This window comes from Chelonia mydas, chromosome 12 (genome assembly GCF_015237465.2).
Source record: "Chelonia mydas isolate rCheMyd1 chromosome 12, rCheMyd1.pri.v2, whole genome shotgun sequence".
Classification (NCBI taxonomy): Eukaryota; Metazoa; Chordata; order Testudines; family Cheloniidae; genus Chelonia; species Chelonia mydas.
This window is the reverse complement of record NC_051252.2, coordinates 6178606-6239553: the sequence shown is the minus strand read 5'-3', so window position 1 is coordinate 6239553 and position 60948 is coordinate 6178606. Positions and strand designations below refer to the sequence as shown.

General features: G+C 57.1%; 1 protein-coding gene across 1 annotated transcript; it reads left to right on the top strand.

Moving 5' to 3' along the window:
- The first annotated feature begins 5688 nt into the window (after positions 1–5688).
- MMP15 (matrix metallopeptidase 15) lies at positions 5689–33675 on the top strand. The gene is made up of 10 exons (XM_037877697.2): positions 5689–6303; positions 19085–19233; positions 19761–19883; positions 21225–21532; positions 22435–22596; positions 23527–23768; positions 24118–24256; positions 25360–25510; positions 26577–26692; positions 28131–33675. The coding sequence occupies exons 1-10, from the start codon at positions 6142–6144 to the stop codon at positions 28625–28627; spliced, it is 2049 nt and encodes a 682-aa protein (XP_037733625.1). The 5' UTR covers positions 5689–6141; the 3' UTR covers positions 28628–33675.
- The last annotated feature ends 27273 nt before the right edge of the window (positions 33676–60948 follow it).

Here is a 60948-nt window from a genome sequence, read left to right as displayed (position 1 = left end):
CCCCCTCATCCATTTGGCCCTCTTTGTAACCCGTTAGCCACAGGGGGTAAAATTCTCTGTCTCATTTGCAAAGTGTCTTAGACACTTAGCAGCCCAAGACCCAGTGACTTTCAGGGAGATGACGGCTCGGCAGCCACTTCTGAACAATGTACCCCTATCTGCTTTACTCATGGTTTGTCCCCACTAGCAATGGGTTAATGTTCCATTGGTAACCATGAAAGCCCCTGGTCAGAGTCCAAAGCCAGCACATAAGTGCCTTCATGTTGCAGTGTAGGCAGGATTCCCTAACTGTGCCTCTGTAAATGGATCGGCCACTCCTCTGTTCTCCCAGCTCCCTGTGTGGTAGGACGTCCCAGAGGTGTCTTACTGGTGCCCGTCTGTGCAGGTCTCCCCCAGTGAGACACTATGGGACGGCTGGCCAGGCTTCCCAGGATTTACCGATACGAACCTGGTGAGGCGGCAGGGTGCTTGGCGCAGAGGCGCGCACACAGTTATCACAAGGTCATTGGGTGAACAAAGCTGCTGTTGTCCATGCTGAACTCCTGGGTGTTCATTGTCACCAGGTCAGCAGAGGGCTGCAAAGGCCCAGTTGCACTTGCAGTGTAGACAGGGCATGAGGCTGGACAACGATGGTCTCCTCAGTTGCTGGAGGCCATGACGGGAGTTGTATTGCGAGGTGAATGGAGAGGGCTTTCAGGGTGGGACAGCTAAGAGACCCCTGTAGGGTGAGGAGAGGCTGGCTTGGTAGTGATCAGGATCTCAGCAAGGCCCTGTCTTGCTCAGTGTGTAGGTTGGTGGCCTGTGAAATGCAGGAGGTCAGACTAGATGATCTCTGGTCCCGTCTGGCCTTCAACTCCACGACCTTGTTCGTAGGAAGCCCTTGACACCTCACAGGAGCAGACGGCAAAATCGGGTTTGGCTTCCCTTGCCACCATCAATGCAAGTACTCCTATGCTTGTGCAGCCCTTCCTAGCCCTGCAGGGCTGGGGCGTGTCCCCTCCCATCTTATCCTTGGCAAACAATGCTTTCTTTCTCTGCTAGCCGCTCCTGGATTCATCTAAGGGAGGGAGAATGAACCTGGCTCCCTTATTTGCCTCCTTGCCTGTGCACTAGCCTCATTACTGCTGTCTGCTCCAGCTGGAGAAGCAGAGCTGTTTAATTACAAGTGCTGGAGCCAGCAGTGGGAAGACGCCACTCCCTGTCTGATTGCTCCGCTCTTCGTGGGCACGTGCTGGGCAGGGCAGGGCAGAGCAGAGCTGCCTCACAGCCCAGGGTTCTTGCAGGTGAGACAGAAGCACGTCTGGATCTCCGTCACACAGAGTAAATAGAGTGATGTCCATGAAGGCAATGGAGATGTTCTGGAATTTACGCTAGGGTGACTAAGCAAAGTCCAGCCCTGCCACTGGAGTGGCTTGCTCCAGTCGCTTGGAGCTGGGTCCTCCAAAGACACCAAGTGGTTACAACATCACCCAAGCACTGAGACCTTTCAGGTCAAGGACTGGAGCATCATCACCTCTTGAACGAGGCAACACTCATCCCTGGGATGCTCCAGGGCAGTTATGCTAGGGATGTAATTGGCCCAACAAGGGCAATAACTGGAAGTGAATTGCCTTGTGCATCTGTAGGGTCACACGCTGAAATAAACCTGCTGGGAGATGGCTCAGCAGGACATGAGCGGTACGTGCGAGAAAGGGAATGGTTGTGTTGCGAGGCACGTTCTGCGCCTCATACAGTCTTGGCTGGGGAACTTCCTGCAGAACTGGGCTCCAGCGTCTCAGCTTTCATTTTATTGAAAGCTCCATTTCCAGCCCTAATGGTTGAGAAGAAGACCTTCCAACTGTGACTCAGGTGTGAGTGAGGCAGTGATGCCTCTCAATTTGCAGAGACCCTGAGCCAATAGCCCAGGGAGGTTTGAGCTACTCCCATTTGTCTCACTGGGGTGTTGACTCTGGAACGTATTAATGACTCTTTATGTGTTGACTATTTCACTGCCAAACTTTTTAGCAGAAACGGCCCAAGCAACAGTACCAGATTTCCCCCCACACACACACACACACATTGTATCAGGCTCTCTTTCCCTGTGACAACTCCTACACTCCAGGTCTGTATGGTCAATATAAAGATCTACCGCCCGTTCAAACTGGAATTGTGGGGGCAAGATACATTAAGTGGACTCCAATTTCAAACTCCAAACCAGAACTGATGCTAGGGGAACTGTGTTATTCAGGCTTGTATTTAATTCAATAAATCCCATTTTAAATATATATAAAAAAAATCATTTTTATTTTGTCTGAATCTGCCCCAGAATTTCCAGGCCAGAGAAATGCAAGGGGTCTGTGCACTAAATTTAGGTCAAGCTCAAGCTTGCTGCAGGCGTTCATTATTGGTTGTAAAATGCTTTGAGATCCTCTGAGAAAAGACACTAGAGACATGTACATTAAAGTGAAATAAACCTTAACTTTACCATTATAACCAGAGAGGCATTCAGAGCATCAACTGCTACCTTGTTCCCTGCCAACAGAAGACTGTATCCCAAGCAGAGCTTCCGAGAACCAGAAAAGGGAAAACAAGCCAGTACTTTGCTATTGGTAATCTATTTACATGGAAGGTGCCCAGATACAACAGTGATGGACAGCAAGGCAAAAATCCTTAGAGAGAGAAAGAGAAATGTGCAAGGTTTAATTCTGCGCACATGGCCTCCCCCTTGTGCGTGACACACCAGAGGTTTTTGCCGGCATGGGGGACAAAGTCCAGGCATTTAAAACACAAAGCAGAGGTTATACAAACAAAGAAACAGTCTCTACAGCCAGAAAGGCCCTTTCCCACCTCTCCACCTTCCCATGCACACATGGGGATAACTTTGCACCCACCTCAGTGGAATTTTAACATTTTCAAGAGCATTCGCCTTAGAGAGGACAACAAAGTTGGCACGTCGTAGCCTACACTGTTCGATGCACATAACAAGAGCTTGCAATGGAAAAGCCTCCTCCACAACTGTTGGGTCACGACCACTGCACCATAGTACCTAGGCAATAGCACCTGTACTGTTCCGCAGACACCGGGCAGCCATTTTCAAAAGTGACCACTGATTTCGGAAGGCCTCAATTTTTCGCTGCCCAACTGGAGATACTTTCAGAGGTGCTGAGCACTGGCAGGTCCCACCGACTTCAACTGGCATTTTGGGTGCTCAGCACCATTGAAAATCAGGCCCAAGTTAGCCCCAAATATTTGAGACACCCAGAATCAGTGGCCACTTTTGATCATTTCAGCCAGCGTTTATGGTCTCATTGGTTCTTTTCATGTGTTACCCAGGATCTTAGCAGTCTACTCAATCCTTTATGCTCACAGCTATAGTTATGCCACTATAACCTCATAGTGTAGCTGTGGACTGCGGTGAAGGAAGGAGCTTTTCCTTCACTCTAGGAACTCCACCTCCCTGAGCAATGTTAACTAGCTCAAAGGAAGCCGTTTTCTGGGGAGAAGGGGTGGATTAAGTTGGCATAGCTCTGGGGTGCTGAAACAATGTGTATAGTGGGGGTGCTGAGAACCATTGAACCCAACTGTACACCCTGGATATAATGGAAACCCTTTCAAGCCAGGGGCTGTGGTAGCAACCCTAGGTCCAGCACCTTTTGGCATAGCTGTGTCGTCCTCAGTTTTGAGTGTAGACCGGCTCCTGTCCAGTATCTCTGAAGCCTAACTGTGCCTGTGTGTTTGCACGAAGCTTTGGCTGTGTACATATGTGTGAAGCTCTGTACAAAATTTGTAGCTGTGTGTGTGAGAGTGACTAGTGGTCTGAGGCAGTGTGGTTGTGTGTGGACTGGAGCTGCTACTGATAAGAACAATCAGGAATCTCTCTGCAGTCAGAATGAATGAAATTCCAAGCTCATTCTTCCAACCTAGCTCTGGGTGGTGGTATTTCTATTTCATTTTCATACCGTGGTGAGAGGGATCCACATAAGAATATGGATAGTGTAAGTGCTGGCCAATAAATCCTCATTGAATTGAACTGACTGTGTGTCTGGAGGGGATGCTAGTGTGTATTCATGGGTCTGCATATGAGCTGGGGGTCTGGGTGTAGGCACATGATAGGGAGAGTGTGTATGATTATGGCTCTGTGTCTGTGAGTCTGGCTGTGTGTCACTAGGGTCTGTGGGTGCCTGTGTGTGTGTGTGTTGCTGGGGCTGTGTCTCTTTGTGCATGTTGGGGTCTCATGGTGTGTGTGGGGGGGGTGTAGGGATATGGGGGAGTCTGAGATTGCCTCTCTGTGTGTGTAAGGATGTGTCAGTGTGTAGTGATCTGAGGGTGTGTGTACTTGTGTATGTAGGGGTGTGGGTGCCTCTGTGTGTGTGTGTGTGTGTGTGTGTGTGTAGGGGGTCTAGAGTGTGCCTGTATGTGTGTGTAGGGAGCGGGGGGATGTGAGGGGGTGTGTGCGTAGGGGTGTGTCTGTGGGGGGGAAGTGAGGGGATCTGAGGGTGCTTGTTTGTGTAGGGGTGTGTCTGTGTGTGAGGGTGTGTTTGTGTGTGCATGGGTGTGTCTGTGTGTAGGGAGTCAGGGATCTGAGGGGTGTGTGTGTGTAGGGGTGTATCTGTGGGACGGGGGTGTGTGTAGGGGTGCATCTGTGTGGGAAGAAGTGTGTGTGTAGGGGTCTGAGGTGTGTGTGTGTAGGGGGGAGTCTGTGCGGGAGGGGTGTGTGTGTAGGGGTGTGTCTGTGCCGGAGGGGTGTGTGTAGGGGTGTGTCTGCGGGATGGGTGTGCATGTAGGGATGTGTCTGTGTGGGAGGGGGTGTCTGTAGGCGTCTAAGGTGTGTGTGTAGGGGTCTGAGAGGTGTGTAAGGTTCTGCCTCTGCGGGGGGGGGGGTGTGTAGGGGTCTGAGGGGGTGTCTGTGCGGGAGGGGGTGTGTGTAGGGGTGTGTTTGTGCGGCTGGGGAGGTAGGGTTCTGAGGGATGTGTGTAGGGGTGTGTCTGTGAGGGGTGTGTGTGTGTGTAGGGGGTGTCTCTGTGGGAGGGTGTGTGTGTAGGGGTCTCAGGGGGTGTGTGTAGGGGTGTGTCTGTGAGGGGTGTGTGTGTGTAGGGGTGTGTCTGTGAGGGAGGGGGTGTGTGTAGGGGTCTGAGGGGGTGTGTGTAGGGGTGTGTCTGTGCAGGTTGGGGGTAGGGTTCTGAGGGATGTGTGTAGGGGTGTGTCTGTGAGGGGTGTGTGTGTGTGTGTAGGGGGTGTCTCTGTGGGAGGGTGTGTGTGTAGGGGTCTCAGGGGGTGTGTGTAGGGGTGTGTCTGTGAGGGGAGTGTGTGTGTAGGGGTGTGTCTGTGGGAGGGTGTGTGTGTAGGGGTCTCAGGGTGTGTGTGTAGGGGTGTGTCTGTGCGGGTGGGGGGTAGGTTCTGAGGGATGTGTGTAGGGCTGTGTCTGTGAGGGGTGGGTGGGTGTGTAAGGGGGTGTCTCTGCGGGAGGGGGGTGTAGGGGGCTGAGGGAGGGTGTCTCTGCGGGAGAGGGGTATGGGGGGGTGTTGGGGGGCGTCTCTGCGGGAGGGGGGTGGAGGGGGCGGACGGGGGGTGACCGTGGCTCTCCGCGGGGTGGGGGCTGCCCAGGGCTCGCGTGGGGGGGGGCAGCCCGCCCGCTCGCTCCCGGCTGCCCCTTTAAGGGCCCGCCCAGGCCCCGCAGGGCGGGCAGAGGCGGGGCTCGCCCCGCTCCCCGGCCGCTCGCGCCGCACACCCAGCCAAGGCCGCCGCGAGGAGCGAGCTGCGCCAGGCGCTGCACCCCGGGGCGCCTCGGCGAGCCCGGCGAGCCCCGGGAGCCCAGCAGGGCGGAGCCCGGCCCCATGGAGCGGGCGCGGGGGGCGTGAGCGCAGCAGACAAAGGCGGCGGGCGGGCGGCGGCCCCCGGGCAACTTTCCTGCGGGCCCGGCGCGAGCCATGGGCGCCCGGCGAGCCCCGGCGGCAGGCTCGGAAGGCAGCGGGGCCCCGGGAGCCTAGCGCGGGGTGGAGCGAGCCCCGCGGGCTGCAGGGTCCCTGCGGCGTCTCGGGCTCCCCCGCCGGCTCAGTGACGGCCGGGGGCTCGGCAGAAGCGTCGGGGGCGGCCCAGCCCTGAGCCGGGGCCGGGAGAGGCTGACCTTGGCCCCCCGGGGGGCGTAGGACAACCGGCAGCGCCATGGGCGGGAGGGCTCGTCTGCAGCCCGCCAGCCCCACCGGCCTGCGGGGCTGGACTCTGCACCCGACGGGCTCTGGCGAGATGCTCGGCTGGAGCCTGCTGCTGCTGCTGGCTTCCGTGGGGCGCAGCGAGGCGGCGGAGGATGGAGCAGTCAGCGCGGAGGTAGGGGCCCGTGGGTCTCGCTTGCCTGGGTGAGCGTGGGGGCCTGCCGGGGGGCAGCCCAGCCGTGCCCAGCCAAGGACCTCACTGGCCTCGGGCCGGGCTGGGGGAGCCACCCTGGCTTTGCCAGGCTGCGCACTTGAGGCTCGCGGGGAGCTCGCCGTGGCCTCGTGGCTTGGCTTTGCCTCTTCCCTGATCGATGGCTGGAAATTGTTCACCAGCGAAAACAGCCCAGCAGCTGCCCAGCCTCGCTTCTCCATGCGAGTGCTAGGGGGGCCGGGGCCTCGTGAGACCTGCCCTTTGGGCACCCAGCCTGAGTAGGATCTTCCCTTGCTTCGCCTGGAACCGTGCTTTAATAAAGGCACGCTTGTCTCCCCGGGCTCGGGGCGATTTGCCTGCACTTCTGCTTCGAACCTGCCTGTTGCTTTCACTCTGTCCACTGACTAAAAAATCCCTCTGCAACCGTGAGGGTGTGAGAGCACGGCTCCGCTTGCCAGCACCCCATGGCGGTCCGGGCAGGGGGGCAAACTGGCCCTGCTCCCTTGAGGAGCTGCCGCGGAGCCCCGTCACTGAGTACTGGGCCAACACCAGGCCTGAAGTGGTCAATGGGGGCTGCAATGCCAGAGACTTCGGAGCGGGGGTAGGCTTGTGAAAAGCGTCTGTGGCTTTGAATGAAGAAGCGTGCAGGTTCCTGAGCTGGATTGGGTCTTGGTTCCACGGGAATTTACACGCACCCGGGCGAACGCGCTGCAGTGCACTGCCCCGATGTTGTATCTGTCACAGTCCCTTTCTCGAGCTCTGGGTTTGCTCCGTTAGAGGATCCCCTCTATATCTGTGTGTGTTGTAACAACACACTTGGATCCTATCGTCTCCATTATACGAGGTACCCACGCGCAGGCACACGGACGGTATTACTTCTGCATGATTTTGGCTGGTGGCCCCTTTGGTCACACTTGCACCAGCCATAAGTTGCTGTGTACAGTCTCTTCCCGGGCTCCTGTCTGGCCCAGTCTCCCTCATGGGAAAGCCAGAGGCTGCGGCACTGTGCTAGCTCAAGGGTATGTGTAGCTTCCTCTGTGGGGAGCGAGGGGAACGTGCCCTGGGAGTGATCTGATTGGCGCAAGAAAATGCAACCTGCTTCAAGTACAGGTGCAGAGAGACAAGGGCACTGGCTGCTGCCCTGCAGGAGGCTAGAGGTCACATCTTGGTCTCCGCCTCTAGCTCCATTAGCACCTGATCTTGTAAGATGGTGGATGACCCCAGCTTCTGTAGGCGTGGAAGGCACTCAGCACCTTTCAGGACCAGGTCCTTGACTAGTATGGGCTGGGAATGCTACGGAAGCCGTGGGCCATACTCCCCCCCTGAAGAGGAAGCTCTTTGTTGCTCATTGGGGACCCCTTCTGGCTGTTAGGAGAGGAGGTGTGGGTGGGGCTCCGGGAGAGGATCTGTGCCACGTGGTGGAGACCAATTATACTATAATAGGCCTTCACGGAAGCCATTTGGCCGTGAACCAGACCCACCTTCCTGGATTTAGTCTCTAGATGGTGTTTGGGTGAAATAGGACATGGCTGTTGATGAAAAGGAAACAAGTCCCCCACCTCCCTTGTGCTAGCTGGCTTTTATCATGGTAGTGTCTTGGCGTAGGCCCAGCACTGGGATAGCAGGGGGTGCTGTGGATGAGGACTGTAGTGCATTGCTGGATCTGTGAAGAGACCACAACTGAACTAGGAAGGGACTGGCCAGTTGGGATGGAGGTGAAATGGTTGAACTTCAGGAGAAGGAGGCAGCTGCCTCTGTTAACGACTGCAGCCCAGTGGTTGTCAGCAGGGCAGTGTTCTGTTTTCTCCATTATCCCCACGTACATAATACAAGTGAAGGAGGGTTGGCGCAGACAGGATGTCGCTCCCTATTTATACTTGTGCAGTCCCTGCCCTCCCTCCCCATAAGCCCCAGGAGAGGTTCTCCCTGCCCAAGGAGCTCCACTCTCTACCCGCCAGCACTGAAATGACACAGCCTGACAGAGCCAGCGACTGGAAACGAGGCAGGTGCCTCCTGCTGGATGCAGAGAACGTTTTCACTAAGTCGCTCTGGTGCGGATGCATTTCCATTCTGGACCCTGTGGCTCAAACAAAGAGACCAGGACAACTGTGGCAGCCAGTGGGTGTCTTGCTGTTGAGTTCAGGGGGAGCGCGATGAGGCTATATAGGCTTATGCAGGAGGGAAGTCCGTTCGAGTCTTGTAACGAGTGATGTATGGAGTAACACAGTAGAGTTGAGCGAGATGTTGCCACAGCTCAAGCCGTGGCTGACACATGGGGTCGGCTGTATGCCCCAGCAGTCACAAGGCTAGTAAGGAAATAAGCGAGTGATTTATTTTTAAATTACAACTGACTGGTCCTGTAAGGAGAGTGGGTGGCTCATGCTGGGGTGGGGAATGGAAGGCAGAGCCTTTCACTGCTAGGGGATCTCCTCCCATCCAGCTGCAGGCCAAGGATGGGCGAGGCTGACCGGTGGTTCGGTGGCCTGTGTGACCCAGGTGGTGGTGCCGTCGTTCCAGTCCAGTACCTAATGACCAGGGGTCCCCCAGCACATTGGCTCCTTGGTGGCTGTTTCATCTGAGAGGCTGAGGATTGATTGGGCCTGCAAATGGAAATAGCCTGCCCCAAAAGGGGACCCGTCCCCCTGCTTTTCAGGCTGGGGGTGAATTGCTGGGCTGGGGTGTGGCAGGAGACACTTGCACTGGCTCTGTGGATGCACAGAGGGGGCTTCAACCTGGCACTTTGCTCCCATCATTCAGAAGCAGCGTGGCTGGGGGAGGAAAACCCTCCAATGTCTGTAACACCAGGCCACCCCGTCTACTTTAGCAGGAGACTCCGAGCTTGGCAGGGTTGGATAAAGCAGCAGATGAGCAGCCAAAGGAAGCAGAGGCCAGGTCCGCGTGAGGCGGGGGGGATTCGCATGGGTCTATATCGCCATTTCCCTTGCGAAGAGCATCTGTCTCGAGGCTGCCCTTGAGCCGTGTGTGGGGAGTGTAATGAGGGTCTGTGCAGGGAGATCACCGCCTCACGAGCTGTGTCTGTCGAGTTTCATCTGGATACTGCTTTTCCCCCTGCTCCTGCCCGCTGGTCTGGCTGAGACTTCTGGGCTGGTGCTCCCCGTCCCCTCCCTCGGCTCCTGCCTCCCAGCCGCCAAGCCCTGACCTGATGGTAACAGAGCGGGGCTGGGTAGGGCAGGGAATTCCTACAGGGCTCGGGTTACGGAGCTGGATTTCGCCCTCCGCCCAGCAGGCTCCTCCCACTGAACCCTGCCTGGGCGTGCAGCCCACTCTGGAAATGCAGGGGGCACGAACCTGGCCTTACAGTGGGGACACTAAATGCTTAGGGGTCTGGACAGGATCCAGCGTTAACCGGTGTGTGTATGCGTGTGCACGTTCAGAGGGTTTGGCCAGGAATCGGCCAAATCTCTGCCCATCCTTTGGGCTGAACTCACCGTGAACCCTGAAGGTTCCAGTTGGACTCGCTTCGCTCCTCTTGCTGGCAGGATCCCAGCTGTCAATATGTCACGGGGAAGGTGTTACTCCAAGCTCTGCTGCTTTGTGGCGCTTGGCAATGTGGCAAGGGTCAAGGGCATAGTGAGCCCATCTCCCCTCCTTGATCCCCACTGCAGAGACCCTGACTGTGTTCCATAGTGCCACAGCAATATCTAGATCCCCTGTGCCACCCACAATGGCTCTGGCACAAAACTCCTGCCATCTGGGAACTTTGGGAGACCCACTGTCAGGCAAGATAGCAACCCACATTTGAGAACATGATTAAATGGTCACCTTGGCTGAACGGAGAGCCTGGCCCGTTCAGTATTCCCAGTAGCTGGGTGCAGCGAGGGCTGATGAATAGGAGATCTGTGGTGGGGTTAGAGGACATTGCAGGATGTGTCTGTTTTTGGCGTTTATAACCAATGATCTTTACTTTGGGGGGGCTGGCTTTCTGAAAATTTGTATAAAAATGTCTAATTAGCATGCACAACTACAGTGATTGCACATGCAAATTAGGTAGCTGCACAAGTACATGGTCATTTGCATGCACCATCATCGCGACGCTGTGCAATTGTGACTCATGCCCCTCTGCTCCAGTGGGCAAATTCATGTAATACAAATGAAAGGAGCATCTCAATTTCCACCCTTTACAACATCTTAAATAAACTATTACAGAAAAAGGAGAAAGCAAGCAACCTGCTAACCTTACATCCACTTCCAGCCAACGAAAGGCAGTTCACAGCACGCAGTGCGCAAGATGTCCAGCAGGGGGCAGCAGACTGTAAAACTTTCATTCCTAGGACTGGCTTGAAAACCAGCTGGAATTTCAGTGGGAGTTTACTAGAAACTAAGATTCAATAACGATCACAGGACACAGCGAGCATCAAAAAGGTGGCGTGTTTTGTCAGATGGATTCAGGTGAACTGAAGGTTTCAGTTATCTAGCAAGAGGCAGTGGATGCCAGGAAGCTCAGTGGAGACCAGGGGATTGCCTCTTTTGTTGGTTTAGTACTGCACCTAGCACAGTAGGGTCTTGAGCCATGCCTGGGGCTCCTTGGTTCTGCTACAACGTAAACTAATAATAAAGAGCTGCCTGATTATCAGGCCAGGACCCCTGCTTGGAAACGTTTACTGGGCTTGCAAGTATTTGCACTAACCTCTAGAGTGCTTCTAGCCCTTGCACATAGTAAAATGTTGGACGTTAGCGTGTGGGTGTGCTTACAATGGGGGGGTTGTAATAGTTTTCTTGCTATGAAATGTTCATGGCTCAATCGCTTCAGAGAACTGAAAGGCAAGGATGGCACTCTAGGGGTGAAGGTGGTGGAGTGGGAGTCAAGCATTGTGAGCTGTAGTCCCAGCTTTGCTAGTAACTTGCTGTGTGACCTTGGGCAAGTCCCTTCGCTTCTCTAGGTCTCACTTTCCCCATTTGTCCTATCTACAATCGAGTGTAAGCTCCTCAGGCCAGAGGCTGTCTCACAATGGGTATGTACAGCACCTGCTGCAATCGGGCAGCTAAAGACTGGGGTAATAATAATACATATCCTTCCACTGGGTTGTCATCACCTTGCGGGGTTCCTGGGATGTTGTTCCCATGCTTGGGAAGTTCCTGCTTCTACACTGATGCAGTGGTGAAAATATCTCACGTAGGGCAAAAAAGATAAACCAAGTCTGATCTCTTCTCCCCTTGGTATTTCAGTATCTCCTAGGGAAGGCTTTACCATCCACACTCCCGCTGGAACAAAACCCTCCCCCGGTTGAGTTTAAATGTTCATATGTATGCAAAAGCTACTCTCCCCATCCCCATGTGTATGGCAGGCAGGGTTACCTAGTGGTTACAGCAGCATATGGGGCAGCAGGAGGCCTGCCACTGATTTACTGTGGGATGTTGCTCAATCCCCTTCTGTGCCTTGCTTTCCGCATCTGTGAAATGGGGATAAACACTCACATTTGTGAAGTGCTTTGAGAACCTCAGGTGATGGATACACATGCAGTGTAAAGTCAGGGGTGCCATTCAATATAGTGGATTCATTGCCTGGATTTTGCCCCAGCAGCCAGGTATTAGTAATGAGTCTTTTGATAAGACGCAGGCAGCCAGAATACAGGAGAATCAAGTCCTACCCCACTGGGCTGACCCAGAGAGGCAGTACCCAACCCTAACTCCCATTGGAGTCAGTGGGGCTCTGTAGGGCACTGCTCCTCTCAGAACCAGACCCCACGTTAACTGGCCTTACAGCAGAGTCCATTTGTACCCCTCCCTACTGTGAGCATTTTCTCATCCAGGAACGTGGGTCCACGCATACCAGCTGAGGGATTGGACCCCCTCTTCCAGGGGAAATCGGTGGGAAATGGGCATCCAGATCCCCAGTGGCACAGCTCCGCCCTGGGGCCTCCTGACTTCAGCAATCATTTGTCGTGGAATACACCACCCGCTACAGGATTGTGCTCCAGAGTAGGAGTGTTTATAGTCTGTTCTGTTTCTAGTCCTCACAATTACAGGGGAAACTTTAAAAATGCAAATGGAAAATAAACCACTGAAGTGCTGTCTGCCTGGGCCTGTAGTCAGCCTGAAACAGGAGCTCTGAGAGGTTGGAACATTTCAATCTGATTGTTAACTCTGGAGCCTAGTGATGATAGTGTCACTATTGGATCTGTTTCACTAGTGATCATTTTAGTAGAAACATCCAGCTGAAGAGCTTACCCCCACACAGCCAAACTGCATCATACACCTCCTTGGGCACTCAAAACCCCTGAGGCCAGCCCCCTCAGCATCCCCCTCACATCAATCCAAAAATTTGTAGCACATTAAAAACTGAAATATGGAGATACATTCTATTTATTGTATTCCAATCTCAAAATAAGCAAGGAGCTACTGAAATTGATTCATATAATTCAATTTCATATTTTAATTCATTCATACCCTACAATACTGAATATAAATGAAGCTTCCACAGAATTTCCACCTCGCCAGAGTGCCATTGAATCCAGGACCCCTGGGCAGAATTTAGCTGTGAAGCACACAGAGTGAAGATCTGTTAAGATCTGCCCAATGGATACTCACTCCTCGGCTCTTTCAGCAGACTCATCAAACAGCTGTACGACCCAGCTCTGAGCCAATGGCTGCAAGAAATGAAATGTGAATGGGGACTCACTTGACTAGTTAGCTTCCCATGGCTGTAGTGGGTCACTCAGTGGCAAGTTAGTACTTACGCTGCTGGACCCTGGGCAGGGTTAGAGTCCTGTTTAAGAAGCTTTGCTTTTGACCTCCAGGTTTCATCTTTTTAGAAGGGTGGCATGAGCCTCCTTGGCAGGGACGCAGGGAGTGTGGGGGAACCCGCAGGTGTTTAAAGAAATACCCAAGCCCCAGGTATAAACACATGCTCCATATCACAAAGAGGTCTTTGTTAAATGAGGCATCCTAGAGCCTGGTGTGACAAGAGGCAGCTGCCATATACCGCAAGAGTCCTAAGGAGGAGTGGACTCCAGAGGGACTGATGTTCCTTAGCATAGTGATGGTTAGCAGGTGACGTATAGCACCGGTCTCACGGTGCAGTGCTGTCGGGAGCAGATTACTAAGTGACCTTCTGGCCTCCGAGCCCGCTCTCTAGCTCAGCTGCGGTCCTTTTGGGGCCCCTGGGCACCTGTCCAGCGGCTGCTCCAGGCTTTCAGTAGCCTGCTTGGCTATGGATCTAACTGGTGGTGATCTGGGTCCTGCCAACGGCGTGGTCCCTCTGTGTGCTGGTAGCTTAGCCAAAAGTTTAGCTTTTCTGCCCCGAAGGCCTATGATGGGGTGGAGCACACCTGCGCTACGGGTCTCTGCCTCCCCCACCACTGGGCTCTGGGCCAAGCCAAGTCCTACACATCCTGGCCATGGTGTTTGTTTCCGTTAGCCGGGCGGGGTTACCATTACCAGCTCCAGCGTGTAGCCTGAGCAGCTGGCTGCTGTGTTGGGGAGATTGGCAAGGCCTGCAGGGAAGGGACCTCCCAACTCCCAGGCCTTGAAGAGGCAAGAGAGCCCCTCCGCAGACACCAGCCTCGGGGCCAGGCCTTCCCTTTGCAGCTAGCAGCCCCTGCCCTGTGTCCAAGTCTCTGCAGGGAGCTCCTGTGGAGCCAGGGCATCCCAGCACACAGAGGTGTTCGCTGAACGGGAGCTGGATTCTGCCTGCCCCAACTCGTGGGGTAACGTCGCCTCTCTCCCCATGGCTGGCTGTGTTGCTACCCAGGCAGTCAGACTCCATGATGACTGGAACGGTTTCCCTTGAGGTGGTCTTGTGGCTTGAGCGCTGCACTGCATTGAATTCTTGGCTTGTCCCCGTGTTCCCTGAGTGCCCTGGGCAAGTCATTTCAACTGTCTGTGCAGTAAAATGGGAACATGGGCCTTTCCTTTGTCTGTTGCAGTTGGAAGCCGGGACACACACACACACACACACTCTCTCTCTCTCTCTCTCTCTCTCTCTCTCTCTCTGTATGTACAGTATCTGGCACAAAGGGGCCCTGATCTCGGCATGAACCTCTGGATACAGATTGTAATAGACCCCATGTGCCTGTAGATCAGATTGCTATTAATCAATTAGCAAATCCATTGATTTATTAAAAAAAAATAAAAATCCGTCACTCCACTCTGGGTTAATCGGGGCTGGTATCAGTGTAAGGAAACAAACCACACAGGCTGCTGTATCTTCCTCATGCAAGAAGAAACATGATCCCAGCTCTTAACAGGTTCCAAGAACCTCTCCCCAGCACGTGCTCAGGGCTGAGGTTTCCAAGAGGCCTGACCCTGCCCTTGTTTGAGCAAGGCTACAAAGCACTCTGGGATCCTTTGCGTGACAGGGCCCATAAGTCATTATTGATTTGGAGCCGTTGCCAGGGAACTGTGACTGCAGCTAATGGAGCAGAGAGGAGATGTTGTCAGGGCCTGATCCTGAGAAGTGGTGAGGACCCACAGTGCCTTCAGTGGGAGACACATCGTGGTCAGGGCCTCTCAGCCCCCGGTCCAGCTGTGCTAAGGAGCCAAGCTGTTCGGTGCTGGGGTGTCTCCAGCCAGGTCTGGGATGGGGGATGGGACGCCTGCCTGGCTGGGCAATGGCCAGGGCAAGTGGAATGAAAGGAACTAGGCAAGAGCAGCCCGCTCCCTGCCAAGCTATATCTATGGCCATCTCCCATCACCATGCTCACAGTGATGGTGATACCAGCTGCAGCTTCTCCTGTCTCCTCCGCGGCTCCCGAAAACCAGCTGCAGTAGCCCAATGATCTCATCCAGTACAGCAAGTCCACGCACCTGGCCGTTGCCCCGCCTGGCAGGCATTGGCCATTGTGGAGCGGGCAGCCAGCAATCCCATTCCTCTGCCCTGCTTGTGGTCAATCACTGTGCCTTGCTAAGTGGCATCCTGTTCTACAGGGGTTTGCCCGTGACACACTGTGGACACTGGGTTTTAGTCACTTCTAGGGGCAATTCTTTGTGCAGCACATTCATTCGAGCAGGAGGCCGGGAGTCAAGTGAGCTGGATTCTAGGCCAGAGCCTGCCCTGAGTTTGTTGTGTATCCATAGGCAAGTCATTCCCCGTCTCCATGTCTGTTTCCCCAAATGTAAAACAAGGCTCATGAGCCCTCTCTGTCTGTCACTGAGGAGTGCGGATTCATTAGTTAGTTCACTAGTGACCTGCTAATTATTCACAGTCGAAGCCAGCTCGCAAAGCCTCTTCCGCCAAGAGCAGATTTATCAACCAAGAAAATACAATTCAAACGGGTGTTAGCAACGACCGCTCTGCCACGGCTCCCCACGCCTCAGCTCACCCTGCCCCACTGAATCCCAACAGACTCTGCTCGAGTGGGCGGGATAACATGGGAATGTCTCCCCCAGCTCCGGGATGTCCGTTACTAATCAGTCATTCCAGTGCTTACTGCGTGACAGAGATGCCTAAATCACCTGGGATCACCCCTCCAGGGAGAGATTTCTCTTTTCACACAGCCCGAAATCTAGCCCACCCCTGGGACACCGAAGGAATAACACCGTGCCCTTTATGCTCTCCAGCCGTGGCTTTCAAAGCACTTCCTAAGGGGTACTCGAGCCTCACAAACCTCCCCGAGGCAGACACAGCAGGTTAGGTCCATCATACAGGTGAGGAAACTGAGGCACGGCGAGATTAAGTGACTTGCTCATGGTCATGCAGTGAATCCGGGGCAGCAGTGGACTAGAGCTTAGGAGCCTTAGCTTTCAGGTGTCTGAGAGCCCACTGGAGTCCACTGTCAGAGCACTGGAAACCTTCGCACAGCCAAGTAGCAACAAAGGCTGTAAGAGTAGCTATGTCTGTGCTGGCGTGGAGATGCTTTACCGCTAGAGGCAGTAAGGGCTGGTGAGGATCTGGCGCCCTCGTGGCTTGTCACCTACAAAAGCTCAATGCTCCCAAAAGGCAAGGGCCCCCATCAGATCCTGAGTTCAGGCTCCACATGCAGGGCTTAGCTGGTGACTGCAGTTTGTGGGTTTGGGTTTTTATCCATGTCTATGGCTGCTTTCCCAGCTCCTTTCAGCGGCATTTATTTGGGGCCCATCACCTTGGTAGCTGGTGAAGTATTCAAGGAACCCTGCCCTGCATCAGCTGGGCCCCCTGGCTTAGAGGATTCACTGGGAGGCCACGTTCTCTGGGGCAACTCGTTGCTGTAAATGGCAGCCAAGTCCTCCAACAGCCATAGAACGGAAGGGGCAGGGCCTTGGCCCTTCACTAGCCTGGCTGCCTGTGTGCATGTGCCCCACAGTCGAGCTGTGGATTTGCATCAGTTTGCACCCAGCTTCAGGCTTTGAACTGCTGGATGAGACCGAATTGTACGATCGCACGAGGGGGAGGTTAGAGGAAAGAACTTCTGGCTACGCGTTGTGCCAGCCCTGCGTCCCACTGGGCAGCATGAGGCCACTCTCAAGCCCGAGGCTCTCCCCTTGCAGCACTGGGCACTGGCTGTCCATTGCTGGCAGGAAACAATGAGTTCTTCTCAAACCGTCCCAGTGGGCCAGGGAAGAGCTGACTCTGCAAATTGGCTTATTCCACCCTCTCTCCTCCCAGCCCCTTTTAAGGAACCATCAGATGAATGACAGAACCCTGGCTGAATTAGCTCAAATGATTTTGCTTCAGGCAAGCAGCCAGGTATTTCACACAAAGAAACCATCTCCTTCCCTGATGCCTTCTTTATACCCATCCTTTCATCTCCGAGGCACTGACTCAGTTTACCACACACGTATATCACAAGAAACTGAGCTAACAGGAAGCATCTGGTGGGAAAACAATCCCCTCCCAAACTTTCACTGGCAGGTCTCCCTCTTATCCTCCATACCCTTTTCCCTCACTGTCATCTTCCCCCTGGGTTTAACCTGGACTGTGAACTCCTCAGGGGCTCTGATTTGCTTCCCACCCGTAGACCCCAAAACACTTTACAAAAGCAGCTATCACTGTCCTCATTGTACTGCTGGGGAATCTGAGGCAGCATGGTGGGTGGGGTAATTTGCATGGGTGGTGAGTGTCCCTCATTGGGGGTGGATTTTCGGCACTTCTGAAAAGCAGGCTTTAATGGGCCAGATTTTCAATTCACCTCCTCAAGCAATGGTCAGATTTCCAAAGCTCCTGGGCAAATCCTGGCCCAAGGTCACATAGGGTATGTCTACACAGCAAAGAAAAATCCACAGCTGCTCCGTGCTAGCTGACTAGGGCTTGCGGGGCTCTGGGACCTTCCCACTGCACAGGTCCTAGAGCCAGGACCCCAGCCCGAGCCCGGAAGTTTACACAGCAATGAAAGAGCCCCCCAGCCAGTCCCCAAGCCTGAGTCCACTGGCATGGGCCAGTGGCAGGTTTTTCTTTGCTGTGTGGACCTACCCCAAGGGAATCCACAGCAGCTGGTGCCTGATCCATGGACTATGCAGCCTCCCGCCATGTAAACTGCCACGCTCACCTATAAAATAAAACCCTGATTTATCTCCTGCCTCACCCACGGGTTGATGTGTTAATCTGCCTCTTCAGGATGCAGCCACCTTTGAAGTTCCCTGGCTAACGAGGCGTTGCTTGCTAGGGCTTTGCAGCGCTCCCTTGTCTGCAGATGGCTTCTTGTGAGTGGCTTGGAGCCAAGTGAGAAATGAGGAAACAATAAGGTGAAAGGATATGGAAAGGGTCAGGAATAACCAGCGCTAGTAACCTCCCCAGCCTCCCTCCTAGTGACCCTTCTCCAGTTGGATATGCCAACTCCCTGGGCTATATTCCCGGCCAGCATGCCGCCTCCGAGCTGATGCCCATGTGCTGTTGCTTCCTGGAATCTCCCTGGCCACGTGATTGGCACAGTGCCCGGTTTTCCACCCCTCTCTGCCCATACGCAGCATCCCCCTCTCTGGGATGAGCCTGTTGGTTGCCAGTTGTTGTTACCATCCAGCAGGGTGGCCCAAGCTAGGATACATGATCTCGGCTTGGGGAGGGATCGGTTCTGGCCAGAGACCTGGCAGACCCACGTGTGCAAAAGGGAGGTTAAAAATAGCAGGTAAATAAAAGCGAAGGGATGGAAGAACAGGAGGGAGATCAAAGCCTTATTATCCGGAGTGTAAACAGCCCCCCAGAGCCTCCTGGGCCTGGAATGTAAACAGCCCAGTTCCCTTCTTATTTGTCCTTTGCTCAGAGCAGCGACAGTCAGGATCCTGGGCCTCTGGAGGGGTCTGGGAAGCAGCAACCCCTTATTGCTAGAATTATTTATTTGCATGCCCTTGGTACCTCACATCCCTGAGTGAGCTGAGGGCCCCCTTATGCTGAGTGCTGCAGCTAGTTTCTGCCCCTTGTTACTCACACGGGGGGCCGGGGGGGGGGGTTGGATCTCCCACAGGTGGCTAGAAGGCAGCACGTGCAAGTGGGAGCAGTTCCCAGCAGCGGGGCGCCCAGGCTTGTCCCAGCAGCGTGGGAGTAGCCAGCTAAACTGGACCCTTTGGAGCCTGACACCTTGACCCCAGCAGTAAGCACACAAAGCCAGACCTTGCTGCTTCGTAGAGGGGCACGACGGGGACTCTGAGAGGGGGAGACGGGGCTGTTTCCCATGGGCCAGATTGGGAACGGGGCTGCGGAGACTTTCCCCTCCAGGGTAATGGTCTGACTCCAGACCAGGTCGGTAGCCACACAAAGGCCTGCGCTGGAGGTGGAAGGTTTGCCATTTTCTCCCCAGCCCACTGTGCCAGCCAGGCGCCCTGGATCGTGGGCACGGGGAAGGCTCAGCGTGTGACCCTCATGCCTCCTTTGCAGGCCTGGCTCCGGCTCTACGGCTACCTCCCGCAGTCCAGCCGGCAGATGTCCACCATGCGCTCGGCGCAGATCCTGGCCTCCGCGCTCTCCGAGATGCAGAGGTTCTATGGGATCACGGTGACGGGTGTCCTGGACGAGGAGACCAAGCTGTAAGCGTGTGAAAGGGGGAGGAGTTAACTCCCTGCCACTCCCCTCCCGCCCGGGCCTTGGGACGCTCCCAGGAGACACTGGCTGGACAATCCGGCACGTCGGGGTGGGAGGGCCTGCCCAAGGCAGCAGCACAGGGCCCCAGGGTGCTGGAGGAGGGCGATGGAGGAGACAGAGCTGTCCTCCTCCCGTTACAGCCCCAAAGGGCCCCCAGCTCCCCACACCCTTTCATCTCCCCAACCATAACCACCGCCTGACTCTCCCCAGTGCCAGGCACTCTCAGATGGGTGGGACTTGGGAACCTGTCTGGTGCCCCCCACATCTAGCTTCACACTGGGCTTCCCAGAGCCTAGGGTCTGGTCTCCTACTGGGTGTTGTGCCCCCCCCGCCCCCCCAGCCAGTGGTCGTGCCCCACCCCCTCCACCATGTTCCGCCTTGCGAGGCTGCCAGACACGCGGTGTCCGAGCCCTAGCACGAGCCCCACTCTCTCAGTCCTCACTCGGTGGCTGCTGTGCTCGGCTTCCCCTAGGTGGATGAAGCGGCCCCGCTGCGGTGTCCCGGATCAGTTTGGAGTCCAGATCAAAGCCAACATGCGGCGGAAGCGGTACGCACTCACCGGGCGGCGCTGGAGCCAAACCCACCTGACCTTCAGGTATCGGCGCTCGGCCCGCTGGGCCTTGGCTTAGAGTGCCCTGCGTCCCCGCTCGTGCCCTGCGTCCCCGTTCGTGAAGCACCGGGGGCTGCTCGGCCTCCCAGGCTGCTAGGGCCAAATGCAGGATGCAGCAGGGGCAAACGGCTCGTCACCCGGGGCCTGACCCTCACTTACTCTAGTTTTACAAGGGTGTCATTCCATTGTCGTTAGTGGAGCTACTCCTGATTTGCAGCAGAGGGAGCGGAGGAGGGTCACGCCCAGGGCACAACCCCCGGGTGGGGCAGGAGGGCTCGGGACCGGATCTGCTCTGCAGAGGGGCTGGGCTCCAGCAGCCACGCATCAGTCTACCTGGGGCATTATTTCAGCTGAGCAGCACGTGCCGCAGACGGCCCATTTTCCGGGCCTTGCCACAAAACAAGCCCCCCCACCCCAGGCTCAGCGCTCGGTGCTAAACAGCTGCCACGTCTGCCTGCCCCGGTGCCCTAACGAGCCGTCTTGCGTTCTGCAGTGGGTAACTCGCCTCGGGGCGAGCGCCTCGGCGGGTGGGAGTGGATGCAGCTCTGCTGGCCGCGCTGGAGGTTGCCCGTACGCTGGCCCTGCAGCAGCACCACGGGCTTCCCTTCTTGGGATGGGGTTCTGCCGCTCGCTTGGCTCCCACCCCCCACTGCCCCCCAGCCGGGAGAGGATGGTTATAAAACATGGGGCAGTGCTGTTAAAGAGATCCCGGGGCAGTAAAATGAAATGGGGCAGTAAAGGGATGCCTCAGGCCCTTTGCCAAGGGACCAACAAGACTCAAAAGATGAGAGCCCCCAGGGAAGGGCAGGGCCCAGCAGTCAGGGTATCATAAACCTTGATGTAACCCACTGGCCCAGTGTCTGTGTCCCTCCCCCTGCCCTACCCCGTATGGCTGATCCAGAGAGAACTCCCTGCTCCTCTGCTGTGCACAGGGGATTTGGGGGCTTGCTCCTTCCCCACTGAAGCCAATGGGACATTTGCCATTGACGTCAGTGGAAGCAGGCTCCGGCCCCCAGTGCTCAGCTAGGTCTGCGCATTGGAGCTGGAGATCCTGGCATCAGTCCCTGCTGGAGAAAGGTTTGGATTATAATATGTTCTAATACATGAGTAATGCCCCGTGAAACCATTTCTGGGTGGGATGTGAGCTTTCCCCCTGCAGGGTTCGCAGCCCAGATGTTGCTGCATGGGGATAGTGCCAGAGAGCAAAACTGACCTGAAACCAAAGTGAAACTAACTTGTCTGGTCCTTCTCCTGTCCCAGTTCCTCATGCCTCACAAGCAATCCCACGCTCACTCACCCCCCAACCCCCTGGTTTTGTGCCTCCAGCATCCAGAACTACACGGATAAGCTGGGGTGGTACCACTCGTACGAGGCCATTCGCCGAGCCTTCCGGGTGTGGGAGCAGGCAACGCCCCTTGTCTTCCAAGAGGTCCCCTACGATGACATTAGGCACAAGAGGAGGAAGGAGGCCGACATCATGGTGCTCTTCGCCTCCGGTTTCCACGGAGACAGCTCCCCCTTCGACGGCGTGGGGGGCTTCCTGGCCCATGCATATTTCCCCGGCCCCGGGATGGGAGGGGACACGCACTTTGACTCGGACGAGCCCTGGACACTGGAGAACACCGACGTGTCTGGTGAGACTGGCTGGCACCTTGGGAAGGCTGGTGACTGGGGCGGAGAGGGGGGCAAGGGACTTAGTGTGGGGAGGGTGAGTCCCAGGTGGAATCCAGAAGGTTAAGAGATCACTGTGGGCTACAAGTGCGTACATGGGGAAGAGATTTCCAGCAGTAACCGTCTCTTTAACCTAGCAGGAAAAGGCATAACAAGAAGCTGAAGCTAGACACTGTCAGGCTGGAATAAGGGACAAGTTTTTAAGTGAGGGTAATTAGCCATTGGAACAGTGTACCTAGAAGGGTCGTGGATTCTCCATCAGTTGAAGTCTTTAATTCAAGGAGGGATATGTGCCTAAAAGACCTGCTGTAGCTCAACCATAAGTTATGGGCTTGAGTCTGGACTCACTGGGTAGGTTCTCTGGCCTGCATTCTGCAGGAGGCAGGCTGGATGATCACAGCAGTCCCTTCTGGCTCTAGCAGCTATAGTTAAGACCGAGCTGAGTTTTACTCTGGTGGGACCATGGCTGGCAAGGCAGGAGGCAGCTGTCTCTTGCCCCCCGGCGTGGGCGCGACGCAGCGTGAGTTGAAGCCTGAAGGGGTTGCCAATGGGTTGGGTACACTGTCCAGCGTGAGTTGACTGGGTATGGTGAGTTGTCGTGGTCCCAAACACAGCCCCCTCTGGCGCATGGTCAGGGAGAACCGTGGGAGAGGTACTGGCTGGCCTAGATCATGGACAGAGAGCCCCGCGCTTGGCACAGGGAGGCCTGGGGGGAAAGGAAATGATTGCTAATCCCTTGGGTAGTGGGCTGCAGGAGACCCAGGGTTGGTGGGTGTCTTTGGGGTCCCTCCACCCTGCTGGGGGCAGTCCCTGAGCTCGCGGCTTGGCTCCCGTCCGCGTCTGACAGCGCATTTCTCCCTTCCAGGCAACAATCTTTTCCTGGTGGCCATCCACGAGCTGGGGCACTCGCTGGGGCTGGAGCACTCCAGCAATCCCAGCGCCATCATGGCCCCCTTCTACCAGTGGATGGACACGGAGAACTTCCAGCTGCCCGAGGATGACCTCAAGGGCATCCAGCAGCTGTACGGTGAGTAGGGTCCCAGGCTCAGGCATGGGGGCTGGGCAGGGCATGGAGCTTGGCCAGCCCAGCCCAGGTGTGTGTGTTGGGAAGTAGTGACAGGCAGGATCAAAGTCCCTTCCCCTCAGCAAAGCATTAACCTTAAGCTGCTGCTGTTAACCCCTTCGTTGCTGCTGAGCCACTGGTTTTCTGCGCAGCATGGATCCAGGCAATGAGGCAGGTGCCCCTCCGCCCCTTCCTCAGGCTTGCCCCCGGATCCCCAGAACCTGCTCTACCGCTCGAGCCGTCCAGAGCAGCCTCCCGGTATCTGCCTGGAAGTGGCTGTCCCCCATGGCCCGGGCCCCTTCCCCTCGCTCCAGACTCCTGTCGCACCCCACCGAGAGGGTAGCTGTAGGGAGGACATCGCCATGGGCGTGGAGCATGGGGTCGGGGCTTCTTGCTCAGCGTTGCCTGTCCTTGCCCTTTGGGAACTGGACTGGAGTCCGGGAGCCGGCAGAGGGGCTAGGGAGACAGAGAAATGCTGCTCTGTCCCTTTCGCACCAGGCAGTAAGGAGTTAATGATTTGTCATTCCGCCCCCCAAGCCAGGGGTGTTTCCAGGCACACAGCTGTAATATGTGGGGAACATCGGTCCCCAGTCACAATAAAATCTAGGCACTACCCTGTCTAGCGAGTACCCTGCCCTGCTCGGGTTGTGTCATAGGCCCTGTACTGCTGAGAGCGATTCCCCTGCAGCCGTAGTGGCAGGGGCCTGTCCTTTTGGAGTCATGAGTGTCGAGATCTCACCCCACTGACTCCGTGTAGCCCACAAAGTTGGGGGCACGGTATGGTGAGGCCCAGGTGCCTGCAGATTTGTACCAACACAGCTGATCCTGTCCAGCCCTGCCCAGCCAGGTTAGACATTTGGGAGTGATTTCTCACTGCCCCCTCCTCTTTCCCAGGTGCCCCTGATGGGCAGCCCCAGCCCACCCGGCCCCTCCCTACGGTGACTCCCCGCGGCCCCGGAAAGCCAGACCACAGACCCCCCAAGCCACCTCCCCCCGGTAAACCAGATCGGCCCCCGAAACCAGGCAACCCGGACCGGCCCAGAACCACCGACCGGCCCGACCAGTACGGGCCCAACATCTGTGATGGGGAGTTCGACACCGTGGCTGTGCTGCGCGGGGAAATGTTTGTGTTTAAGGTACCAAACACCGTTTCTCCATCCTCCCCTGTGCCTCCCTCCTCCCTCCATTCCCCCGTCCCTTCCCAGTGTCTGGTTATGGGACCAGGCACTGGCGGGCCACTTCCCCCCCTGCTGCCCCCTTCCCCCCCTGCTGCCCCCTTCCCCGGCTGCCTGAGGGAGCCATGGCCCTGGCCTGCTGTCCCCTCCCCCGGGTCTGCACCCCACTGTGCTCCTCTGCCCTGGGCCTGCAGAGGGTGGAGGTGAGGAGACCTGCCCCAGGCCGTCCCAACCAGCACTCGCATGGGCTGGGCAGGCTGTTTTCCTGGACTGTGCTAAGCATCAAGCCTGGTGGCCTCCTGTCTTAAAGGGCCGATGGTTCTGGAGGGTTCGCCATAACCGGGTGCTGGACAACTACCCCATGCCCATCGGGCACTTCTGGAGGGGCCTCCCCGGGGACATCGACGCCGCCTACGAGAGGCACGACGGCAAGTTCGTGTTCTTCAAAGGTGAGAGACCCGGGGAGGGGCAGGGGCTTTCTTGGAATGCAGAGCTGGAGAGAGGGAGCGATCACTGCTCCCAGAGCTGGGCAGACTTACCCCACCCCCTGGCCAGTGCCCCTTAGTCCTGCCCCACAGCGCCTGCCCCCTGCTGTCCCAGGCCTGGGCTCCCATCCCCTCGGCCAGTGCCCTTCAGTCCTGACCCACATCACCTGCCCCCTGCTATCCCAGCCCTGGGCTCCCCACCCCATCGGCCAGTGCCCCTCAGTCCTGACCCACATCCCCTGCCCCCTGCTATCCCAGCCCTGGGCTCCCCACCCCATCGGCCAGTGCCCCTCAGTCCTGACCCACATCCCCTGCCCCCTGCTGTCCCAGCCCTGGGCTCCTCTCCCCCTTGGCCAGTGCCCCTCAGTCCTCCCCCACATCTCCTGTCCCCTGCTATCCCAGCCCTGGGCTCCCCTCCCCCTTGCCCTGTGCCCCTCAGTCCTGACCCACATCCCCTGGCCCCTTCTGACCCAGCCCTGGGCTCCCCACCCCCTCGGCCAGTGCCCCACAGCCCCGCCTCCTGCTATCCCAGCCCTGGACTCCCCACCCCCTCGGCCAGTGCCCCTCAGGCCTGACCCACAGCCCCTGCCCCCTGCTATCCCAGCCCCAGGCTCCCCTCCCCGCCCCCTCGGTCAGTGCCCCCAGTGCTGACCCACAGCTCGTGCCCCCTGCTATCCCAGCCCTGCCCTCCCACACAGCGCAGCCAATGCCGGGGCAAAGGCTCAGGGCATGGGGACAGCGCCCAGCTCAGCCTGCCAGAGCTTTGGCCCCGGCTGGGTGAGGAGGAGCCCTGGGGAGTCGGCAGTGCAGCAGATGGATGGTGCCCAGCAGGGGTGCTACTGCTGAGAGAGGCTGCATCTCAGAGGGAGAACGAGGCCGGGTGCTGGGACGCGGGCGCTGAGCTTAGCCCAAGTGGTTTCTCGGCACCATAGCAGCACATGGTCCCAGGTGCCTGGCCAGGAGGGCCCTTGGGCTCCAGCGTGCTGGGCTGGGTGGGGTGACTTGTCTCCTACATGCCACGTGGTCCGTGGCCCTCCCACCATCTCAGCTTCCCCTTCCTTTCCCAGGGGATCGGTACTGGCTCTTCCGAGAGGCAAACCTGGAGCCCGGGTACCCGCAGCCCCTCACCAGCTACGGGCAGGGCATCCCCTACGACAAGATCGACACTGCCATCTGGTGGGAGCCCACAGGACACACCTTCTTCTTCCGCGGGGACAGGTGAGTTGGCCCAGCTTGAGTTGGGGGCGCCAATGGGCCATGCGGGCAGGCAGGGCTTCCTGTGGTCTAGGGGTCAGAGCAGGGGCCTGGCTGTGGGGACCCCTGGCTTCTATTTCCAGCTCTGCCACTGGGCATCCTTGGACCACGCTCTGTGCCTCAGTTTCTCCATCTGTCACATGGGGACAATGGGGGGCACCCTCGATGGGATGCACTGAGTGTTATTTATCATCCTGCTCTTCCCAGCCCCGCATGTAACCTCCCGAGCACTGGCCCTTCTGCCACTTCTCCCGAGAGACTTTTCTGCAGCCCTGTGAATTTCTCTGGGCATGGGCCCCGGGCCCCAGCTGCCTCCTCCCCTTCACCTGGGGTGGCAGCCCTTCCCCAAGCTACCTGCAGGGGAGGGGGGATGTTGGAGCCGGGGTGGGAAGCAGGAAATGGGAGAGGGGAGGGGAGAGTTTTAAAGACAAGCCTCAGAAACCCGTCCTTGCCTTTGCCCTCCGGGAAGACAGAGTGAAAGCGGGAGGTGTTGGCTCATCACGGCTCCCTCTGCTGCTGACCCCCCGCCAGTCCCCCAGCATCTCCCTATCCCGCAGCACTGCGGGACTCAAACCTATGGTGGGGGGGGGTGTCTGTGTGCCGCTCCAGTCTGCTCGCTGTGGGCAGGATCCAGCGATCTTAGGGCATTGCGGCTGACGCACGGGGCTGGGAGGCTGGGCTCTAGTCCCAGTTCTGCCACTGACTTTGGCAAGGCACTGCCTAGCTCTGTGCCTCAGTTTCCCCTCCCCGTGAAACGAGGGTGATGCTCCTACTCCTTCCGTGTCGGCACCAGGCTGTGAGGTTCCAAAGGTATCGCCGTGTGCGTCACTGAGCATCTGCTTGGACTGGGACGGGGGGGCGGCAGGAGTATCCCCCCCGCAACCCCTGCTGGTTCTAAGCCAGGGAAGGCGCTACCCTAGCCATGCTCCCGCCTACCTGACCCCTTTCTGGCAGGGGGGCTGCAGGGCGGGGGGCGGACGCCTTTGAGCTGCCGGGGTGCCGTCTGCTCACGGGGGCATCTGTTCGGCAGGTACTGGCGCTTTAATGAGGAGACCCACTCCGCGGATCCCGGCTACCCGAAGCTGATCACCGTGTGGGTGGGCATCCCTCCCACGCCCAAGGGGGCCTTCCTGAGCTCAGATGCCTGTGAGTGAGACGCTAGAGCCCTCCTGCGGGAGCCAGCTACCCCCTCTGTAGGAACCCCCTCGCCAGCAGGGAAATCACTCAGCATTGCCCACCAGCTCCTGGATTAGGCTCGGCGGGGCAGACCCACAGCTGACGATCTGGCGTGGGCACTCCAAGGATAACAGTGATCACTGCCCCTTATGGCTCTTTCAGAAGGGGGGGGGGTGTTGCAATTTTGGCTGCAAAGATTACAGTGAGCAAAGCAGGGAGAGTCCCTTTCATCCCTGTATCTCTAACCTCCTAGCCCCTCGGCATCACCCCCTTCTGGCAAGGGCGTGGGAACCAGATGGGCACACGCCGCTCTGAGAACTTGGTCAGTTCCTTGTCTCTGTACCCTGCCCCCTCTTCCCTCTCTCTCTGCCCTGCTTTGTATTATTATTGGTGTCCCCCCCCCCCCCGCCTCTCTAATGCTTTGAGAAGCAGCTGATCAGCTTGTTCAACTGCCCACCCAATCCTCCTGTGGAACCCACGGCAGATTGCAGTCTTCTGCTTGCCCTTGATCCCGCGTCGGCCTCTTGGCCTTTGTGCTTCTGACTCCTTTCCCTGTGTTCGCGCTGGGGCTGCTGCTTTTCAGCCTGGCTGCTGCCTGTTATACACCTGGCTCCCCAAGGGTTACCTGGCTCCTGGTACCAAGGGGTCACCGTAGCAGCGGCATTGCACTGAGCCGGGTGCAGCGGGTGCGGGAATGGAGACTTGTGTCATCCCCTGAGCTTGCAGAGGGCACAGGACTTGTTCTCTCACCCCAGCAGAGCGCCTCGTTTGGAGTTACAGGAAGTCCAATTTCCTCTGCTCCATTTCCTGGTCGCTGGCTCTGCCTAATGCCCATCTTCTGTTCTGTTCAGCAGGGCACTGAGCCACTAAGCTCCCCCGGGGCAGTGCTAAAGCAAAGGGAATTGTTTGTCCGTGGCGGGGAACAGACTCCCAGCAGGATGTTGTGAACAAAGTGCTTGTTCATACAGCATGTAGTGGGATTCTGGATCCAGGGAGTGATAGGGTCAGCTCCTGGGACTGGGTTTTAAAAAGGAGGGTGCTGAGTAATTAAATGATCAATTATGTTTGCACTAGGAGAAATTGACTCTCATGCTTCAGGGCATCAGCCCATCACTGCAAGGGTCAGGAAGGAAACCCCCCTCAACGCACATCCTTCAGCATTGCACAATTAGCCAGGTGCATTATCACCAGCTTTATTCTCCTTGCTCTGAAGCATCAGTTATTGGCTACCACCAGAGGCGAGGATACCAGACAAGATAGTCTAGTGGGCTGATTAGGTGTGGCAGCAGACAGAATACCAGATGAGGGGGCAAGGCAGGGTGGGGTAGCAGAGAGGGTGTTTCTGGGGTGTGGCTGAGTGGTTAGCAGACCAGGTGGCGCTAACCTATTCTCATTGGCTCCCTTCCAGCGTACACCTATTTCTACAAAGGCACCAAGTACTGGAAGTTCGACAATGAGCGGTTGAAGACCGAGCCGGGGTACCCCAAGTCCATCCTGCGGGACTTCATGGGCTGCCACGAGGCACTGGTGCCGGACCCCGACCCCGGGCACCGATGGCCTGACCTGGACAGACCTCCCTTCAACCCGGACGGCAGGGGCACAGGCGATGACCGGGAGGGGGATGAAGGGGAGGCCGAAGCACGCCCCGGCGACCGAGAGGAGCAGGAGGAGGAGGAGGAGGAGGAGGAGGACTACGGCGGCCCCACCCGGGGCAACGGCAACGACGTGGACATCGTGGTGCAGATAGACAAGTACACGCGGACCATGAGCATCGTCATGGTGATGGTGCCCCTGGTGCTGCTGCTTTGCGTTCTGGGCCTCATCTACGCCATCATCCAGATGCACAGGAAGGGGGCCCCTCGGATGCTGCTCTACTGCAAACGCTCCTTGCAGGAGTGGGTCTGATCCTGGACCACCCACACCCTCCCCATCCTGACCCCCACCCACCCCCCGATCCTCCTCTCCCACCACCATGGTGCTAACAAAGAAGCTTGAGAAGACGAAGCCCCCAGAGCCTTTCCCAGACTACCTTACACCAAGATTTTGCACATTGAGTTGAATGCGCTCGGCCAGGCCTGCTTCCCCCTCGAGCATGTAGGAGACACCCCAGCACAGACTCCTCCTCCTCCGTGCCGACAGCCACCCCCTGGCCTTCCCGTGCCTGGATCAAGGCCGCCTATGGCCCCCTCCCTGCTGGGGGAGAGGGGGGTTGCTCCCAGTGTTCCCGCTGGGCGAGGGAGACTATTTCCGTGCTCTGCAGCCCCGATCTCTCGTCACTACAGGGCTGGCACTGGGGATCAGCCGTTTGCTGGGGGCCCCCATCTCTGCTTCACAGAAGCACATGGGCTCCAAGCACCGAGCCCCCCATGGGAGGGGACGGCTGGGTGGGTTTCCCTTATGGCCCTCCTGGGCCATGGGGGTCTCCCCCCCGTCCTCAGATGCCATCTCCCTTGGCTGTGTTCTCAGCTCGGCACCCAGCCGCAGGCCCGGAGGGGCAGAACTCGAAATGCTTCTTCAGCTCAGCTCTTCCCCCAGGACTCAGCCCTCCTGGATGTTTCCCTTTGGGGCCTATCCACACGTCATGCTTGTGTTGTCTGTGCCCCTCTGTGCTGCGTCCTGGCTGGGCCCATGGAGCAGCGGGAGGGGATCCTGGTCTGGGTGGTTCACCCCTGACAGGTCACCAGTCTGGTCAATCCCAGGGGGGATACGTCCTCCTGCCCGAGGGAAGGGAAGCCTTTTCCCAGCTGGCTCCTTGGCTCATCCGAGGTGGTGTGGCTCCGATGTCTGTGTCAGGGAGAGCCCCCACAGCTCCCCTCCCCGTCTCCTCGCATCACTGGTCTTCGCAGCCCTGCTCCTCCCCGGATTGGGTGGGCCAGCCACTCAGTGCACTGCCCTGGGGGAGTGGGGTGCCATATCCCCAGCCCCTCTTCTCACTCGCCTGGTTCGAACATCTAGTGGCAGGTTTTCCCTGCAAGCAGCGCGCTGGCGGCAGGGCCCAGGGGAGATGGCCTCTTCCAGGAGCTGCTGCCCATGGCCACCCTTGGGCTGTGGACATCGGCTTTCCCCTGCTTTTCAATGCCAAGCTCCAGAAAGGGGAGGGCAGTGGGGTAGTGAGGGTGCACGTGCCAGCTGGAGAACTGGATTCCAATCCTGGCGCAGGTCACAGGTGACATGAGTTTAACGGCCTCAGCCTTGTGTCTAGCAAGGATTTTTAACGTGGACTGACCAGGATTATACATCTGTTTAGGCAGGGCCCTGTGGCTAGAGTAGCTGGGGGAGCTGCAGGGCAGGACGGAGGGGCATTGGCTGAGCTGGATGGGAGCCCAGAACTGGAATAGCAGGGGGGGCTGCAGGGTATTGGCAGAGCTGAAGGTGCAAGAGAAGCCCGGTTCTGGCAGCTGCTGCTGAGTATCCAGGCACTGGTTGGTTTCCGAGGCGTGCTGAGCTGGGCTTTCTGGCCCAGGCAGACGGGGTGGAGGTGACATCACTGCGTTTATTTCCTGTTTAACTGTTTGCAGCTGGGAAACGAGGGGGTAAGGAGCCTAAAGATAGCAGAGGTCTCTGGAACCTGCCCTGGGAAGGCTGGCCAGGAGCCGAGGGCCTGTGCTTTCTCCCAGCCCCAGTGTGACACTGTTTGGTTCCCATCAGGGCCTCCGTCCATTGGGAAGAGGCTCTTTCGATGGAAGTCACCCTGTAGCTGCTTTTCATCCGCTTCCTTCTCCCCCGCACACCCACTTCCGAAACAAACCACAGCCTCTGGGGCCTGTGGGAAATGGGGCTGGGAAAGCAGCAAGCTCCGCCGCCCAGCCCCCACCGCCCCAGAGCAGTGCGGGTGATCAGAGCCGCACCGGTGCTCTCGCCTGAGAGCGCCATGCTCGGGGGGCGAGCTGCTCTGGGTGGGGGTGCGGGGGGGACGTACAGCTTAGAAACTCTACCAAATAAAAGCATTTGTGGGAGCCAAAGGACAGCCAGACACGGACTCGCAGCTTGGGTGGAACAAAGCTCTGGCCATTGCAGAGCTCTTCAGTCTCTGGAGGTGGGGCAGCAAGCCAGGAGAGATGCCTTCCCAGTTTGGTCAGCAGCCTGGCAAACCCCAGATTAGCAGACACTCCAGGTTCCTAGTAACTGCACCACTGAATTCGACTAGAGGTTGTGGCCTTATCAGGAACATCTCTTCCCGGAGAGCTGGGATCCACCAGGAAAGGTTGCGTATCAGGAACAAGGGGGCTCTGAACACCCAACCCCAGTGGGTGCAGCTGAGACCTTCTCGCCTTTCTGCTGATCTGGAGGGCAGCACCCGCTCTGCAGATCCTGCCCGCTCCTCCATTCTTGCACCAGACGTGCTGGCTTTCCCCTGCATGGGGAAATTGTCCCAGCACTGCTGATGGGCGCAAGGTGGAGAAACGGGTGGGATTTCCAGTGGATCCCCGATGCCTGTACTCTGGGCCAGAACCGGCCTGGCCAAATCTGCCTTTTTTCATGGTTGAGTAAAATGGTGGTTTTGTTATCATGGTCAAGGATCAGCAAGTAACATCTGTGTCTGGGCTAGGCCATTTCCATGGCAGCTTTGCACAGGCGAATGGGGTGCGTCTCGGCGGAGGGGATGGGGGTTTGCTACAGGGATGAATTGGCAGCTTGGGCTAAAGATTAAGAGCCAGCTCCTCACTGGCTGGAAATCGGCGTCTCTCCGTTGACTCGGATGAGAGCCTCCGCCGGCGTAAATGGATGTGGCGTCACTGAAGTAGACAATGGAGTAGAGCCCCAGTTGGTGTAAACCAGTAAAGCCCCGTTGGCTTCAGTGGAGCGATGCCAGTTTAGACCCGCTGAGGATGTGGCCCCGTAGGTGTCCTTGCCTGCCCCTGACACTGAGCTGGAGGAGAGACGGCACCGCAGGGTCCCTAGAAGCCTGCCCCCTACCACGGTGCATGGATAGCACTGGCCTGTGCGAGGTCTCACTGTGTGGCTGGGGGCTAAGGGGTTGGTTCCAAACTGGCACCTCTGGCAAGGCACTTCACTCAGTGCCCCAGGGGGAAACTGTCCGGGATCCTGGAGGGCTCCCTGAACCCTCCGACGGCAGCCTGGCTTGATTTGCCAGTGAGGACCATTGATGATATAGCACCCTAGGTTCCCAGAGTCCCAGTCAGCGGAACCACTTGCTCTCTGTCGCCCCAGGGTGCTGCTCCCCTGTGGACACCTCAGATGATATTGCAAAGGCAGGCATTTCTCCCAGGACTTGGAGCTGCCAGGCGAGATCGTTCTCAGCCCTCGGGATCGGGGGGGGGAGTATCGCTGGAGTCCCCAGGAGCTTGGATCCCTAGAGCAGTCCTTGCTCAGTTCCCCTCCACCTACCCCCCTCCATGGGAAAGCCCGGGCTCCCAGCTTCCCCGTCAGCGACCATGTGGTCACCTTTGTTTGGAAAAAGCCTTTTGTTGGTTCCAGCCGCTTGTCTTTCCCAGTTGGAGCGTTCCCAGCGTTGATCAGCCAAAGCCATTCCCCTCTTCGAGCCCATCTGGAAGCTGGAGCTGGGCCGGGGCCAGGCACTCGCAGAACCCTTGGCTTTAATGAATGGAAAATTGTTCCATTTTTAAGCGCACAGGTGTGCGCTGGAGAAAGTGCATTTTGGGCCAGGGCTGGCCCAGAGCCCAGCTCCCCCTTCGCTCTGCCTTGAGGCAGGAATCCACGCCCTGCCTTCCTGAAGGCGGCTCGGCTCCCCTGGAGCAGCGTCCCCCCCAGTGCATGTGCCCCAGGGGAGCCTTTCACCTCGCTGACCCTGCTGATGGGACCCTGCAGGGGTGAGCTCACCATGGCGTGAGACTGCTGGGCCCCTCCACGCCGACCCCAGCTCGGGAAGGGCCCCAGAGCGACGTCTAGCTCAGTCGCGCAGTGCTAGCAAGGCAGGCCGGGATTAGGTTCCCAAGGCTGTCAGGCCCTGAGCCTCAGAGGAATTTAGGTGCCTAACTTCCAGGATCTGGGCCTCAGCTCCACCAGGCCCCACTGAATGTGAGCCTGAGGCTCCCTAGCAGGGCACAGGGCACCAACACTTGAGGTGGTGACCCCCCCCCCCATTCCCTAGGTAGGCTGCCTCTGAGGAGGGGCTGTTCCTGTGGCCTGACGGCTCTCCCCACCCCATGTCACTCTCTGTCCCCACATCTCGTCCATGCCCCCGTCAGCACGGGGGAAGGGGACCGGATCGGGGGGTAACTAACCCTGAGCACCTCGGCTCTGTGCCGGCAGGTGTGGCGGAGAACTGGGGCCCCGGCAGTAGCGCGAGAGGCCGTGTCCCCCGGGCATGGGGGCTCATGGTGACATCCCGCCAGGCCCTGCCCTATCCCTTGTGGTGTCTGTCTGTGTCTCTCTCTCGTGTGTGCACGTGTGTTTGGTTTTTTTTTTTAACGTCCATGCTGGTCATGTTTAACTGCTACACAATAAATCCTACCAAACCAGCCGTGGGCCGCTGTCTCGTGCGTCCCCTGCCCCGGCCCCCTCCCCGGCCTGCCCTTAGCATGAGTCCATTAAGCCCAGGAGCAGTTTGCTGCAGTTCCACTCGCCTCTTGCTGCACCCCTCTGCCCTGGGGCCTGTGGTGGCCCAGCCCTGCCCTGGTGCTGAGCACCTGCTGCTCCATTTTAGCAGGTTCCTGGGTGCTCTGCAACTTACAGGGTGAGGGCCCTGGGTCGGGGGGGCACTGGCCGAGCCTGAGATGGGCAGGACCAGGCATGGAGATAGTAACAGTCCACCCTGCCTTGGAGCTGCAGAGCCTTGGGCTGGCCCTGGGCACCAGGCCTCCCTCACAATCGGGGTGGGGATGAGGTTGGGACTGGGCCCCAGGGCTCGGGAAGAGCTGCTGCTGACAGCTATTGCTACAGCAAATACCCCTCTGTCTCCTTCATCCTGATTTATGGCACCCAAGCTGCCCCTCCGGCCTTTGAATACCTTCCTGAAGGAGCCAGTCTTTGCATCGCTAGCATGGGAGCCGTGTGCATGGACGGGGGGGCCTCTCTCTAAGGCTGTCTTCTCCTGCCCTCTGACGAACCAGGAGTCATCGCCAGCGCCGGTCCGGCCATGGGGATGGAGGCTAGCAAGGGTGGGTCTCTAGCTTGAACTTCCCTTGCAAGAAAAACCTCCAAGGAAGAGCTTGGCCCTGGAGCCCCTTCTCCAGGAAGTCACGTCAGGCGCAGCACAGACCTGGCTGGCTACATTTCGGTATCTGGGGAGCAGGCACTCAGAGGAACAATGAGGCTGTGAGGAAAGGTGGCTTGCCTTGTTTTGGCAGCTTTCAGGCAAGGAGGTAGTGAGGGCCCAGCAAGCTGGGCAGGGGAACAGGGGTGTTGAGGTGGGTGCAGAGGTGGGCTGAAAACTCCAGGTTTTAACTTTCTGAGGGCCTGTTTGCACTGCTTGATACCCCTGGGAGCTGCATACATACCAGCCCTCAGGAGCATAAAAGGATGATGGCACCCACCCCTCCCCTTTCCCCGCTAGCCCAGTTTGCCTTCCAGTCCGTGCCCTTAGCTCTGCCAGTGCCCCTCAGTCCTGGCCTGCAGAACCCCTGTCTCCTGGGCTGGAACCTCACACCCAGCTCTGCCAGTGCCCCTCAGTCCTGGCCAGCTCTGGGCTTTCCCCTATAGTTCTGACACTCTCCTTCTATTTTTCACAGGCTGTCCTGTGACCCCAGCTCCTCCAGTGCGCCTGAAGCGTCCCTGACCGCCTGCCCCCATTCCAGTCCCGGGAGCCCCCACCCAGTGCCCCTGCAGCACCATCCCCTTTCCAGTCCCAAGACACCTCCTCCCCTCCCCTCCCCACCAGTGCCCAGCATCTGATGCTCCTCCAGCCCACCAGTCCCTGACATTCCTGGGCTGAGCTCTCAGCGTCTTCCAACCCCTAGCAAGCCAGCTGCCGCAGTCCCATTTCCTTGTGCCATCCTCCTCGCCCAGCGGAGCCAGGGAGCAGCTGGAGGCGGCATGACCACAGCACCTTATCGGCAATTGCTTCGTTTACTTGGCTGGGGAGGGCCTTTGTTTTCCAGCCTGTGAGATTGCTGAGCAGGTTTAAAGCCAACATAAGCTGCTATCAAAGGGGCCATGGAATGTGGAGTAAACACAAGGCCGGGTTTCATTGCCCTTTCCTGGCGTTATCATAATCCCAGGCTTGCTGCAGCGAAGGTGGCAAACACCCAGGGGAGAGGGGCTTCTGTGGGGCAAGCTTTGATGCTGTCCTGGCTTGGCAGCTAGGAGAGCATTGCCTGCAGCAGGCCAGCCCCTCTCCATCGGCTGCAGGGGCTTTGGGACAGGGCCTGTCGGCGGGCATCTGCTGCCTGGATCTTCTAACAATGGGTGAGCCAGTCCAGCTGGGAAGTGGGCAAAAGAGGGGAATGTTTTACAAGACAATAAAAGACTGGTTTTGCCCGGCGTTCAGCCTCCTGTGATCTCTGACCCTGGGTGATCATTGGTACGGAGGTGGTGGGCATTGCTATGAGAACCTGGCTCAAGGGGAGCTGGAATCAGGCCCGCTGGCCCAGCAAGGCCCCAGCACCACCACTGCCAATAGAAAGACCCTTCTAATGCACCTGGCCATGTATGTGATGCTGCAGACAGGGACCCCAATCCTGCTGCTGGGCACCACAAGACACACCCATTGCCGTCAAAGGCAGGGCTCCATGTGGAGCAGCTGCAGGAGTCCTCAGCGAGGCAGGCACCTGATGCGTCCTGCCAGACCCCACCCTGCAGCGGTCGTCCCAAACCTGGACGCATGAGACCGGATCATGCCCAGACTGGGTCAGAGCAATGGTCCTTCTAGTCCAGTAGCCCGTTTCTGACGGTGCCCAGCACTAGCTTCAGAGACAGCTGTAAGAGCTCCCATAATGCAGTCTAGGGAGGGGTCTTCCTGACTCCTGTCAGCTGGAGGTTAACATGCCCTGAATCTTGAGGGTTTCTAACCCTGCTAAATGTCTGGTCCTAGCTAATGTACCTCTGGAGTTCCTAGCCATGTAAACGTCTACGATTATTATGAGTCGTGTTAACGTCTTAGCTTTGGTAATATCCTGTGGCACTGAGTTCCACAGTTTAATTATGCCTTGCATTTAAAAACATCTCCCCCCACACACCCAAACAAATCCTCGTTTTCTCCATGGTCTGTCTGTTGGCTTTTAATGCCATTGATCGGCCCTTCCTCCTACTTTTATGAGAAAGCGTAAATAGACGCTCAGGGTGGATCTGCCCTGATAACCCTTATCATCCTCTTCGCCTTGCACAGCTGTGGAGGTTACTGAGAGGGGGATATAGTCACCACAGGAGATGTGTGTTTGTATAAGGCCCAGCCCTATAATTATTGCACTGCTACTTGGCTGCTTTGGTCTTGGGCAGGGTGGCAATAATCCCAATATTGGCCCGGAGTCGGTAAACATAAGGGCTGAGCTAGGACAGTGCAGGGCCAAAAAGGTGGGAATCTTGCCCTGGTTCTCAACCCTAGCACAACCGGCCTGAAGACTGGCGCCGAGGCAAAAGGCTCCAGCTTGCTCCACGTGCCAGGTGGCCCTGGACAAAAGACCTCTCTGCACCCCATGTTCCTTTGCCCCCTGAAAGCCCAGGGTGCTGCAGTTCAGGGCCGAGAGCTTGCTGGCTGGGAAACAGCTGGCCCTGGATTCACAGAGCAAATGGTTTTTCTGGCGGGTGTTGATTTCACCGCAGACCTCAGTCCCAGCCCACAGACAGAATAATCCACTGCCTCCCCTCGGCATTTCTTCCCGCTCCCCTCCCCGCCCGCCTCTGCTGAGATCCTTGCGCTTCCCACAGCCGGGCTTTGGAAGCAGATCCGGGCAGTCCTCGCATTCTGCAACAGGAGAGGATCAGCTGCACAGCCCTGGCCTCAGAGGCAACTGACAACAACAGACTTTCCTTTCATGGGGCTGCAGCCGCCGGCCTGATGTTCCTCTTCCCTGCTGCTTGGGCAGAAAGGCCTTTTTGTTATCCGCAGCAGTCCCTGTTCTCACTGAGCCCGCGCGCCAGAAGGCCTGGCCCTGGCTGGCTCTGGCTAATGCCTGGGCATTTGTTTAGTTTAAGAGGGCAAGGTTCGGCGTGAAGGGCCAACTGAGCCCCCCTTGCCCTGTGCCCAGCCGGATGCCCTGATGCTAGCGCCAGTCCACGGTGCTGCTCGTGACCCTTCTGACAGCCACAGGCCAGGAGTGGCTGCGCCGTCCTCTCCGCAAGGTCGGCTCCTTCCCAGGGGACGGCCGGTGCAGCAGACTGCGCTCGGCCACCGCATGGGTTGGATTGGTGGCACCTGGCTTGGGCCCCTGTGGCGCAAAGGGGCCTGATCCTTCGCTCATGCCACGGGATACAATGAAGCCACTCCTGATCTACACCAGCGTGGGGGAGCAGAGTCAGGCCCTGGGCCTCCTGAGAGCCAGCATCCTTGGGCTGGACTCTGGGGTATGTTCTCTTCTCCCTGGCAAGGGCGGCACGCTGCTCCATGGCACCTCAGGGACCAGCTGGGGAGATGGCGGTTCTGGGATGCGAACTTCACGGCCATTAGGACTAAGGCCAGGCGTGAGGGGCTGGGCAGCTGCTCAGTCCTGAGCGAGTGCCTGTGGGAATTAGGAGCCTGCCTCTGTTGGAGCCAATGTGGGCAAACACAAGGTGAGTGCTTTAGCCCATTAGGGACCCCTGAACAGAACAGCACTTCTGGAGCACAGGGCAGACATTCCCCAGCTCACCCCCCCCCCCGGCCCACTGCACCCGGGGCAGCAGCCACCTGTAAGTGACTTGCCGCAGGAGTCCATGGAGAGTTGGGAGTGGAGCTCAGGGAGGGGTTCCTGGCTCCCAGCCCTGTGCTCCGCCCACTACCCCATACCGTCTCTGTAACACGGGCAGGCTGGTTGGCCTGCTGCTGCATCCTGGGAGATGATGGGCCCCAGGTGTGACCGGGGCGGGGCAGGATCTGGGTCCTTGGTCCAGGCTCGGCTCAGCCTACATGCAGTTGAGTGGGTTCCTCCACCCCAACCAGCCCACCCTGGTAGGGAGGCTGGGGAGACACCCCACCTTCTTCTCCTTGCAACAAGTTCCCTGGAAATCCCAGCGCAGCCGTGAAGTATTTGGCCACCTGCCAACCTGCTGGGAGTTAATCACATTCCATTCACAACACTGCTCCATCCAACACCCCCCGCTCCCCCCCAGCCACACTGACCTCATTCACTTCCTCTCCTATCAACCCCCCCCCCCCAATCTCCCATAATGCATGGGCTGCCTTGTCTGACCTCCAGCCAATTACACCATTTGATGGAGGCACTTAATGGCCTCACAGGCCTCTGGTCAGGGAGGCGGTGGGGGCGGGGGAGGAGTTGATTCTCGCAAGAGTTCATGCATGGGATACATGGAGCTATTCCTCTCGGCTCCCTTGGCCGGGGACTTATCGCTGACTCAAATGAGGTATCAGGAATGTGCTATTCGAGGCCAGGATCCCAACACACAACGGGGCCAATGCACCTGAATCCTGACCTGCTGCACCCACTGCTATTCCAGTCCTGGACCCAGCGGCTGTGCGAATGCCACGCCAGCCCTCACCTGCTCCCGAGCAGAGACAGCCGCCAAGTCAGTAGCTGTCTCACGCGGCCAAATAGCCACTGGAGTGTATATGGTGGTCACGGCATGCATTTCACATGTGATGTAGAATCATAGAATCTCAGGGTTGGAAGGGACCTCAGAGGGTCATCTAGTCCAACCCCCTGCTCAAAGCAGGACCAATCCCCAATTTTTGCCCAAGATCCCTAAATGGCCCCCTCAAGGATTGAACTCACAACCCTGGGTTTAGCAGGCCAAAGCTCAAACCACTGAGCTATCCCTCCCACCCCGAAAGGTCATAGAGTCCAGTCCCCCTGCCTTCACAGCAGGACCAAGTACCGTCCCTGACAGATTTTTACCCCAGATCCCTTAAGGATTGAACTCACAACCCTGGGTTTAGCAGGCCAATGCTCAAACCACTGAGCTCTCCCTCCCCCACAAGAGCAAAGGTCCAGACAGGTGCATGCACAGGCAAAGGGAAGGAGGGAGTGTGGCCTAGTGGGATCACGGCAGAGGCTCAGGAGTCAGGCTGGGTCTACGCCCTACATGGCCACTGGCTTCCTGGGCATGTCATTTCTCAACCCCTGGCTGTCCCCATCTGATGTCTCCTCACCAGAGCGCTTGTAAAAGTGCTTTGCGAGCACAGGGTGAAAGACGGTGGAAGGAGCGGGGAGGAGGGCCAGGGGCAGGAGGTCTGTGGAATCGCAGATGGGAGGGGAAAAAGTCCACGCACCTGCCAAGATGAGGGGAGGAGGGCCATGGGCAGGAGGTCTGTGGAATCGCAGATGGGAGGGGAGCAGGTCCATGCACCAAGCTCTCCATGGTGAAAAGTTCTAGTTGCCCCAGAAGGCCTGAGGATGAAGCTGATCGTTCATGAGGATGAAGGCTTCTGAGCAAACGTTGCCGCACTAGCCTGACACCAGCACAACAGCTGGGACTGTCCCCCATCATCCTCTGCTGACACGCCGCAGCTGGGCAGCATTCAAAGGCTGGGATGCTGGCAGGCATCATGGTGCTTTATGGGAGCAGGCAGGGTGAAAGCTGGATCTCCCGTCTATGTGTCCCATGCTTGTGGCTGGAGGCTTACGCTGTGGGAACGTGTGGTAGCCTCAGGACCCCAATGCGCACCCGAGGCACATACAGCGCCTGCACCAGTCCCTGCTGAGAAGAGATTTTTGCCAAGACTGTGTGATGTCTGCCCAGGTGGATGTGCTTATGGGATCTGGCCTCCCTGAAACAAACAGCCCCTGCACTGGGGCAGGTGCCAGGATCTAGCCCTCCCAGGCTGCTGCAAACTCTCACCCTGCTCCTGCTGAGAGCAGCAAGGACCTGCTCCTTTCAGCACATGGCCAGGCAAAGCCTTGCAGGACAGCAAGCCAAGGAGAGTGAACCCCAGCCAAGGGGCGCTCACAAGGCAACAGGGCTGGCCGGGGTCTAAAATGTTTACCGATTTATCTAAAAGATCCATCAGTTTGGAGGCTGGGGAGCAACATATCTCAAACCTGGCATACAACACCCCCAAGCACCTCCAAGGTCTGTCAACGCCCCTCAGTCCCCAACTGCAGCCCCCGGCTATCCCAGCCCCAGACTCTCACCCAGCTCTGACGAAGCCCCTCAATGCCGGCCTGCAGCCCCCTGCTCTTCCATTATCACCCCTCTTCTGAGCAGGGGTGGTGCCAAACATCACGGTGATTTACCAAGGGACAGACAGGGAGTAAGGCTAGACCCGTTAACTCACTCTCACCTGCCATTGGGCACAGTGGGAAAAAGTTGGGAAAACTAGAGGAAAGCCACAGGAAAGGCAACAGAAAAATGACACCCAAACTGGAGGCCAGCGATCCAGGGTGAATCTCCAAACAGCTGTGGGGAATTATTATTTACCATTGATATCCAGGTAGTCCCCAGTGTTCCCAGTCAGGATCTGGGCCCCACTGGGACAGGCTCTGTCCAACGCAGGAAGACACAGTCCCTGCCCCATAGAGCTTGCAGTCTAAGACCCATGACACACTTCATGACTGAATTAACCAGAGTCCCTGATGACCGCAGCACCACGCTGGGGTGGCCGGAATCTCAGCTAGACTTCATGGAAGAGCTCTCACCAGGACGAGTAACTGGGCAGTGGGATCGCTGCCGTGGGGGAAGTATCACTGCAGGGCATCAAGCCAGGTTAGAGCAGACAGAGGGGAGTTTGCTGGGGAGCCTCCCCAGAGGAGGAGGGCGGTCAGCACGGGTGACCCCCGTGGTCTGCTTTCCCCCTGCTAGCTCCAGTTGTGTGATTACCAGCAGATGGTCTTGCAAGAGGCAGCTGTTTCTCCCAGGGAGCCTGCCAGAACGCAGCCTTCCCACTCACAGACAAAGGCCGTCCTCTGTCCCCTCATCTCTCCCTGCAATCCTAGGAGCACGGTGCCGGGCTCTGTCACCAGCCTTGCAAACACGCCCCCGTCCCTCGCAGCCTCCGCCGTTCAGTTCCCCACTGGGCAATGGACGGATGGCACCCAAAGGAAAGGCTAGTCTCATGGCCATTTGCTCCAAGGCCATGCTGCAGGTTCATTGCTAAGCCCGAAGCTGCCCTGCTAAGGCCCAGAGAGGGAGGAAATCAAGCTGGAGCCAGGCCAGAGAAGCTGCCGTGGCCTCCCGTGCCTTAATAGAAAGCTGCCGTGGCCTCCCGTAGAAAATGTCCCTTGCTTCTGAAACCCACCCCCAGACAGTGTGCTGCACCGTCCCTCGCTATGGGTGGCTTGGGTCATGGGTAGAGGTTGATGAGCCTTAATCAGCAGAGCAGCCCTTTGAGCTCCAGATTCCCAGGTTTAATCCTTCCCGCTGCTGAGCCAATGGCTTCATGTCACACTGCCAAAGGCCATCGGGTCGGGCCCGGGGCTGGTTTGTGGGATGTCGTTGAATGAGGCTCAAGGAGGGTGGCTTGGAAGACGAGCTGGGACTGCATCTCCCCAGGGAGACAAGACAACTAACGCCCAGGTCGCTCAGCTGAACACCCTGCCATGCAAAGGAAGCTGTGCTAGGTATGGCGAAACCCCAGCTCCAGCTCCAGCTCCCCAATGCTCCCGTCTGTCCCCTCGGTGCCATCCCCCCTCCTCTAGCTAGGGACGCCCCGGCATGGAGGGTGAGAGTGAGGCGTATCCGCCCCATTGCCCGTCACCCCACAATAATCGCTGTTATTATGAGTCAGTGCATCTCCTACAGCAGAACCATCAGGGTCCGGGCCCCGTTGGACTTGAAGCTGGGCAAATATATTCACAGAGCTTAGGCCCAGCGCCTCAAAGCTGCGATATTTATTTGCCTACCTCCCAGTGAACTCAATAGCGTTAAGCATCCACATCCCTTGGAGGATCTGGGTCCTACAGTCTAGGGGGAGAATCATAGAATCATAGAACCATAGAATATCAGGGTTGGAAGGGACCCCAGAAGGTCATCTAGTCCAACCCGCTGCTCGAAGCAGGACCAAGTCCCAGTTAAATCATCCCAGCCAGGGCTTTGTCAAGCCTGACCTTAAAAACCTCTAAGGAAGGAGATTCCACCACCTCCCTAGGTAACGCATTCCAGTGTTTCGCCACCCTCCGAGTGAAATAGTTTTTCCTAATATCCAACCTAAACCTCCCCCACTGCAACTTGAGACCATTACTCCTCGTTCTGTCATCTGCTACCATTGAGAACAGTCTAGAGCCATCCTCTTTGGAACCCCCTTTCAGGTAGCTGAAAGCAGCTATCAAATCCCCCCTCATTCTTCTCTTCTGCAGACTAAACAATCCCAGCTCCCTCAGCCTCTCCTCATAACTCATGTGCTCTAGACCCCTAATCATTTTTGTTGCCCTTCGCTGGACTCTCTCCAATTTATCCACATCCTTCTTGTAGTGTGGGGCCCAAAACTGGACACAGTACTCCAGATGAGGCCTCACCAGTGTCGAATAGAGGGGAACGATCACGTCCCTCGATCTGCTCGCTACGCCCCTACTTATACATCCCAAAATGCCGTTGGCCTTCTTGGCAACAAGGGCACACTGTTGAGAAGTACGAGAGGGCTCACCAACTATTGAAAGGGATGCCACCCAAGTCCCCTACACTACAGAACTGCCATGGACTCTAGACCAGACCACCAAGGTGGAGTCAGCGCTTCCATAGGCAGCAGCTGCTCTCAGCTTCTAGATTTTTTGGCCCTGTGAAAGTTCAGCAAGGACAAAGCCAGAGGAGGCTTCTTTCTCCGCTGCTCCTCCCACGCATGCGCGTCCTACCCCACGGCTGGCTAGTGGCTGGAAGCCATGCCTCGCTGAGAGTAGGCCTAGGGGTCTGGAAGGAGGCAGCCAGTTTAATGAGCTCAAAGAATCCAGACTCACATTCCCCCTCCAAACTACAGCAGGGAAAGACTCCAGGGCCGAAACTGATCTCGATAACCATGGGGATGAAAATGGAATCCAGGGAATGAGCAGCCCGAGCCGGGGGAGAGTCATGTAGAGTAGCTCTGTCGCTTGTGGCTGTAATTCCCACTGTGTTCCCCATGGAGAGCTGACAGATGCTGCACATTGCAGGGCTCCCGGGTGATTCGGCCAACACCGTTCTCCCAGCCGCACGATAATGCCACGGCATATTTCATGTAGGACAGGCCATCTTGCATCCGGTCTTACTGCGGCTTGCGACGCTGCTTCTTTGCAAGATGGCACTGACTTGGGAGAGGTTGCAAACACAATGGAGGACAGAGAAATAATCGCAGGGGAGCTGGAAAGATGAGGCTGACAGGCAGGAAATGAGATTTATCCTGGGAAAAATGCAAAATAATGTGTCTCCGGGAGGGAGAGGCTCCAATTCTCCAACATTCAATGGGAAGGAAACACATGGAAAGAGACTTGGGGTGACAGTGGGCAGCAAATTAGACATGGGATTTTCCTGTGCTATAACAACAAATAAATGCCAATAGGCTGTTTAATTGCATATGCAGAGCTATCAGGTCCCAGAGCAGGGGGTGATAGTCCCTCTCTAAAGAATAAATGAGGTACAAGGCATGGGGCAGGAGTGAGAAAATGATAGCCAGCAACTGTGTACACACATGGGGGATGTTCTGATTCTGTCTTTGGTGTACAGCACTTTTAAATGTAAAGGAATTTCCTGGCCTTTCTGCTGTGGCGCACACACACTCCTGGGAGTTGATTCAAGAAGGCTGTTACAGAATGAGTTACACACACTGTGCTCTCTCTCTCTCTCACTGGCATGTGGACTTTGTATTCGTGCTTTCTTTGATTGTGGCTTCCCTTAATCTCCAAAGAAAGGTCACCCAGACTGATAATGCACGTTTTGTTCTCTGTGCCTGGAAAATAAACATCTACAACAAGGACAGGAAGGGTTTAAAGCATCCAGGAAGGAAGGAATGGTTTAGAGAGGCTCAGGGCTATAACTAGGAGTAAACCTGGGGTCTTAAGCAGTGCTAGTACTTTGCATGTAAGAATGGAGGTAACAATGTTAGTATCTTGCACATTTCTGGACAATTCTACTATTGCCCCTCTGCCTAGGGGTAGCAGACTTTGTGCTCTGTAGCTCTTGCTCTGGCTGAAGGAGAAATCAGTGCCATGCAGTCTTGGTATTTTCTTAGTGCAGCGTGTTTATTGACATTATGTACACATGTCCTTGAACAGAGGTAGTCACAAATGGCACAGGTCATCCCCTCATTCAGAAATCCCAACCCCAAACACCAGTGGCTGGATCCCAGGGAGCAACCCTGCCCCAAGAATTGAGGCTAGCAAGACAGAGAGCAAACTCTCCCGCTGTTTGCAACAGCTCTCCCAAAAGAAACTACATCACAGAACTAACAACTCAGCATTTCTTCAAAGCTTGTACACATGCATGCTAAGAAAAAGAACTTGTAAGCCCACGAGTAGGGCCCTACCAAATTCACAGCCGTGAAAAACACGCCACAGACCGTGAAATCTGATCTCCCTCGTGAAATCTTGTCTCACCTGTGAAATCTGGCTAATGTAGGGGAGGAGCAGGGCTGGGGGCTCTTACCGTGTGTCAGTCTCCAGATGCTAGTCCTGGCCGGGCTGGGGAGGGATGGGACTTCCTCTTCCCCTGCAGGGGCCTTCCCGGGCCAGGTCAGACCCATCTCTGGGAACTCCAGGTAGCTCTGCAGCTGCTGGATGGGAGCCCAGCTCTGAAGGCAGTGCCGCAGCCAGCAGCAGTGCAGAAGTCAGGGTGGCGACACCGTGGCCCCCATTCAATAGCCTTGCAACACCCCCCTTACAACCCCCTTTTGGGTCGGGGACCTCCCCCCCCCCCGCCCCCCTGGTTACAACACCATGAAATTTCAGATTTAAATATCTGAAACCGTGAAATTTATGACTTTTAAAATCCTATGACCGTGAAATTGACCAAAATGGACTGTGAATTTGGTAGGGCCCCACCCACGAGTGACGGTGCCACCTGGTGGCTTCTGCTATAGTGATATTCTCCCTCCCTAAATTTGCCCTTCAGCTGGCTACAACAGTCTTCGCCTCCTGGCCTAAGCCGTGTTCTATTAAGCTGCCCTGGTCCCATCCCAGGAGTTAGCTGCCTTTCGTTGACGATCCCTGTATTGCCCCTTCAGTTTGCTCTGGGAGCCTTTGGGAGGACAAGGAGCTATGTAAACACAGGATAATTACAGTGAATGGGATGAAATCGAGCTAAGGAAAATGCAGGCTGGCTGTCAGGAAAAAAGAGCTCGCAGCGAGGCCTCTTAGCAAGTGGAATCGTCTCCTTGGGGAAGTGATGGACGCTCCGTTGGCTGAGTCATTCAGAGCTAATCAGGACAAAGCAGCAGAGAATATACGGTAGGGAACAATCCTGCTCTGTCCAGGGGGGTGTGCAGGGGTAAGGGCCTAGAGGAGCTAATACTGTGGGTCTTTTCCATCTCTGTGATTCTGCGCTAATTCGGGTCGAGGGAGAGAGACATGGGTCCTAATGCCTGGGTCCATATATGAGTCATATGGACCTCTGCTGCCTATAGCTTTACATTACAGCCCCACACCCCAGTACTGCTGTCGTGGCAAGAGAATCAACTGATTTTCCAGTGTAAACTCAGCTTTATGGGCGATGGGAGGGCGGGGTGAGCCAGCTCCCACTTGGGCTATAATATGACATGCTCGGGCTGGAGCAGAGATGCAGGGATTACACACAGCAAGCAACCAGAGCTTTCCCTGCCTGCCATTCAGTTACAGCGGCTCAGGTGCTGACCTGCGGCTGCCTATACGGAGTCGGCACTCAGAGAGCACCCGCCGCAGGGGAACGGCACTGGAGAAGCGACCCTGTCTGCTCCCAGGGCCCTGACCCCGGCAGGACAGCAGGAGCCAGGGATGGCATTTCCGCCTTATCTCGCCCTGGTCAATTTCACTCAGGCCTTGGATGTTGCTTCTAAGTCAGATCTTTGTGTTTTATCTCCTATTTCCTTAATAGCCCCTCTGGCAGGAGACCTTATCGAAAGCCCTTTAAAAGGCTAAATACATTGCATCCATTGCCTCGCTCTTACCCACTGGTTTGTTAACTCTTTCACGGCCACCTTAGGGAGGCAGAGTTTCCCATTGCAACGGCCACGTAGATCCCCCCCCGCCATTCCACACTCACAAGGGGCTTTCTCATGTGCCCCAGGCAGCGATGAGCTTGGAAGGCGGTGTGGCTTGGTTTGCTGGGCATGGTACCTGTAACAGCACTAGCTGAGGGGGCTGCCTGCCGGCTGTAGGGGAAGCTCCTGCGGCTGTTTTGGTTCCAGTCACGGTGCGTGTGGGATGGCTGCCACGCTGGGGACCAGGGACTGCCGGAGCTAAAAGCACAAGGTGCTAATGCTCCCAAGCCGGGGCGATATAATGTGTAATTACTGGGGTTACTCTGTACCCCAAGCTCTAGAGTGCCAGTAGCATGCTAGGGGTACCACAGCTTGGAGGCAAGCACTGGTGCTTCAGCATAAGAACATAAGAACGGTCACACTGGGTCAGACCAAGGGTCCATCTAGCCCAGAATCCTGTCTACTGACAGTGGCCAGTGCCAGGTGCCCAGGGGGAATGAACAGAACAGGTAATCATCAAGTGATCCATCTCGCATCGGCCATTCCCAGCTTCTGGCAAACAGAGGCTAGGGACACCATCCCTGCCCATCCTGGCTAATGGCCATTGATGGACCTGTCCTCCATGAACTTACGTAGTTCTTTTTTTAACCCTGTTATAGTCTTGGCCTTCACAACATCCTCTGGCAAGGAGTTCCACAGGTTGGCTCTGTGTTGTGTGAAGAAATACTGCCTTTTGTTTGTTTTAAATCTGCAGCCTATTAATTTCATTTGGTGACCCATAGTTCTTGTGTTATGAGAAGGAGTAATAACACTTCCTTATATACTCTCTCCACACCAGTCATGATTTTATAGACCTCTATCATATGCCCCCTTAGTCATCTCTTTTCCAAGCTGAAAAGTCCCAGTCTTATTAACCTCTCCTCATACGGCAGCTGTTCCAGAACCCTAATCATTTTTGTTGCCCTTTTCTGAACCTTTTCCAATTCCAACATATCTTTTTTGAAATGGGGCGACCACATCTGCACGCAGTATTCAAGATGTGGGCCTACCATGGATTTATAGAGAGGCAATAGGATATTTTCTGTCTTATTCTTGATCCCTTTCTTAATGATCCCCAACATTCTGTTAGCCTTTTTGACTGGCCCAGCCACATGACGAAGGGAAAGGTTTTAGATTCCCTGTGTACAGAGACTTAAACAGTTACAGCTCGGAGTGAGCTCCAGGCTTCGCTGTCCTGGTGCCGGGGGCAGTCCAGCTAAGCGGCCAGGCTCTTCAGGCCTGGTGCCTAGGCTGCCCTCTCCAGTCCGGTCTCTAGGCACCCAAATAAGCACCTGTTGGTTTCCGAGCCAGGCTCAATTAATGTCTCTCCCTGCACACTGGCTCCCTGCCGAGCCACTGCTGCCGCCCTGTAAGTCCCACCTGGACCTGCACCCAGCTGTGATGTTCCTGGGGCTTCTCTGCAGCTCCCTGCTGCCATGAGGCTCCCACTCCCCGCACACCCCACCCACCTCCCTGGCCAGGACCTGCCCCCTTTCCTGGGAAGGTGAAGTGCAACAGGGAGGGGGCTGAAGGGAAATGTGTTCCCAGCTTAGCCTGGAGGAAGGGGATGTGCAGTGGGGAAACGGTTGATGGGAGCTCTGCTTTGCTGATCCATCACAACTTTTCTCTCCTCCAAGGATTAGGCCCAGAGGAAGCACTGCCGCATGATTATGTCACCAGAGCAGCGTAGCAGGGACCTTAGTGGACTGGAGAATTGGCCTGAGGCCCAGGGATCAGAGAGCAGGCAGGGGGCCCGCTGCCTGTGGGGAAACGCACGGCTGAGCCAAACTGGAGAGAGGAGATGGCAAAGGTTACGAGACATCATCTGCGTGTGTGTCTCTCTCTCTGTCTCCTCTGGTGGCTGGACGTTGTTCTGACCATTGGTTCAGACAGGTTACAGGCTAACAAGCTCCTGCTTTCCTGCCAGGGCCACCGGCAAGAGGCTTCGCCATGGCTTCAAGCCTTGGAGACCTCTCTGGTCAGCCCTTCACCCTGTGAGCCCAGCCCAGCAGCCTCCCTAGCCCAGAGCAATCCTGGCGTTCTCGCTTTTCAGGTGTTTGCATTTCTCCCTTGCATTGTGAGCTGATCCAGCCCTCCCAGTGGGGAGAGATCACTCTCTAGCTCGCCCTCTGCCCTGCTTCCTGCAACCACCAAATTAGATTCCTCTCTGTCCGGGAAGGGGCTGAGTCACTGCGACTGACCCCATTAGGAGGCTGATAGGAAATGTTCATTATCGATCCCTCTCGCTCACCCCAGGATGGACCCTGTAACACTCCTGGCTTTGTTTCTCGAAGACTGCTGTCATCCAGCGGATGTGAAGTAATGGGCCAGCTCCCCTCCCCAGCGCCCCCTCCCTGAGCTAAAACACAGCCTGCGTTTGTGGCCAGGCAGCCTTTACAATGGACGCTTCTCTTCTTCAGCCCGGAGCCCTGGCTTTACGTACTGTCCTTTAAAATGGGCCCCTGACACTGAGGGGCCAGGCCCCCCCACAGGATGTACGTCTCAAACCCGCCGGCAAAGCCCCCAGCTGCAGACCTGCCCCCCTGCACACGCTCTGGGCTCTGTCCTTGAGGCCTGGTGGGAGGGGATGGCAGACAGTCAGGTGACAGGAGAAAGGAAGAGAGAGAAAGGCAAGAGGAAGATGAAACAAAGAATTGAAATTGTCTCTGGTGGGGCGGGGAGGAAGAGCCGGGGTGGGATGGAGAGACCTTCCTACCATCACTCATATTCCCTCCGTAACTGAGCACTGCTCCTCACTGATTTAATGGATTTGAGGGCAGCACCTCCAACCATTTAACCCATTAGAGATCAATGCGGGGGGGGGGGGGCATGTTACAGGCACAGAGTGACAGAGGAGGGGGTAAGATCTTAGAGAGACACGCTGAGGAGCTCTGAACCTGCTTGTCAATGCCGATTCCCTCTACCACACCCCGGGCTGGCCAGAGATGCCATATCTGCGCCTTCAATCAAACCAGACAGGTCTCTGGACAGATTCAAGGCACTCCTCTTGCTCAGCAGCAGCTGGTGAGGGGTCCCTCCCGGGGGGGTCTAAAGGTGCTAATGCCATGCCTGGAGCAGATAAGAAATTACAGGTTTGAAATGAGCTGTTACCACTCAAGAAGGAGATCTTGGAGTCACTATGGATGGTGCTCTGAAAACAGTCAGCAGCAGTCAAAAAAGCTAGCAGAATGCTAGGAAGGGGATCAGGCAGAAAACATCATAATGTCACTATATAAATCCATGGCACGCCCACACTGAGTGCAGGTCTCGTTGCCCCATCTTGAAAAAGATAGATTAGAATTGGAAAGAGTACAGAGAAGGGCAACAAAATTCTTAGGGTATGGAACAGCTTCCATGTGAGGAGAGATTAAGAAGACTGGGACTGTTCACCTTAGAAAACAGACGATGAAGGGGGGATATGATAGAGGTCTATAAAATCATGACTGGTGTGGAGAAATTGAATAAGGAAGTGTTATTTACCCCTTTATATAACATAAGGGTCACCCAATGAAATTAATAGGCAGCAGGTTTAAACAGACATAAGGAACGACTTCTTCACACAACACACAGTCAACCTGTGGAACTCATTGCCAGGGGATGTTGTGAAGGCCACAAGTATAACTGGGTTCAAAAAAGCATTAGATAAGTTCATGGAGAACAGGTCCATCTATGGCTATTAGCCAAGATGGTCAGGGACACAACTCCATGCTCTGCGTCTCCTAAACCTTTGCTTGCCGGAAGCTGGGACAGGACGACAGAGGATGGATCCCTCTATAATTGCCCTGTTCTGTTTGTTCCCTCTGAAGCATCCGACACTGGCCACTGTCCGAAGACAAGATATATGAAGCTAGATGGATCCAGTACAATAACAGATTGTTATTAATGTTATTCCACCTGGACCCCATCCTGATTAGAGCTGAGCAAACCATGAATTTTTTGTTCTCTCTGTCAAGTCTGAAAAATCAGAAAAATCCACCCTACTTTTTTTAAAAAATATTTGGAAACATCGAAAGGTGGGAAAATATTCCTTTTGGGTCCAATGAAACATTTCGTTTCAATTTTAACATTTGTAGACATCTTTGATTATTTTTTAAATAACAGGAAAGGACAGTCAGAAACAAAAAATTGTATCCACCTGAAACATTGAACTGGTTCGATTTTTCCAGTTTTTTCCAACCAAAACAATTTGGCAAAATGGACACGAAGTCACAAAAGGTTTCAGTGTCACCGAATCTGCAGTTTCCTTGGGAAAAGGTTTTGGTTTCAAAATTTCAAGCCGCTCCAGGCCTGATCCCCCTGGGTCAATGGGAGTTTGGCCACTGACTTCAAAGACAGCAGCAGCTGACTGTCTCAGATCCCGCTAGAGCCCCCAGGGGTGCTATGAAGTATTTAACCTGCTGCGTCCCAGTGGTTCGCCCAGCTCCTAGTCTTGTGTGCTAACCACAACCCGATGCCCTCCTTCGCACTGGCCCATGGCTCTAGCGCGGCAGGGGCTTGGGCAAAGAACTCAGTGATGCTGCCTGGCTGGGGGCGGGGAAGCGGGGTCTAGAAAGGAGGGAGAGTGACCAGGATTGCTAAAATCCAGCCTCATTCCCTACTTTACCACCCGCCCAAGCCCTGTGTGACAAGCAGCCCTGAGATAGGAATCAAAACAGGTCTGTTCCAGTGTGGGTTTGCCTTCAGTTCCCTTCTATACGCTTAACCCCTTCAGGGCCCTATGGGAAGCCACCTAGGTCTCCACGCACATCAGCGGGGCTGCAGATCTGCCGTCCTGGTGTGTGCGCAGCTCGGGCCACAAAGGGTTAATTACATTTGCAGCTGGCAAGTGGGCAAGGCCAAGAGTGACTGGAGACTCACTCATTAACTGAGCTGATGGAATTTCAGCCTCCATTTGTTCCACTCGCTAAATGATACCCACAGTGCTAGGGGAAAACAGGCCGGGCTTCGCCAGCCTGGGCTGAATTTGGCATTCAGGGAAGTGAACAAGTTGATTCGGCTGGCTAGAGTTTGACTGAGTGCAGACAGGTGCAAGGGGAGCTTCTTCCACCAGCTCTACCAGGACCCACACCCAGCTCCGCCACACCCAGCGCCGCCAACGCCGCCCCCCCCCCACCTTGCCTCGCCCAGCTCCGCCAACGGGCCCCCGCCCCGCCTCGCCCAGCTCTACCAACGGGCCCCCCCCGTCTCGCCGCCCCTCGCCCGGCTCCGCCAACGGGCCCCCGCCCCGCCTCGCCCGGCTCCGCCAACGGGCCCCCGCCCCGCCTGGCTCCGCCAACACTCCCCCCCGTCTCGCCGCCCCTCGTCCGGCTCCGCCAACGCTCCCCCCCGTCTCACCGCCCCTTGTCCGGCTCCGCCAACGGGCCCCCGCCCCGCCAGGCTTCGCCAACGCTCCCCCCGCCCGTCTCGCCGCCCCTCGCCCGGCTCCGCCAACACTCCCCCCCGTCTCGCCGCCCCTCGTCCGGCTCCGCCAACGCTCCCCCCCCGTCTCGCCGCCCCTCGCCCGGCTCCACCAATGCCCCTCTGTCCTAGCCGGCAGCACCCACTGCTATGCCACCCCTGCGTGTCTCTTGAGCAGCCAGCCAGTTCTGCCAAGGAGGGCTGCCCATACACCAGCTGTCCCTCATGTGCTCTCCCCTAGAACAGGGCAAGACCAGGGTCGGCTGCTGCGGCCTGGCACCCCTCCGCCATAGCAGTTGTCCACGGGGAGACTTTTGCGCACCGTAGCCTGGCAGCTGAGAGGCGGGGTGGGGGGGAGAATGGGAGCCATGCGCCCTTGGGTGGCTAAGGACCGGTCACCGCCCTATGCTGCCAGGCAAACATGCCAGCGAGCGCCTCAGGTGAGCATCAGATCAAGGGCAGGTCCCTGCGGGCTACATCAGTCTGGGCCAACAAAGCACAAGGAGAATCCCTGAGGGGGAGTCTTCAGGGAGTCATGAGACACCCAAGGGCTGAGCTTCCCGCCATGGCTAGAGGGGTCGTCACTGGCTTCATGCAGACTGGTGGTTCAGCGATGGCTGGTGGCCCTTTGGACGGGATGGGCTCCGGCAGGAGGCAAGGGAGGGCTTGGGCTCACTTCAGCTCTGGGCAAGTGTCTGGCTTTCGTGGCCACCCTCATTGCTACCGTTAAATCATCAACGATTGGGAGTGAGCAGAGGCGGGGGCTGGAGATCACACCAGGGACACAATGTGGTGCAACAACATCAAAGCCCCCTCCACACCCCAAAATGAGTCACATGGCAGCTTCCCACCGCAGCCTGACACATCCCCGAGGTCACCCCGCTGGGGTCCGTGGGCCTGACCCAACCCCAGAGTCACCCCACTGGAGTGGATGGAGTAATACTAGGGATGGATTTGGCCCAGAGGGTTTGCAGGGGTGTAACTGGGATGAGGATCTGGCCCAATACCTGTGCCTGGCTGGGTCTCGGGTTCCCAGTTAAGGCCAAGCCTCTTTATGCTCAAGCTTGTTGAAGTGTGTCCCAGTCCGAGTTTACCATCCACTTCTGCTAGGGGCTGGGGCACTGACCCGCAGCCTGGGCTCCCCGACCCAGCCGTACAGGCCCCGAAAAGGGACAGGGTCAAGGCGCCACCCGCACACCCTTTCCCTGCAGCGTCTCCATGATCCCGCTGGCCCCCCCACCATTCAGCTCATTAGCAACCCCAGGCCGGGCTGGGAGCTGGAGAGCCAGTGAGCTCCCCAGTGGACGGGATGTGATTAACCCGATCAAACGCGGCCTCACACGCCATCCATCGCCACGGGCAGGAGAGGTGAGGGCTGCTGTAGGGTGGGGAGGCTGGCTGGGCTTCCCGGAGCACTGCTGTCAGCGGGCTGGGTTTGGGAGCGACCCAGGGCAGAATTCCCACCTCCTCCTTAGCTAATGGATTCCAGCGGGTTTTCCTGGCCACTGGAGCAGCTCCGGGGGGGGATGTCAAGCTGTAATTGATGGCTCCTCTGAGGCCAGGGCCCCGCCCTGGGAGAGGGATCTGGCGGCTGCAGGCCACTGGCAAAGAGCCCTCTGCAGAGACAAGCACAGCACCTTGCGTCTGAGCATCTCCTCCTGCTCTGCAAACACCCCTGCGAGGCGGGGGCTCGATCCACTGGAGCAGGAGGCAAAGGCAGGCTGGGACAAGTGCTCAGGTCTAGGCCTGCCCTGCGAGATCAGTGTCCACAGATAGCAGGATTCCCTCAGGCACCTGCCCCAGCCGTTCCTTGGTTCCCCCCTGCTCCGTTGCAGCCGACACCTGGAGGGTCTGTGGCGGTTCCCTGTTTCGTTAGGACAACGAGGTCGACAGTCTCCCGGTGATGCCGCCAGCCCAGCGTTTGTGACGTCAGAACCACTTCCATGGTGCTGAAGCACCAGGCCCCAGTCGGCTGGGCTGTGGCCGCAGAGAATGAGCTGTCCAGAGGGAGCGGGTGGAGGCTGGTTTCAAGGGTGAGGCCTTCTGCTGGTGCACAGATGCCCTGGCAAACAGCAGCGAGGGGTAAAGCACCATAGTAACAACAATACAGGCCCTTCCACGCCCATAGCACCTTCCCTCTGGGGACAAGCGCTCTACAGACATCGGTGACCCTTGGTGTGGTAGGGCGAGAACATCAGCACCGATGGGGAAACTGAGGCATTGGCCCAGTGAATCCGTGATGTACCTGGAGTAGAACACAGGTCTCCAGTCCTGCGTGCTCCATGCTCCAGTCTACCCTACATCATGGTGGGTAAAACACTGTGTGAAATAGGCCAGAGTAGAGCTGGGGCCCGTTACGCTCTCCAAAGCCTCTGAGCGCCAGAGTCCCAGAGGCGTCCAGTGTGCGGCACTCCAGCCATTCTGGCAGGACTCAGCCCGCCCAGGTTGCCGCTGTAGGCATCTGTCCCAGGCCTCTGCAGTGCCCTGCAGTTGTCTTGTGTTAACAGGGAATTTCCGAAGAGCCCGCAGAAAGGGCTGGCGTTGGGGCCGAAGGGCATCAGCCGGCGAGAGCCAGAAAGGTCGAGGGATTGGAGCAAAGTCTCTGCCTCCGAAGGGCCACATGGCTCCCTGAGCTGAGTCCCGTGGGCAGAACTTCATGGTGAGAGCAGGGATCAAACCCAGCTCCTCCCGCTCGACAGCCCCCGGCGCTAAAGGAGAATCTCCACCAGTCGGCACACTAGGGCCTGCACCACTTACCCGTGCACAAAGTGCCCACTGATCTCAGGGTGCCAGGCCTGGCAGCCATGCAGGATACATGCCAGGGCCTTGCCCTAGAGGTGGGTAACAGAGCTGCTGTGTAGATTCGAGAGGAGAATTTTTCCATTGGATCAGGGGGTAGGATGAGCTCCGTAGTGTGTGTGTGGGGCGGGGGGAATGCCAAATGTTCTGCTTCCATCCCCAAAGAGCAACTATGCGCCTTCAGTGTACGAGGGCTTTTAGTTTAGATTCAGGAAAACCAATACCAAGAAAGAACAAACACAGTCGCCTTGAACAAGAAGGAGAGAGAGCGCCATGTGTGTGTCTCCTCGGGACCAGCCTCTCAGAGAACAACATGGCTGCCAAACTCTGCATCTTGGAGGGGCAGGTCGCAGAAAAAAACAGGCCTCACCTTTGAGTGGCCACGTGCCCCTCACAAACAAAGCAGAGCACGGCTGCAGAGCCGCTGAGCACTCGAAACGGTCTAAAAAGAGAACCCCAGCTGTGCCGCCGGTGAACTCTCTTTGGCCTCTCAAGCAAGGCCTTGGGACAGTGCCCCAGGAGACCTCATCAGCCATGTGGCTTGGGCTAGGCAGGTGGTGTTAATGGGTTAAAACTAAAGACAAGAGACAACCTGGATGAGCCTGGCACGTGGGTTGGGTGGGGACGGGGACGGGAGCGGTGCCAGCGTGGTGGGCTTCTGCCCGGCGTTTCCATTTCCAGCCCGTCAGGAGCCGGAGAGCCAGCACTCTGCACATCCGCTGAGCGGTGAGGCTGGAAGCATCCCGAGCGGAAGCCACTGTTTACACAGAAGCTGATGCCGCTCCCAGATACAGGCAGCTCCTCTGACCTTCCGCCATCACGCTCCGGAGGGCAGGAAGCTGGTGACGCCTTCCAGCAGGCGCTGGTGAAATAGCCCTTTCTTCCTGCTGCTGCCTCCGGGGGCTGGGACCCGGCAGAGGGCTTCGCTAGCTGCCCCACCTGTCAGGGCCCTGCAGCCAGAATAGGCGGGTCTTATTCCGGGCCTTCCCCAAAGCTTTTGCACCGAGCAAGAGACTTGTGCCGCCCAACCACTGTGACCTCCTTGACTCTCCAGCCCGCCAGCACCTTGCTCAGAGCACAGGCCCCATCCTTCGCCTTCTGCTTCAGATTTCACTCCTGCCGTTGGCCCGGAAGACCCCGGACAGCCTGACTTCCATCCCCATCTCGCTCCGCTCTCTGTTTTCGGCCCCTTCCCCACCAGCCCCTTCCGTCTCACCTCTGGGCCAGCCCCATGGCTGGAGCCGCAAAGCCCCGCGCTGAGCCGCACTCTTCTTCCAGGAACTCCAGCCGCACCCCCCATGTCTCCTCATGGCAAACGGCCCAGGCTCTGCCGCTCGGCGTTTCGCTGCGCCCAGGCTTTGCCTGCACTCTGACTAGTTCGCGCAGGAGAGCTTCGGGGCCGGGATCTCTGCGCCGTACCCTCTGTAAAGCACCCAGCATGCTTGGGGCACCAAGGCTAAGATTGGGGTGCTCAGCTGACACCGCCTTACAGGGGCCTGCTTTCCAAAAAGTGCTGAACTGCCCAACCCCCCCGTCCTCTGGAAACCAGACCCCTCTAAGGTGTCTCCAGCTCCCCACCCCCCCCCCCGGAAAAGGGGGGCCCCAGGATCACTAGCCAGCCTTGAAAATCTTGGCCTAAGTAAATTAACACATTATAAAATAAAAGTCATGATAGGGAGATAGATGGATTGCTCCTTTCATGGACGGACCGTGCACCGTCATCCCCTGGAGTTTTTCTAGACTCTAGTGCTAACGGGACAGAGCCCCTGGCCTGGGTAATGCCTTATTCCAGACTCGCTTTGGTTTGATCCCTCCCCCAGCCCCTTCCTGCCTTTCTTCCTGTCTCATTTCCTTTCCTTCTTCTTTTTGCTCTATTATCATTCCCACGTTCCCTCCCCTCCCTCTCTTCCTCCCTGTTCTTGCCTTGGCTCAGGCTTTGCCATTGTCTGTCCCTCTTTCTCCTTCATGTCTTTCCTACCGAGGCAGCACTGCCTAGTGATTAGAGCAGGGAGCTGGGAAGTCATGGGTTCTAGTATCTGACCTGCTTGGCAACCTTCAGCAAGTCACTGCCCTGCTCTGTGCCTCAGTTTCCCCATCGGTGAGGACTCTCTCATTTAAGATGCCCATCACCCTGACTCAAAGTTTGGCAACGCTAAGCAGGGATGGCCCGCCCCTGATATCTGGGGAGGTTCTGACCCAGCTCTGATTACTGGGGCTCCAGTGCTGATATAATACCCCCTTTGGGTCTCTCTTCTCTGTTACCCCCATGTCCCTTCCTCCTTCACCCTTGTCCCATCCCCTCTTTCTAGCCCTCTCCTTTCATCTCCCCCTTCACTCTGTCTCTCCTTTGCTGCCAGGGGGACTGGGGAGCGCTCTGGCCCCGACCCAGTGAGGTGCTGAGCGCCTGTGTCTGCCGCTGCCTCTCTTGGGATCAGGCCCGTCGTTTGGCCAAACGTGTCCCTTTAATTCCCTTGGCTCTCCTCCAGGGAGCAGGAACAGCATCCAAGGGAGCCTGGCGGCTGCTGGAACACAGCCTGGGAGTGAGGCGCCGGCAGAGTCCTGCAGTAAATTAAACCAGGCCCTTTGCGCTGGCCTGAGAGCCACTAATTACTTTAAAAGGGAAGGACAATCTCTGGCTCTCCCCATCCCCCCAGCTGCCTCCTCTGGCTTTAATGGAAGCTCTGTTGAGAGCAGAGAAAGGCCTTCTTTATCCTCTGGCTGGGAACCCTCTTTTCTGAGCCCTGCACATCAAAGGGCCCCCAAAAGATGCCATTATGTCCTCGCTCCAAAGGCCCCATTGTCCTTCCTTTGGGACCTGGGCCATCTTAAAGGGACAGCAGAGCCTTTCCCAGCTCCCTTGGTCTCCTGCGGCTGCTCCTCGCTCAGGATGCGAGAGATCTGGGGGACGTGGGCTTGGGTTGAGGGTGGGAGTCATGATGCGACCAAGAGCTGGCTTTTCTCAGCAGCGTCCCTATGTTTCGGGGGGATGGTGCTGAATCCATCCCTAGGAAAAGCAGGGGAAAGCTACCCCTGGGAGACGGACTCTGGCAAAGCAGCCTCAGCTACCATGATTTTGCCCCACCCCAGTATCGTGCCAGGAAATGCCACGTGGAGAATGCACGTAGACCCAGATCCCCAAGAGATTTAGGCACCTAACTTCCATTGGCTGACCTCTGAGGATCTTAGATCTTTCGATCCCACAGCGATGGGGGTGATAGACAGACAGGCAGGATGCAGGTCTCCCAGCTGCAAACAGGTCAGTGCACCTACTGCAGCGTCTCTTCTGTGCCCATCCCCATGGTCTCCACATGCTGGTGTCTGGTGACTGGTGTCTGTTGGCCCAGCCATGCTGGAGAGCCCCAGGAATGAGGCACGACGGGACTTTAGGACTATACTCTGTGGAGGTCGAAAGCGTGATCCTGCTGTTCCAGCCCTCTTTGCCCTTCACTATCAAAGGGGTCGGAGAACGGAGGGTCGGAATACCGAGCCAGCGGCCTGTCTGGGGCTGAGTGGGGCACAGGGCTAAATTTCAACGAGTGTGGGTCATAACGCCACTCGATGTGGGGGCCCTCTCCAATGAGGGGCCCGGGGCAAACTGCCCCTTTTGCCCCTCTGGGCGGTCCTGCCCCCCAACGGGTGCCCCTGCCAACAAGATGCACTGAGCATAACATGCATTTGGCTGCTGGTGCCATTGGCAACAGCCTGAGACAGCTGTCACGCATGGCCCTGCATCCCAGACACACAGGGCATCCTGTGCCAGGCTCCCTACAAAAAACTTGACAATGGTTGGGCAGCTGGTATGCGGAGATCCTGCCTGTCTTGTTGTCTCATTGTTACCTTGTATTCCCCCATCCATCCGTATCCAGCTGTTGTCCCTTGGCTTAGACTTAGCTTGTAAGCTCCTTAGGACAGGGACTGCCATTGTTCCGTGTCAGTCCACTGCCGAGTGCACTGGGGTCCCGGGCCATGGTTGAGACTCCCAAGCACTCCCATAATACAAACAAGAGATAAGAAGAACATGCTGGACCCAGCCTCAGAGCCTGAACCCAAAGGGCTGAGTTGGGAGGTGCAGAAATGAGCTCGCACAACCCGGGAGCAGAATGAAAAATAACAGCAACCAGCCTGGCAATGGAACGGGGGATGGTGTGTCTCCGTTGGGGCCACCAAAAACAAGACACTGAAAGAATCCAACCACGGACATTGGTGTTCCCATCTGCACAATGGGTGTCCATCAGTACTCCCTGCTTTCCCAAAGCCCTGTCCCAGCATGCACTGGGCTCAGCAGGAAAGCTGGGACAGATAGGTTGGCGGCAAACTCCTCTTTCAATTAAGCCAAAGTCCTGGGCTGGGATTTGGGGTGGGGTGTCCACAAGATCCACCCTTAATAATCTCTCAACTGCATCTATAAACCACCATACTCAGGTTTGAAAATCCACATGCCCCACTGTCCAGTCTTGACTCGCAGTGCTGCCCTTCCTGGAAAAGCCCTGTTGTCTGAACCAGTCAGAGCCCTTCATTTCTGAGGAGGACAAGACCTCGTTCACGATCGCAAGAGGTTTGAGTTGTATGAGGCCTGAATTACTGAGCCGGCTGGCTACAGAGGAACATCTGATGGGGCAGCAGCTCTGGGTTGGAGGCCAGATTGCCCTGTTACAAACTGGCCCTATCAAGCACCAGTGGGATAATCCATCCCTGGTGTAAACCCACCAGAGGGCGGTTTTGTGGGTGAAGCGCTGAGCTGGGACTCTGGAGATCTTGGCCCATGCTGCAGCTCCGCCACGGACTCTCTCTGTGACCACGCGCTGGCCCAGCAGGACTTCGGCTAAAGGGCTTCAGCCACCGTGCCTGAGCTGAGGGCTGGAGCGAACACACTGTAATACCAGCCCTCGGTTATCCTGCTTTCCCTAAGGCAGGTCTGCCTAAGTCCTGCTAAACCAGCCAACCCTGGGGAAACCAGGCACTGCCAGGGAAGCTGGGCGTCTGGGAGCTAGCCATGAAAGAGCGGAGGGTTCTCTAAGAGCCGCCGGCTGGCTGGATAGAGCAGATTGGACGCCTGACGGTCTAGCTGTCCATCTGTTTCACCCCGGGGGGTTGACAGATACGGTGCAGCGACAGCCACCTGTGAACGGGCGCTGATAACACCCTGCATCGCTGAGCGCTGGGCCGTCCCTCCCATTGCTCTCGGGCCAGTTCAGGGTTTGGTTTGGCTGCCTCCGGAAGAGCGGTAGCAATCCGAGCACGCAGGGCCTGGGAGTAACCTGTGAGCGTCACTGAGCGCAGGCCAGGATCAGGCCCCAGCACTGCCGGGAAGGGGGCTGCAAACTCACTTGGCTTTTAAAGCAAACCAGCTCCCACCCCCAGACCCGCAGGTAATGGGGAATCACCTGGGTCCTCACCAGGGACTGCACATGGCAGACGGACAAGGCAAGCAGCACGAATGCATCGGCTAGCTTTGTCTGTACCTCGCTAATGATTGTTCTAGAATAAACAAGGACGGCTTTCAATGACCCAAGCCCAGCCCGCCAGCCCCCCAGCTGGGCCCTGCTGGGGGGGCCTAGGGGACAGTCGCTCCACCATCCCACTGGAATTTGGGGAGGCGGGAAGGGAATGGGCCACAGAACTTGATGGGCTCAAGCCTCCGCCCCAGGGTTTGGACCTTGGTGACATCTCTGGGTCTGGGTCACTACAGGCCACGGGGCCGTTCACTGGGTTTGGATCGGGAGCCGGGGTTGGGACTGGACCCGGGCTCCGGGCTGTCCAGATCTTGGCTAGGGCCGGGGGAGGGCTGCTTCCAGCCCCTCCCGCCCTGCTCCTGCCAGACCCGCTGCCAAGCTCCAGGCCATCTGGAAACTCTCACTGACAAAAATGAAACAGCGAAACCAGGAGACAAACCTGGGAGTTGAAAGCTGGACCCAGCCCCATCGCCATAGCAACTGGTTTCCGTCACAACAGCCAAACTTGGCACAGGGCTGGAAAGCAGCTGAGCCCCACTGGGGCTGATGTAAGCATCAGCCGGGGGGGAGCAGGAGCCCCTGCCAGAGCCAGGGGAGGGGGCTGCGGGATTAGGGTTCGTGATGCTCAGGGAAGTGCTGGCCAGCGGCTGTGCAGCCCTTCACACGCTGCTGCTCGGCCGATGCCGATGCCCCTTGATCCTGACTTGCAGCCCCTCCTGCTGTGCCAGCCCTGCCCCCCTAAACAGCCCTGCCAGTGCCCCACACTCAGCAGCTGCAGCAGCCTTTGCGTCCTGTCCTGGGCACCTCAAGCCCAACCATGAGACATATACTCCTGCCCTTCAGGCTTGCACGCCCACACCCAGCTCTCCCAGTGCACCTCAGTCCTGACCCACAGCACCCCCTGCCATTCCACTGGTGGGGTCCCCCCCTGCCCTGCCAAGGCGCCCCCGCCCTGGCCTGCCACTCCACTTCCGAGTCTCTCCAGAACAGCACGGTTTATCGGACCGCACTGTGTGACCAGCCTGAGAAACAGCCGATTAGATGGAGCTCACCAGACAGACTGTGCTCTGCGAACAGACACCCCGGCCTGTGCGGGGACCCAGCACGCAGCCCATGCAGGAGGGTCCCCTGCTCCTTGGTCGGCTGACCAGCCAGCAAGTGTGAAAAATCGGGACGGGAGTGGGGGGTAATAGGAGCCTATATAAGAAAAAGCCCCAGATATTGGGACTGTCCCTATAAAATCGGGACATCTGGTCACCCTACTCCTTGGTTAGGCTCTAAAGGCCGAGCTCAGCAGCATGTGGATCGGGCTCGACGCTGCTGCAGCCAACAGTCCCGGTCTCAGCAGCAGATGTGAATAACTAAATAAACTGGAGTGAAGAAAACCAATTGGAGATTTGCTAGGAAGGAAGACTGGACTGTGCCGAGTGGAGGCAGGGAATCCATTTCCC

Excerpts from the sequence above, each read along its gene's own strand:
- MMP15 (XM_037877697.2), top strand. The coding sequence starts at position 6,142 with ATGGGCGGGAGGGCTCGTCTGCAGCCCGCCAGCCCCACCGGCCTGCGG. Across the intron at positions 19,884-21,224 it reads CAAACCCACCTGACCTTCAG|CATCCAGAACTACACGGATA; the intron begins GTATCGGCGCTC and ends TTGTGCCTCCAG. Across the intron at positions 24,257-25,359 it reads CAAGTTCGTGTTCTTCAAAG|GGGATCGGTACTGGCTCTTC; the intron begins GTGAGAGACCCG and ends TTCCTTTCCCAG.